General features: G+C 40.8%; 1 protein-coding gene across 1 annotated transcript; it reads left to right on the top strand.

The window, feature by feature from the left end:
* Positions 1-12,335: 12,335 nt before the first annotated feature.
* Positions 12,336-49,151, top strand: tnfrsf21 (tumor necrosis factor receptor superfamily, member 21). Its single transcript, XM_072440458.1, has 6 exons — positions 12,336-12,432; positions 24,325-25,093; positions 27,528-28,067; positions 37,634-37,899; positions 46,527-46,836; positions 48,747-49,151. The coding sequence occupies exons 1-6, from the start codon at positions 12,406-12,408 to the stop codon at positions 48,974-48,976; spliced, it is 2,142 nt and encodes a 713-aa protein (XP_072296559.1). The 5' UTR covers positions 12,336-12,405; the 3' UTR covers positions 48,977-49,151.
* The last annotated feature ends 9,608 nt before the right edge of the window (positions 49,152-58,759 follow it).

Genomic DNA, 58,759 nt, shown 5'->3' with positions numbered 1-58,759 from the left:
CCTGTATGACCGGAGCAGGAGCAGTGTTCGCATTGCCGGCAGTAAGTCAGACCTGTTCCCAGTGCATGTTGGACTCCGCCAGGGCTGCCCTTTGTCACCGGTTCTGTTCATAATTTTTATGGACAGAATTTCTAGGCGCAGTCAGGGGTTGGAGGGTGTCCGGTTTGGGGACCACAGGATTCCATCTCTGCTGTTTGCAGACGATGTTGTCCTGATGGCTCCATCAAACCCGGACCTGCAACATGCACTGGGACGGTTTGCAGCCGAGTGTGAAGCGGCTGGGATGAGAATCAGCACCTCCAAATCCGAGGCCATGGTTCTCGACCGGAAAAAGGTGGCTTGCCCTCTCCAGGTGGGTGGGGTGTCCTTGCCCCAAGTGGAGGAGTTCAAGTATCTCGGGGTCTTGTTCACGAGTGAGGGAAGGATGGAGCGTGAGATCGACAGGCGGATCGGTGCAGCGGCTGCAGTGATGCAGTCGCTGCATCGGACCGTTGTGGTGAAGAGGGAGCTGAGCCGAAAGGCAAAGCTCTCTATTTACCGGTCGGTCTACGTTCCTACCCTCACCTATGGTCATGAGCTTTGGGTAGTGACCGAAAGAACAAGATCGCGGATACAAGCGGTCGAAATGAGTTTCCTCCGCCGTGTGGCTGGGCTTAGAGATAGAGTGAGGAGCTCGGCCACACGGGGGGAGCTCGGAGTAGAGCCGCTGCTCCTCCATGTCGAGAGGAGCCAGATGAGGTGGCTCGGGCATCTGTTCCGGATGCCTCCTGGGCGCCTCCCTCGGGAGGTGTTTCAGGCATGTCCCACCGGGAAGAGGCCCCGGGGAAGACCCAGGACACGCTGGAGAGACTATGTCTCTCGGCTGGCCTGGGAACGCCTCGGGTTCCCCCCGGAGGAGTTAGAGGAAGTGTCTGAGGAGGAGGAAGTCTGGGAGTCCCTGCTCAGACTGCTGCCCCCGCGACCCAGCCCCGGATAAAGCGGCAGAAAATGGATGGATGGATGGATAATATGTCAGGATAGGATAGCTTATTTTATGACCATGGTCATGTTCAATAAATAGCAACAATATTTTGATGATTTTTATTTTGTAATTTTTTAAAGCTTAAAAAAGTTATGCTACTAAACTGATAATTTGTATGTATTTGTTTTCAACTATTCTATTCTATTATTCTATGCTCTCTAGTATATTATGCTATTATTTAACTTAATGACAGCAATATTTATTTTCAGTGGCACTAATAAATTAAATAAAAATGTTGTCTAGACACAAATTACTCAAGGATAAATAATATAATATATAATAAATTAGAGTGCATATAAAACATGACAAGAGTCTTCTTCAGAACAGTGTCAGGTTCATGCCTGAGTCTGGAGACTCTGGAGGAAGAGCTTACTATCTATGTTTTTTGTTTGTCAAGAATCATGTGCAACAGAAATAAAGTCCTGCGCTGTCATATGTAATGATCAGATTGATCCAGCAGAGGGCAGACTAATCAACGATAAACCCTGGTCAATGATCAGCAAGAGCACGTTCTTATTCCACCCAAACTGAATTGTAGGACTAGATTAATTTAACATTATGACTAAGTGGTTACTTTGTTTGAAATGTCAATGAGAAGTTGAACATTTTGACATTTTTGTTTTTGCTCCTTGCAGGTGCATATATATATATATATATATATATATATATATATATATATATATATATATATATATTCGTATTACTCAGGAAATTGCACATGGTGGACATTAAAATAGGTGTATAATTATTTTTTCAATATGATGTAAATAAGGTATGCTTCCTTCTCGCAACAAATAGGCAATTATTGTATTAATTATTGTATTATGTAGTCACATTTTCTGTCATAAACTCCAAATAAACTAATCCATCCATTAATCAAACTTTAAGAGAAGGAATTTGTCACAACAGTTTATCGTATAGGCCTTAAACACAATTTATCTAGAAGACAGAAATACTAAAAGGTCTGAGTCACTGTCGTTTGATTTTGCTTTATTAATGCTTCTCAGACATTACCTGTGATCCGGTCTGAGTGAACACTGCATTCTCATAGTCATTTATCTCTTGAATTCAAAGTGAGACCACCAACACAACGTGCTTATGCCTCGGCCTGTGATCGCCATCTTAAAGAGCTGCTGTGATGAGGGCGGTTCTGGTTTTGTGGTCGTGCAAATGGTTAGAGGCAGTTTGAGTGGCTTAATGGTTTGTATATGAACTTGTGTGGCATAGATTATAGAAACTTCAAACTCATCTCCCTGAAACATGGATGAAAAACATGTGAATGGGACCCCACACTCAGCTTTAGGCTGCGTGCTACATCAAAATTAGAACTGAACTGAGACAAAATCTGGAACTAAACCTCGACCAAAGCAGGAGTAGAACAGAGAGATCAAAACCAAACTTCAAATATTCTTCCAAGATGGTTAGGGTTAGAAATCGAGACGTTTGAACTTTCATCTGAAAGTCATTTTCAATCTAAGGAGCTGAACTGATGAAGTTGAGTTTCTCAGACCAGCTAATACCATAGAATAGAATTATAATAGTAATAAGTTAAAATCATGTCCCATGTCCCAGTCGTCCCCGACAAGCTACAAACACATAATATGTGTTATGTATTATAACACTGCATCCCCAGCTCCTCATGTGGTTTAAAACACCATAATTCAACTTTAAACGGTTAAATTAATTATATTTTGTATACAAGACTAATATAGAATGCAATGAAAAAGTATTGAGTTGCTTTTGACTTGTACATAACGACAACTTGAAAGAAGGTTGTTATATTCATTCATTCATGTTCTACTGCTTGTTCCCGTTAGGGGTCGCGGGTGACTGAAGCCTATCCCAGTTCACCGCAGGGTTAACACAGAGACATCTTGCTTAACACATGCATGTCTTTGGACGGTGGGATGAAGCCGGAGAACCCGGAGGTTGTTAGAATTCTTTGCAAATTTGTATTGGAAAAAAAAAGTATTTAAGTATTCACAATTTTGCTATGGCACGCAAAGTTGAGCTCAGGTACATACTTTTTCCACTGATCGTCATTGAGATGCTTCTACAAGTTGATTGGGGTCCACCTGTGGTAAATTAATCAATTGGACATAAGTTTGAATGTTTAGAAATTATTTTGTCTGATGAAACAAACTTTGGCTTGAATAGCAGGCGTCATGTCTGGAGGAAACCAGGCACCGCTCATCACCTGACCAGTACCATCTCTACAGTGAAGCGTGGTGGTGGCAGCATCAGGCTGTGGGGGTGTTTTTCAGTGGCAGGAGATGGGAGACTAGTCAGGATCAACAGAAATGTGAATGCAGCAGTTACAGAGACATCCTTATGAAAACCTGCTCCAGAGGCTCTGGACCTCAGACTGGGGTGAGGGATCATCTTCCAACAAGACAACGACCCTAAGCACACAGCCAGGAGAACAAAGGAGCAGCTACAGGACAACTCTGTGAATGTCCTTGAGGGGCCCAGAGCCCAGACTTGAACCCAATTGAACATGTCTGGAGAGATCTGAATGAGATCTGAGATGCTCACAGCCAACCTGATGGAGCTTGAGAGGTTCTGCAAAGAAGAAAGGGAGAAACTGCCATAAATAAGCATAGCAAGCTTGAAGCATTAGACTCAAAAAGGCTTTGAATACTTATCTACCAGTGCTTTTTTTTATTTATTTTTACAAAGAATTCATACAACCTTCTTTTATATTGTCATTATGGGGTGATGTTTTTAGAAGTTTGTGGAAAAATCTGGAAAAAGTTAATACTTTCCAAATGCACTGTATTTGGCTGAAGGCAAATGCATATGTGTAATTTCATATGAACCTGTTTTTGCACCCCTATGTTGGTAAGGGTATGCAATCAATCAATCAATCAATCAATCAATCAATCACTATGTTATAACTATATTATAATAACAAACCATTATTCACAATTTTGGTTAGCCAAAAACAAAAACAAAGTTACTTTCGGTATTTCAATCTTCTTTTCATAGCTTCTTACAAATTTCTCCCTTGGGATAGGTAAAGTTATTGTTGATTGATTCTGTCATTGTGTTCTTGACTGTGAATGTGTTGTATGTCTGTGGTTGATGGTCAAAGGAGAATAAAAGCCATGGCTCAGTAAAAGGTAACACACCACACAGACTGAGGACGGAGCAAATAATGCTTAGGTTACCTTGATGTGATAACATACCAAATATTTTGGTTTGTTTCATCAGTTTTATATTGAACAGGCCGAAGCCAAAACTATTCCAAAACCGACAAGACTAAACAAGATCTAAACGTTATCATTCTAAATAGATTTTATTTTTTTAATTTTTCTAATATAAAGTGTATGCTCCCTCATCAAGAAGGCCCAGCAGAGGATGTACTTCCTGCAGCAGCTGAGGAAAGACAAGACTACAGCACATTATGTGCTCTGCTGAGAAGGTGATCGGCTGCAGACTTCCATCTCTGCAGGACCTGCACATCTCCAGGACAATGGGACGTGCGGGTTGGATCACAGCCTCCCTCTCTGGACACGCACTATTCGAGCCACTCCCCTCAGGCAGGAGGCCACTCCCCTCAGGCAGGAGGCTACGGTCCATCCGGACCAGAACCTCCCGCCACAAGAACTGTTTCTTTCCCTCTGCTGTTGGACTCATGAACACTTCTTAACACCGGTCACACTATTATTTAATCAATCACTCACTGCACTGTTCACTTTCTACACTACATGTGTACATTTACTGTACATTTTGTGTACATAGTATGCCGATTTTCATTTTTATCCTATATAGCACATTTAAATTGTTTATCTTTTTGATTTATAAGGGTTGTTTTGAATCACCAAAACAAGTTCCCATGTTTGTGAATTCTGTTAATTGACAATGGCAATAAACCTTTCCTGATTCTGATTCTAATATGTAAAAAACAAAAGAAGAGAGAGAACAGTGGACATCCAATCCAATCCAACTTTATTTGTATAACACATTTTACCAACACAAAGTCTCCAAAGTGCTGCACAGAGTACTAAACGAGCACAAGCAAAATATGTTAAAAATATGTTTAAAAAAATATGGTAAAACATTTGTTAAAATATGTTAAATAAATAAATAAATACGTACCAGTCAAATAAAAACAAATTACACACAATATAAAATATACAAAATAATGAAAGACGGTCAGAGGACCACACAATTTGCCCCAGCTTTTGAGTCTCATTTTTGCAACAAAAAGTTGGAACTGGCCCTCAGACCTCAGCGAGTGTGGGGAACAATGAGGTCTGAAATGCACGCTGGTGCCAGTCCCTGATGCGCTTTAAAAACAAACAATAACAGTTTAAAGTCCAACAAGTAAAAAACAAATGTTTAGCCGATAGTCTGTCAAATTTTCTATTTTCAAATCAAGACAGAATCAAATTTTTCCATTTTTCTAATGTCCAATATACGTTTAGTCTACTCCTTGATTGTTGGTGCAATTTGTGTCATTTTTTGTTAGGATGTTTTTTGCCACTGCCTGGAGTATGTTCCAGTGGTAACTGTTTATTGTGTCTATGGCAGGAGTCCTGAGGCTCAAGTACATAGTTCTGAAATCCAGTGGGATGGTGATGTCAAAAACAGTCTGTAGCGCTTTATTGATCTCAATCCATAGTCCCAAAAAACATGGTCATTCTTGCCTGTTGAAGCAATAGCTTTAATTTGTCCTCTTAAAACTGCTTTAGCAGCATCCCAGAGGGTGGGCGAGGAAGTTTCACCATTGTCTTTTTCCTCCAAATAAGGAATTTTAATTTTTTTTCCTTAAATAGTGTGTTATTAAGGAGGCTCACAATGAATTTCCAAAGAGTGTTTTCTTTTTTCTTTTCTCCAAGTTTACAGTAATGTAGATAAGAGCATAGTCCTTTCAGTGCCCATATCTGCCTCAGAGATTCTGGATCGTTCTTTATTGAAGAGATTGTGTAGTTTTCATGTGGATTACAAAAATGGGTGTACTGACATGAAATATAATTCAACTCCCTCTAGATATCAATCAGTCCTATATTCTTCATTCATTTTATTGTTCCTCCAGTGCCTCTTGGATTTGATACATCTAAAGTAGGTTTAATTCATTTATAGTATATAATATAATAAATATATAATATAAATATATATATATATATATATATATATATATATATATATATATATATATATATATATAAATATATATAATATAACATATTTTTTTATATATATATATATATATATATATATATAGTAGAAAAAGCTTCAGTTGTAGTCATCTGGACTCAGTTTGAAAAATAGACGTTTCGACTCTCATCCAAGAGTCATTGTCAATAAAAGAATTTAGATCGAGAACTCCGATATTAATACTGTTCTGTGGTAAGACCCGCCCATTGGGAGGAGCCTTCCTGAAGTAGAAAGAGTTGTTTGTTTCAACAGAAACTCCCCCCTTGTATCTACTGAGCTAGCCTATTCAGAATCTTAATGGGCTATTAGAATCCTCTTTGTCTTTGTGAGACCCTGGCTCAACCACCCTGAGTACCTGATTAGCATCTAAATGTCCTTGTCCTGGTCCTCTACCTTTCCAGGGGTTCAGTATCCCATTATAAATAACAGGAAGATTGAATCTTAGCCCTCCATTTCTGTTTAAAGAAGGTCTTTCTTTTTTAACAAAAATAGCTTCCTTGACTCCTCTTTCAAACCATCTTTTCTCCCTGCTTAAAACCTTCACCTCACCGTCTTCAAACGAGTGATTAGAGGCTTCAAGATGGAGATGCACGGCACTCTGAGGTCCTGAACTTGTATTTCTTCTGTGCTGATAAAGCCTCTTGTGTAGAGGCTGTTTCGTCTCACCTATGTACCGTTCTTTACAGCTTTCTTCACTGCATTGGATCGAATAAACTACATTGCTCTGTTTTTGAGTCGGCAACTTGACCAGTTTTTGTCTTAAAGTGTTTCCTGGTTTAAAATAAACAGGGACTTCGTGTTGTCTAAAAATTCTCTGCAGTTTTTCTGACAGGCCAGACACATAAGGGATAGAAACACCCTTCCTTCTCTGTTCAGTTTCCCTTTTGTCCTGCTTCTTGGTATATATATATATATATATATATATATATATATATATATATATATATATATATATATATATAAAATAGGACCGACCCCGGTTTGTGAGAGCACGGGACTGTGTGTCTGACATTCGGACCTGCAGTGTGGGGGCGCCCCAGGGCACTGTCCTCGCGCCCTTTCTCTTCACCCTTTACACTGCAGACTTCAGACATGACACGGACAGCTGTGTCCTGCAGAAGTTTTCTGATGACTCTGCCATCATCGGACTCATCACGGACAACGATGATGCGGAGTACAGAGGACTGGCGCAGGACTTTGTGGACTGGTGTCAGCGGAACCACCTCCTCATCAACGCGGGGAAGACCAAGGAGATGGTGGTGGATTTCCGCAGACGCCACCCCACTGCCCCCTCATCAGTGAACATCCAGGGAAGGGACATTGAGAGAGTGACTCATACAAGTACCTGGGTGTTCATCTGAACCACAAACTGGACTGGACTCATAAAACAGACACACTGTACAGGAAGAGCCAGAGTCTGCTCTACCTCCTGAGGAGACTCAGGTCTTTTGGAGTGACAGGGCCACTCCTGAAGACCTCTACGACTCTGTGGTGGCATCAGCTCCTGTACGGTGTGGCCTGCTGGAGCAGCAGCATCACAGAGAGGGAGAGGAAGAGGCTGGACAAAGTCATCAAGAAGTCCAGCTCCGTCCTGGGCTGTGCTCTGGACTCGGTGCAGGAGGTGGGGGACAGGAGGGTCCTGGCTAGATTCACATCTATGCTGGACCATGAGTCTCACCCCCTGCAGGACACTCTGTCCGCTCTGGAGAGCAGCTTCAGTGAGAGACTGATCCACCCTCGCTGTGTGAAGGAAAGGTTTCGCAGGTCTTTCCTTCCTGCTGCTGTCAGACTCTACAACAAACACTGCTAGCCCTGAACATGTGCAATACTGATTTAACCATGTGCAATTCCGTCATATGTGCAATTACTGTCGTGATTCATGTGCAATTACTGTGAAATTCATCTGCAATCCATGTGCTGTCGTGACACATATTCATGTGCAATTACTGTCGTGATCACATGCAATGTATTTATGTATTTATTTATTTATTTATTTATTTATTTATTTATTTATTTTTATCTTTATTATTTTCGCCTCCATCCCTTGTTGGGAAATGGGAGGTTTTGTCTATAAGAGATCTTATACTGAGTGTTTTTCAAACTTCCTATGAGTGATCTGTTCTTTTCTTCTGTATCTACCTCTGTATCTTCCTGCGTTGCATCAATGAAATTCCCCCATGTGGGACAATAAAGGAATATCTTATGTTCACATCTATTATTTGTAAGTACCAGTATATCTTTTTTGCACCAGTATTGCACCAGTATGTATCATTACTTCTTTTTATTCAATTTCAAAGTCATGTAAAGACATTGGTGAGTTTTTTTTATTGTGGTATTGGACTGAGTCAGAGCATCACTAAATCAGTAGTTCATGGTCCTTAACCTAAATTTTAGTACATCATCCCTTGCATCCCACTGACCCACTTCCTGTTCCCTTGTAGCATAAACAAACACATCCATGACTCTCTCTCTCCCCGCTCTGCTCGTGGATTGGCTGATGCCCTCACGTGCAGGGCGTTGGAAGTGCTCACGCTTCTATTTGCAGAGTGGTCTGGGGCTAAATGTGTGCCCTTGCATGGATTAGTTGTTTACTGCAGCCTTTGGTGAGTGTGAGGTGACAGATGGGCGAAGGATACCCGGGACCACTCCCTGCGACACTGTTTGCTCCACTGACACACCAAAACACACACATGAGGCTGATCCTGCAGATACTTATGACCGAGAGCCTGCCCATGCACTACTCCTTACAGGTTTCCCACTAAAGGATGGGTCAAATGCAGAGGACACATTTATACGATTTTTATATATGTTTTTCTCAACATGAACAGCAATATATCTGCACAGTAGAGCTATTTACAGAAGAAGACACATCTCTCTCTTAAAGACACATCTCTCTCTATGGTAGTGTATATACTTAAAGTGCATATGGCAGGTACTCTAAATATTTCTGTATATACTACTTGGAATATTATAGTTTTAAAAATAAATTAAAAGTCATTAATAAGCGACAATTTACATTCAACAGACACATTTTTATAACAGTTTAAACCAGGTTACCAGGTATTATTATTTGTTTTACCATAACTGCAATGTAACCATGTAATTGGCTCGAGCCTTCCATGGAATGGAATGCGACAAGACATTTTTCTTGCCATGGTTTCTTATTATTATTATAGTTTTTCATGGTAAAATTTTGCCACAACTCAGGCATTTTTGACCCCCTAACAGTTATGAATGTCACACATGGAACATAGACGCGATCGGCTCGGCCCGAACTCCAATAAAATGGAGGTTGTGAGAACGCCCGTCCCAACAGTGCCGACTAGTTCAAAAAAGAAAAAAACATGAAACTCTTAATCTTTGGCCTAGGCACATGAGACTTGGGACAGTGATAGAGCTACCTTTGACCTCTGACCTTTGACGAGTAAAACACACCTGGCAGCATCGCTCTATGATAAACAGGAAGTCAGCCATGTTGAATCAAAGTGTCACCGCCACGTTTGACTTTTTTTTTTTCAAAATCGTACTTGTCTTGGATTTTTTGTCCGATCGAGCTCAAAACAACACCTTTTGCATCAAAGACATTGAAATTTAATAAATATTCAAAAGAATGTTGATATTCTTTACGGTCTCTGCGTAACACGCCCTCAAAAAAGGCTTAATTTTCAGTGTTTTCAAGGACAAGTCACGCCTATTGGAAATGATCTACGAAGCTCATATTTCACTCACTAATGCGTTTTTATGATTTGATTGGAAATAAATACAATGTAACAAATGTACTCTATAGCGCCCCCTACCCATTGTGTGAAAAACTCAACATTGCCTGATTTGTTTGAAACTCATGGATTATATTCTACTCGAGACGCCATGAAAAAAGTGCATTGCAGATATTGTGTATTTTCACAATTGGCCAGCAGAGGCGCAATTAGTGCCTTCACTTCCTCTTCCGTTTTTATTTTGATGGGACATTTCCTCTCGTGCCGCATTAGAATTATTATTCTTTAGACTTTATTCTTTAGGCTTTATTCTTTAGACATTTCTGCCACAACTCGAGAGGGAGAGGGAGAGAGAGGGGGAGAGAGAGGGGGAGAGAGAGGGGGAGGGAGAGAAAGGGAGGGAGAGAAAGGGAGGGAGAGAAAGGGATGGAGAGAGAGAGGGAGATTGTAGGATTGTTGACGCGTTTCCACTTTGTAGCCCGGGTCATTTTGTAGTCTCGCTCCATTTTTGTAGTTCCTCCTCTTTATTTTCCTGCCTCTGGACAGGCGGGAAGGCGGTCGCGCGGGATGGCGGTCGCGCGGGAAGGCGAGAGCCATCATCGCCGCTGCCGCGGCTTTAATTGTATATAGATGTTGGCCTTTTTTACAATATTTTTATAATATTTCACAATTTATAACAATTGTGGAATTAAGATAAGATAAGATAATCCTTTATTGTCCCACATGGGGAAATTTCATTGTTGGAACGCAGGAAAATACAGAGGAAGATACAGAAGAAAAGAACAGATCACTTATAGGAAGTTTGAAAAACACTCTCAATAGAAGATCTCTTATAAACAAAAACTCCCATTTCCAAACAAGGGATGGAGGGGAAAAATAATAAAGATAAAAATAAATAAATACATACAATAATACATTAATTACAAGTACAAATCAAAATACGCAATGTTTTTAGTAAAATCTTAAATATGGAACACAATTTACAATGATAGAGTGAAATGTGTATTCTAACCTGTCTAAAGCACTTCAAACAACAGAATACTTTAGAATATTATTGATAATAAACAAAACCTTCACGTAACACATGTACATACGTTTCTGCATATGTTTCTCAGTGTTTGTGTAAATTATATTTTTGGAGTAAAAGGGCTATTCCCACATGGCAGTCCACTGTGTGTGAGAAACAAGGTGCAGCAGCTCTACTGTTGAATTATTCAGAGGCAGAGAAGTGTGGCTCAGCACTTTAGGCTGGCATCAGCAGCTGTCCAGGATGTAACTGCAGTAGTCACACACAGGCAGGGCTAGGTAGTACCATGCGGTTTATGACGTACGTAGACATTTACTTGAGTAAAAAAAAAAAAAGACTTTCAATTTGGTTATTTGTGTTTTTGCACCTGCTCTTTTGAGGTTTGTCCTTGCAATTCAATCAACTCAATCAGATATTATGTTCAGAGAGTTAGTCAAACTGTTACTCTACTTCTAGTACTTCTAGCAAATTTTCCCCAAATACTTTTTTTTTGGCAAGGCAAGTTTATTTGTAGAGCACAATTCATACACAAGGCAATTCACAGTGCTTCAAAATCACAAAGACATGACAGAAATCACAACAGTTTAAGACATACATTTCGTGGACTATACTACTTTTTTATTACTACTAATTTTATTACATCGAGTAAAAATGAAGAAGTAATTCATAGACTTTTAATGGCTCTGGTACAATTCAAGTGATAATCCAATCTAAGATAAGCCTTTATTTGTCCACACAATGGGGACAGGTACAGGAGTACAGGAGTAAAAGAACAGATAATTTACAGAAAATCTATACTATTATGTGGATTACAGGACTGAATAGTCACATTTTGTCGTTGTTGAAATATGAATATGCAGATCTAACAGTTTCTAGACCAAAATATTCTTTGCAACACCTTGCCAAGTTTATGTTTCATCTGAGTCAGTGCAGCATCATCATTTGGCTCAGATGTAACTTCAATCCCACTTAGGCCAAAACACAACTACTTCCCAAAGGCTATTTTATTACAATAACAGCCCTTGTTTGCCGGGGCAGCTGTTGTTTTGTCCCATGCAAGTTTTCACCCCGGTCCTCGGCTTCAGCGCACGTGCACGGCTCACAGCGCCCTCCGATTGGCTGCGCTCCCTGCCGTGGCCCCGCCCCCCGCGTGGCCCTACGTCAGCGCGCCCGTGAGGATGCTGCTCTGCGGAGAGGACCCGCCGCCGCCGCCGCCGCACTGCTCACTCTACAGCCGGACACTGGGCGACTCGTGCCCGCCGCTCCCGCACCGCTATGGGCATGAGCACCGCGCCGCAGCAGGTGAAGCCAGCGCCTCTCCGCCTCGACCGCCCGCCGCCCACACGCGCCGGACGCGGGCAGCCGTAAAACCGATTGTCCTCTCTCCAGTGAGCTCCGACCGCGCGGGAGGAGGACCAGCATGAGCCGGGTCTGAGCCGCAGAACCTCCGTACCGGGCTGGAGGCGACAGAGAGAAGCATGGCAGCCGCGTGCGTGTCCGCAGTGGTGAGTGCAGTGTGCGTGTGTGTGCGTGATCGGTCCCGCCACAGCAGCGCGCATCAGGGCCAGTCCGGTGCCGGCCCGGTCCGGATAAAGGCGCAGTGCGTGTTTTTCATTCATTGCATTTCGAGAGGGGCATTACTGGCTTCACTGGTCTTCAAATAACCCAGACAAACCATCTCCAAGGATAGTCTGTGTTCTAACCTTTCGTTTCTCTTGAAGGGCCTTCAGTTTGGAGCCCACACAGGGTTTGTTATATGCCCGAGTTTAGCTGCATTTTAGCCCGCTGTAAACTTAGGGTGCATTCACACTTGCTCCAACATTAATATTGGGACTAGACCAGGGCTAAATCAGGATTAAAACAGTACCAAACCAGTTTACATCAGGATACACAACACATTTGAACTCACTCTCAGACTCTTAAACCATCTTCAGTCATAAATACATCTGAATCCCAGTTTTTGATGACTCAAAAGACCAAGTTCTGTTTTTTCAACAAAAAACAGATCAACAAATTGTTCAATTATATCAACAAACTAATGCTGTTGTGCCTTATTTAGTGTTTGCTATAAATTTATGCAATTTACAACATGATTGTTCCCAAAGCCTAAAGAGCAGCGGACCCTCATATTGATCCAAAGACCACACGGGGCCCCCAATAGTCATTTCAAAGAATATGTAATATTTTTCCCCTCAGTCTATGGCCTTAATACAGATGTAAAGTAGTAAATTAAACAGCTAAATGATGTAAGTTGATTAAGAACTTTTCTCTCATGCTTGTGTGGACAACCTTTGGGACCCTCCTTCAGTGTCTCTGAGGCCCTGGACACCAATTTGGGAAACATTGGGATACGCTATATGATTGTTTCTCCCTCTCAGTTTGAACCTTTTCACTGGATTCACCTGTTCCCACACCATCCCCCTTTATTAAGTTGTTTTTAAGCCTTCATTACCTCTACATTTTCTTACATTGTGTTTGTGATTGAGGATGAACATGGCCCCAGGGCCATTGGCATAGTGTTGTCATCACACTAAAATACTAAGGAATAAGCTGGATACTCAATACCGATTTCCAGACCACAGTGATAATTAATTTAGTTTAGTTTAGTTTATTAAGATCCCCATTCGCTCTTGCCAGCCAGTTGCTATTCTTCCTGGGGTCTCCTCAAATTCATTACATACATTTCTATGTAGTATCAATTAGTATCTGATTATCGATACTTTTGACGACAACCCTACATTGGACTGATGAAGTCGTTTGAACAGGGCCCAGTCCAAGACGGGGGCCTCACAAAGTCTGTAATGTGCATTATTCATCTAGCGATAGTGTGGACCCACAACATGGTTTGTAAGGACCCCACATCCACACCCAAACGCAACAAATTAACAATGTACCATAAGTGTTCTTTAGTTCTGATTTAGGCTTATTTATTCACCGTTTACAATCCTTTAACTCATTGCTCTAGGCAAGGCAAGTTTATTTGTAGAGCACATTTCATACACAAGGCAATTCAAAGTGCTTCACACAGCAGGAAAAATGCATTCAAATCACAAAGAAATTACAGAAACAGAACTACAATAAAATTAACTAAATTAAAAATTATAGATCCAACTGATTGTCTAAACAAACAAAATTACAAACAAAAGAGAAGAGTGCAAAGAAAAAATTCTTTCAGTCATATGTGCAGCTAAACAAAACTGTTTTTAGCTTAGATTTGAACATTGTCAGAGTAGAACCTGTCTCACATTTTCAGGAAGACTGTTCCAGATTTTAGCTGCATAAAACTGAAACGCAGATTCCCCATGTTTTGTCCTGACTCTGGCACCAGCAGGAGGCCGGTCCATGTTTAGTCCTGACTCTGGGCACCAGCAGGAGGCCGGTCCATGTTTAGTCCTGACTCTGGCACCAGCAGGAGGCCGGTCCATGTTTAGTCCTGACTCTGGCACCAGCAGGAGGCCGGTCCATGTTTAGTCCTGACTGGCACCAGCAGGAGGCCGGTCCATGTTTAGTCCTGACTCTGGCACCAGCAGGAGGCCGGTCCATGTTTAGTCCTGACTCTGGCACCAGCAGGAGGCCGGTCCATGTTTAGTCCTGACTGGCACCAGCAGGAGGCCGGTCCATGTTTAGTCCTGACTCTGGCACCAGCAGGAGGCCGGTCCATGTTTAGTCCTGACTCTGGCACCAGCAGGAGGCCGGTCCATGTTTAGTCCTGACTCTGGCACCAGCAGGAGGCCGGTCCATGTTTAGTCCTGACTCTGGCACCAGCAGGAGGCCGGTCCATGTTTAGTCCTGACTCTGGCACCAGCAGGAGGTTGGTCCATGTTTAGTCCTGACTCTGGCACCAGCAGGAGGCTGGTCCATGTTTAGTCCTGACTCTGGCACCAGCAGGAGGCCGGTCCATGTTTAGTCCTGACTCTGGCACCAGCAGGAGGCCGGTCCATGTTTAGTCCTGACTCTGGCACCAGCAGGAGGCCGGTCCATGTTTAGTCCTGACTCTGGCACCAGCAGGAGGCCGGTCCATGTTTAGTCCTGACTCTGGCACCAGCAGGAGTCCGGTCCATGTTTAGTCCTGACTCTGGGCACCAGCAGGAGTCCGGTCCATGTTTAGTCCTGACTCTGGGCACCAGCAGGAGGCCGGTCCATGTTTAGTCCTGACTCTGGCACCAGCAGGAGGCCGGTCCATGTTTAGTCCTGACTCTGGCACCAGCAGGAGGCCGGTCCATGTTTAGTCCTGACTCTGGCGCCAGCAGGAGGCCGGTCCATGTTTAGTCCTGACTCTGGCACCAGCAGGAGGCCGGTCCATGTTTAGTCCTGACTCTGGCACCAGCAGGAGGCCGGTCCATGTTTAGTCCTGACTCTGGCACCAGCAGGAGGCCGGTCCATGTTTAGTCCTGACTCTGGCACCAGCAGGAGGCCGGTCCATGTTTAGTCCTGACTCTGGCACCAGCAGGAGGCCGGTCCATGTTTAGTCCTGACTCTGGCACCAGCAGGAGGCCGGTCCATGTTTAGTCCTGACTCTGGCACCAGCAGGAGGCCGGCCCCTGAGGTCCTCAGAGTCCGAGATGGTTCATATGGCACTAACATGTCTGAGATGTACTTTGGTGCTAGGCCATGGAGAGACTTGTACACAAGCAGAGCTGCTTTAAAGTCTCTTCTCTGAGCCACAGGAGCCAGTGCAGAGACCTGAGAACAGGACTAATGTGATGGTACTTCCTGGTTCTAGTCAGGACCCGAGCAGCAGCGTTCTGGATGTACTGCAGCTGTACAAATATGTACAATAACTGAAGAACCATTCTATCTTTTGCGGAGTTTGTTTTAAAACGACTAAAGGTTATTGTGCCCTTCACAAAGATGAGTGTGTGCTTTGTGGAGTATGAGTCGGTCCTTTCTCTGGGACAATTCCTCTGTGCTGCTGTCGCCACTTACAGCTCCGTCATCAGCTTTATCAGTTAAGAACCCAATTCTGCTGTGATGTAAACACTACGTTTTGAAACAGTCGTGAGGTGTGTGTTTTCATTTTCCGTTGAACGTATAATTATGAGCTTTGGCTTGTCACGAGTCTTCTTTAGCTTCAGTTGTAACTTTAGTGACATATTTAAAAGCTTATAAATGAGGTTTCATTTAAATGAAAAAGTGCAGTTGTGTCACAGAGTTTTCCCAAATGTATTTAAAGTATTAGGGCTGTAATTGGCAAAAGAAATTCTTGGCAGACGTAAGACTGTGCATCGATTAGTTGACTAAAAGGAAGTGTGGTGTGGCACTGGCAAGAGCCCTCAAACCTATTAAGTATCTCTATAATTTGACTATGTAACCGTACCCAAAGTGCACGGAAAAGACCATGAGCTTACAGAACATCACACAGTTACAAACGTATGCAGAAAACCACTAGTAAACAGTGTATTTATCTGTAAAAAAGCCAGATTAAACTCACAATTCACTCCCAAATCTGCAGCAATCTTGACTCCATGCCTTCTCCCTTTTCTGTTTTTTTACCCCGCCAAAATGTGAAATCGGCCGACCCAGGCGCCATTGACCCACACAATAACGTTATTAATCGATGTGTGCGTGGGCTGCGACAGGTGCTTGTTCCTGACCGTGAGGAGGGCCCAAAAGGGCGCTCTAATCCTCCGAATCAGAGCAGAGTTTGTGGCGGGCCCCTGCTTTAATTGGGGAGTAATTAAAGGCGTGTTTGTTAGTGCCACACACAGACAGAGGCCCCGCCCACGGCCCAAAGCGCAGGGCTCGGAGCGGAACACACCTCGTTATGTAAGAGGCGGGGGGCTCGGACAGCGGGGCTCTTGTTCTGGGGCAGAGGGGGACAGGTTACGCTCAAAGACTTAGAAACGCCAGAGGAGAAATCGTATGAGTCAGCTCCGGCTTCAGGCGTAAGATTCCCATGGAAACTCTGTTCAAGAATATACAGCGTGTTATGTTTAACTCACTACACGACTGCGTTTAAAATACTGACATGACAAAGACGTCATGTTGAATCCCACTAACTTGGCACTGAATTGGGTAAAGATTTGACTTTGTATTCATTCATATATTGAATTATTATAGAGAAAGTCGTAGTAAATATGCAAAATGACTTGTTTTTGTTAATCGCGCAGGCAAAATTGTATTATTTTACTTGTGAACAAAGTAATCTGGAGGTGAGTTGTAAAAAATGTCTTTGTGTAAGGTTTGTGTACGTTTGACCACATGCTTGTCTCCGTGGAGATAATTTTGCAAGCTCACCACACAGTGTATTTTCTTATTTTTTGCCGTAAAATCTAAACTCCCGGCTGCCCTAATCTCTGAATAAGCTTCTTTCATACTGTGGAACCTCCCTGGCAACGCAATCACAACCAATGCAGATCACAACAGTGCATCTTAAAGGACTTTGTTATTGAGCTGACACTTGCTGGTGTGGACAGGGCGAGGGAGCGCTCTGAGGCCACGTCTGAAGGCATTCCACTCATCTGTCCACATGCTGGAGGTTTCCTCGCACACTCAGACACAGTGTCCAGTAACTACACCTTCATTAGCTTTAATAAAACATGAACAAAGTGGACAACGTTTATTAAGCATGAGTCAGCCTTAGTAACTTCTTAGTACACAAACCTGACGTCTAACCCGCTTACTAAGTAGTTACTAAGCCTGAGTCATTCCTTTTTCTTTTTGTATAATTCAAAATAAAAGCTAAATAAAAGTGAATAGAACTAGACACAAAAACAGAAAGAGAAGTCCCTTAAAAGTCAGTCCAAAATAAAAGCTAAATAAAAGTGAATAGAACTAGACACAAAAACTGAAAGAGATGTCCCTTAAAAGTCAGTCTGGCCTTTGTCCCATTTTGTATCTGTCCCACTTGTGCCATTTTCAAATTCAACACAAAAGTTAGTCTTTCCATGATATAAATGTCCAGTGTTATTTGAGTCCAGTCCCTGACAGTTGGCTCTGTCCTCATCATCCACCTCATTGTTATTGCTTTTTTTAACTGCAGTCAAAAGTACATTCCACAAGTATCCATCTGTTGTTTCTATTGTTAAAGTTTTACACCCAAAATACATTGTTTTAAAGTCAAATGGAAAGTCGGTGTTGAAGAGACTCCGCAGAAAGTGCTTATGTTAAAGCAGCTAACTCTTGTTTGAGTTCAGTCTAACATCTTAACTTTCATCAGGTTTAGACGTATACATCGTCTTTGACTGTTATATGTTATGCAGAAATCTAAAACCTATGGTAGAGTGTTATATCTGTACCGTTATATCGTCTATGATTAAAAACGATCAAAAATAACAGCAAAAAAGAGACTGCTATGTCAGTGTAATCTTACAAACAAAAGGGTATAAAGTGGAATTTCTGCCATTTTAATTTTATGGAACGTTTAAATTTTGTGTGCAATACTTGAAACTCGACCAAGACATCGAAAGGCACATTTAGCACATTCCTGATGCTTTGTCAAAATACCGTTGTAATACAATATCGTTACCGAGATACTGGTACATACAGCTTAACACAGTATTATTAACAATGTCTCACTGCAGGAGATTTGACTGACCAGCCAAGACCACACGCTTAAACAAACATTACGAGGGAAAAAAAGAGAAAGAAAATAACACGGAGCACTGAGAATCGGAGCCAATTTTCTGCAGAGTGAAAAAGCGATATATTTTGTTCTGAATGTTCCGAAAATATTTGAGAGGTCTTCCACATCTGAGAGACACGTGACACAAATTAGCAGCGGTGGTTGGACCGGCCCATAATTGGAGAGTCCCCGCCCACCCCAAATGGTCCGATTCCAGACCCTTCTGCATTTGACCATAATGTAGGAAGGACTGGCTGGTCAGGCGAGCAGGAGATTGAAGATAGCGAGCCAGCACCTTGTGGTCATTTGTGGCATTACACTTGATTTTTTAGATTTGGTTCAATTTGATTTAATAGAAATGTAATATGACAAAAAACAGGGGGAAATGTTTTATCTAGCGACTGCCCCATATCCCTAAACCCAAATGGTGGTTAAAGTTAGCCTCTTGCTACAGAATATGGCCCTGTATCAGTTTCGGTTTGGCTTTTTGGGTGAGCTAGAGTTACTGTCTGCTTGTAGAGTGCTGTCTCACTGCTGGAGGCCCTGTTTTATTATTGACAAGGGTGGGGTTTCTCTGCGGTGGTCTATATAATGCAAACAACAGACATGCTTCGCTTTGATACTGCAGTGACATTAGATGAAAACTCCAGGCCCCGGAGCAGTGCATGACAATTGAATTTCTGAGGTCAAATCTCCATAAAGGTCCTTATAAAAGCCCTGTGTCATGGTCTGAGCAGGTATGTCTATGTAATGAGTTAATGGAAAACATCTGGAGCCGCATTGGATTATGGGTGGTAGAAAGTACACAGGCGAATAAACCATTACATCCCGTGTGCTGAACTTTATTTATGTCGAAAGGGCTGCAAAGGAAGCAGTCTGAACATATGTATTTATTTCTTTTGTTTGCCATGTTCTCTTATTCAAATATAATGGATGTGTTTAGGTCGGAACAGAAAACATAAGTGCTTTGTTGCTCATTAGCACTTTATATCAAGTTTCCAATCCAGAAGTTTCATGGACTAATGATACTCCCTGCATTTTAGTACTTTAATCAAAGCAATTTGGTAATTTCCCTTGATAGTGTTGACCTTAAATGTTTAATGAGGTTATTTTCTCTAACCTTCGCAGCATGTGTGTACTTTACAAGACTAAAGAAACTATGTACAACTGAACATAAAAACTAATCCACCTGTTCTTCTTTTTCTTCATTTTGTTTACTATATTACACATATTTGGCCAAAATCTTTCATTTTTTTACTTTTATACATATTCCTGAAAGGAGTGGAAACAGAGAGGAACAAATCACTGTCACACTTTTGCACCAATGCACAATTAATTAAGTGCACTAGAGATCTTGGGTCAAACAAGAGTGTTGGCTTTTGTTGGCCATTTGAAACAGTATTTCAGTTACATTTCCCAATTCTGTCTCTTGCTGTAATCCACCAAACTATGTTACGTATGTTTACACTTTCATTGCAAAAGATATTGCTGCAGTTTGAGCAAATGTAATGTTTTATCTCAGACATGATTTTGTCCAAGTATAGTCCTGCTTTAAGGAGTAATAATCTTGATTACACCTATAGTCATTTACTAAGTGCACTAAGTGCTGTGGTTTTGGTTGGATCTGTTTTAGTCACTGTGTTGCCTGATTTCGTCTATTAACAATCGCACTCAAAAGTATTATATTTTGAGAGTGACTGTAGATGTCTGACTAGTGCTAAATGGTGTCTGCTCGTGTCCTTGCCAAGCGGCTCTGGTTCGTTTCTGAAAGCCCGTGTAATTCCCTGGGGGCAGCAGGCAGAGCATGACGAGGCAGTGCGGCACGACTTGGCTCAGAGCGCTGAGTTGGCACCGGGAACTGCATCGATTTTAGCTCCTCTGATCAGAGTACTTCCATAAATGCAGTAGTGATTCTGAAACTTAATGCAAGAAAGTGGCCGCTATAATGAGAATGATGGATTGTTTATGTTCTTGTGTACTCAGAAGTGAGCCCAGGTTAGTATTTATTTGTATCTTTTTATTCAACTACTCAAATAATTGATAAACACCCTAAATTAGTGGGCATAAGAATAATTGTCAAACGTATTGAAAATCAGAAACTAATCAATACTAAAACTTGTATCAAAAATGTACAAAATGTGACCATTTCTGAACTGTTTTAGACGATCTTGAGCTTGATCAGCTCTAATATAGGACCACATGGTTACATAAAGAGAGATTTGTGTTATTATTGAGTATCAAGCCTATTCCTACTACTTTTCTTACTTGAAATCAAGTTTGTAATTTTAGTATTGTGACAACACTAATAGATTGTGTAGGAAAAACTGTGTAAACTGAAGGTTATTTTTTCGAGGATGAGCATTTAAAATGACCATGACTTTTTGTTGTAAATGTTCCTTATTTTATGGCCTTTTTCAGGGTTTTGAAATTTTGAATGGTGAAAACCCTGATTAAAAACTGTTTAACACAATTACACAAAATGTAATGTGGCTGTTATAACAAACACATCCTCATTTGTTTTCATTCATGCAAATGTAGAGCGTCTGCTGCAGTGGTAATTAGTTCTGTTAGAGTTGGCTTTCAGGGAAGTTGATTGTTTTCTCAGGTCAGTAGACTGAGGTGGACATAACACATTTTCAGCTCATATCATAAACTCTATTTATTTATAGGTCTTGATTGTTAATGCTTTTGGATGGGATGACAACTAAGTTCATAACAAGAAATATTTTGAATTAGACCCACTGACGCTGGATAGTGTATGCCATCTATTGACTTCCTCCAATAATGATGAAGACTTTCTTAAGTAAAGTACTAACTATCTGGACTCACAAGCCATTAAACACACACATCAAAACTAGGACTGAACTGGGATAAAACCAGGACTAAATACTGACCAGACCAGGACCAAACCCGGACCAAACCCGGACCAAACTAGGACCAAATCAGGACCAAACCAAGTACAAACCAGGACCAAACTAGGACCAAACTAGGACCAAACTAGGACCAAACCAGGACCAAACCAGGACCAAACCAAGACCAAATCAGGACCAAACCAAGTCCAAACCAAGTCCAAACCAAGTCCAAACCAAGTCCAAACCAGGACCAAACCAGGACCAAACCAGGACCAAACCAAGACCAAATCAGGACCAAATCAGGACCAAATCAGGACCAAACCAAGTCCAAACCAAGTCCAAACCAGGACAAAACCAGGACCAAACTAGGACCAAACCAGGACCAAACCAAGACCAAACCAGGACCAAACCAGGACCAAACCAAGACCAAACCAAGACCAAACCAAGACCAAACCAGGATGTGGAAGTGTGAACCCACCAAAAACCAAGACTTAAACAGTCCAAGAACCATAATTTTTGTATCAGTCAAACTCTGTCAGATGCTGGTCCAATTGTCTTGGTTCAATTGTCCTACAGTGGACACAAAGCCCTCATTCTCTGTGTCATTCTGCGCACATGAATGAAACTATTATTGGAGTGACGTACAACAGATCTGAAGCAAATGCTCAAATGTTTATGGATGAAGTTCTGGGAATGCAAACAAAGACTCAATCATAAATTTGGTGGAGCAGAGGCAAAATAAACGATGTTCCTTTATTGGTAGATGACATCACTTCCATTTTACAATCTAGTTGTTTAAACATAGTTTGAGTTGTGCTTGTCCCAGTTTCTTACTAATTGTGAGCACTATTTCCGCTATGCAATAAACCGACTGATAAAAAAAAACACTCACACACACTCATTTGTTTTTGTAGATTAGTTTCGCCATTCTTATTTTTCAGTTTTACGAGTTCTTACATCGTGAGCTCAATAATCACAATTATCAATGAATGAATAATCCCCATATATCTTGCTCGCGAGACACATCTTCCAGCAATTAGTCAGTAACGTGACTCGACTCTCCTCTTCCGCAGCACAACCATCAGCCACTTCAGCCTCTTCATCGTCTCCTCCTCCTCATCCATTCACACCATCTCTTCTTCCTTCTGTTACTGCCAGTGTAATCTCATTATTTGGATCTTACTTACCTTGATTTTCTTTGTCTCTTTATTCTCTTTATCAACAGTTATGTATTACGAAACATTGCTAGCAATTTAAAACAAGTAACGCCTTTTTTAACATTATATTTTTGTGAGATCAACATTCCATAAAAAACATTAAAGTGTATATGACAGGCAGGTTCTCATGTTTTTCAAATTTTATTTTGTTTGGAGCTAAAGTTCCTGTGGTAAATTTTTATCATATCAGCCAAGTTGCTGTTTGTGAAGACAATTTGAAAAATAAATGTGCATGAATACAGGAATTAACTGTATTCTCAAATAGCATCCCTCTGTGATGTCATCAATAAGCGACAATCCATGGAAAAAGCAGTGAAAGTTTAAACACAACCGACAGTTTAAGAAGAATCATCTTAAAAAATCAAAATAAAGGTGTTATCAGTTATTATTATTTGTGTAATTTATATGGATCATCGGCTCTTGTTTACAATATGGTTGCTAGGTAACAGTTGTGGAATTACCTTTATGTCACATTTGCTGCTCATGTCAACCAGGAAGTAAAATTACACACACAACACAACTGGGGAAAAATAGACGAAAAGTTTTGTAAAATCTTAAAATTGTTGAAAACGATTCAGTTGATTCTCCTTTTCATCAGGAGGTCCCGCCCGGTGGGCAGGGCCTACCCAGAGTAGAATAAATATCTGAGTTCCCGGCCTTGATTCGCAGATTGAGAATGACTCTTGGATGAGAGTCAAAACGTATCATTAAAAAGACTACAGATGACAACAACTGAATCTTTTTCTACAATGGAACACTCCTGGACAAATGAGTGATTACCAACATAAAATCTTAAAATCAAACATATCTGTTAAGTCTGACCAAAGTTAAGTCCCTAGGGAAACGTGTCCTCAGCATTTGACCCGTAGAGCAGTTTACCTATTTGCTTTGAATACATGACTCATTTGACTGTTTCGAGATTTCCCCAGACTATGTGCAGTTTCCCAGAAGAGGTGACAGGGAAGGCCCCACTCTCCTCTGGGGGTCGTCCTGCTGCATTAGTCACTAGCTGAGTCTTTATGTGAGGCGCTGTATAGACGTGTTAACAGCGGGATGAGGTATCCGTGTGCTCATTCCACTTTAGTCACACTCAAGATATTTTTAGTCATGTTTTCTGACTGAAGCTTAAAATGTAACTGGTAAAGCACAGCAGGCTGGCATTTGCTCAGTTCTTATATACATAGACATTGCCAATTTAGCAAATAATATTTCCTCAATTAGCAATATCTCTTTGATCCTTGCTTCATAATGCAAGACAATTACGCCATTTTGGCCGTATAAAATGGTACAAAATTGGCGATGGTTTGACTGGCTGAATGTCACTGTTACTCTACACATGGCTGATTTTTAAGGAATAGGCTCGATACTCAATACCACTTTTGATACCGCAATGGTAACAAACAACAACAAAACCCTCAGACAATCAACTATTTAATCTAATCTTAAATACTAATCGTCATTTTCAACACAAAATGATTGTACTTTCGAAGTTACCATGCGGTTTCTTACAAGTTCTGATAAAACTCAAGATCATTGTGAAACTGCTCAGGAGAGATACATATTTGTCCTGTTGATGTGATTGTTTTGGTATCAATACTTGCTCAAACAAGTATCTAGATTTAGATACTAGTTTTAGAATCAATTTGTATCAGATTTTCAATACTTTTGACAACACAAAAAACAGGGATTTGAGGGAAAGTAAACTAGAAAAATCCCTAATTTCATGTTTTTTAAGTGTTCTAACCTGTGCGCTTGTCGTTGCAGCTCTTTTGCTCAGCGGTGGTTTCAGCACGGGTTCTGAGTCCCCCTGAAGACCCCTCTGTCCTGTCCCCTCGTAAGTACCAGCACACAGACTCCTCCTCGGGCGCCCAGCTGGCCTGCGACAAGTGCCCCGCCGGGACCTACGTGTCGGCCCACTGCTCCCCCAGCGCCGAGCGGGAGTGCACCGCCTGCCCCGAGGAGACCTACACCCGGGGCGAGAACGGGGTCCAGCAGTGCCACCGCTGCAGAGAGCCCTGTCCGCTCGACCGGGCGGAGAAGACGCCATGCACAGACACCCAGGACCGCGTCTGCTCCTGCCCCGCTGGGACATTCCTATCAGAGGGGCAGAGGTGTAGGCCCCATTCCCTTTGCTCACCCGGGACCAGAGTGAAGAGGCGGGGCAGTGAGACAGAGGACGTGCTCTGTAAACCCTGCGGCAAAGGCACTTTCTCTGATGTGGAGTCCGGCGAGGTCAAGTGCAGGACTCACCAGGACTGTCAGTCTCGGGGGCTTTTGCTGCTCACACCAGGGACCAGAGAGACAGATAATGTTTGTGGACCACCTTTTGCACATTCTTCCACTGGCAGGTCCCCCACAGTCCCACTCGCACCTGCACCTCCGTCCAAAACCACAGCCTCTGCCCCAAGACCAGACCAGGCACCAGAGCAGCTGCTGCAGGACTCCCCCCAGCTCCTTCCTCTGTCAGAGCTGTCGGAGAGCCCCAGGACCACCTCCACTCCTCACAACTCATTAGCAAAGCATGGAAACACAGGTGGGTGATCCTTATGTGAAGACGACCATGAACTAAACGCTGAAAGCTTCTTATGTCGGTATGAAAATGCTAGTTTTGAAGCTAGCTCTCATCTTTTGTTGATTAATAGTTTATTTCGGTCACATGTTTATTCTGACATTATTCCAAGACATTTACACTTACAGACATATAGAAAGACTGACAAGGTGTAGGCTGAAGCTGATGCTTATTTGGCTTACCCTTTATACCTCATCGTAATAATACAAGTGTGAAAGCTTTCGTAATTCACAAAAAGCAAAAGGAAACGGTACAATAACAGATGCAAAGTACATTATTGTTAGAGGCTAAGACGCATGTATCTGCTCAGAGTTACACATTTAGACCTATTTTACAGTGGAAGAGAGTAATATATGATTTAAGTTCATAATGTGCAACTGTTCCAGAGTTCTACCCTTTTAGCAGATATAGAAAAATGACTTAGTATTTGTTCTAAATTCAATTTTTTCTCCCCTCTAAGTTCGCATTGGCCCACTTGGATTTTGAACATGTGATATCCCCTGTCCACACCAAATCCTCTTGTTCTAGAATTAAAGTTCTAGCGACTCTGCACATATCTCTGTTTAGGGTTTGTTTAAGGAAAGCCTGTCTGTCCCCATGGAAACTGAAAGCCGGTGGAGGAGAGATATTGCTATTTCTGCGTCTATATATTGAGCCATTGATCTCCCTGCTCTGGCATATTATAGAGTCATTTTGTCCAATACAGAACAATACGTACACGCCACATTCCTATAGCCTCTCTGTTAAGCGTTAAAATTTATGTTTACTCGTCTGGTTAATCTATTGTTTAAAATGGGGGAGTAGATGTATGGTGGTGTTATAACTGATACTTTACTGCAGTATTTAACCACTTACCAGCTCAAAAACAGAGCTATAAAGACTTGTGCCATTATGTAGCTTGAAAGCGTTTTGTTCAATGTAAAGCGACTGCATTTCATCACCAGTCCTAGCAACAGGAACACCAGACCAGGAATCTTTTTTTCTGTAGACAAATTTACATTCCTTAACTTTTGTAATGTAGATATTATATGGACCCTGAGCAATAGGAAGGCGATGTTATGTCTCATTTAAAGTAGAAAGACAGAAAGTAGAGTCCAAACAGTGTTATTTTGATAACAGAGAAAAGAAACTGTCAGATAGCTGTGTTGTTTTCTCTCTTCAACAGTGTTAAAGCTCTTGTTGTCATTGTTATCGTGAATCCACCACCTTTCAGATTGGCACCAATAGACATTTTTAAGTTTTTACTGTAGTAACCTCAATCATTTGTTTAATCTTTTTACTATCTTAAGCATGGGCAATGTGTTTTTTTCTCACTGAAGTGTGGTAAGTGTTACACGGCTTTTTACAACCAATTTGGGATTAGTTTTCAATCTGTGTAGCTGAGGATAAAAGGGATTACTCTGTCCAGACACCAGCTAAAACAACAGTCTAGTTATATTATACCATAGCATCAAAGAGTACAGTAATCCCAATAGTGTTAGCTCTGGTTATGTAGACAGACAATCATCAATACAAGCTTATCACACACTCTTAATGATTGTTCCAATAGTAGTTGTCCCAATTCCAAAAATATCTGCTTGTGGTTCATAACTGCCCTCATTTATTGACCACAAAATTCCCACTGCAAGGCCATCACATGCTTTGTGAATCTGTGGCATTGTATGGACAATTAATGTATTGTACACACTGCAGGCAATATTAAAGTTACAAAAACAACATCAGGCTTTTACAATTGCCACACTTTTTTGTCCCCACAGGAAAAGCTAGATGTTGTTTTCATAAACATTCATTCACTGGTGTCAATAACTTTATCTATGTGACGTCATACCTTGAAACGATTTGAGAAGTATTTTTTCTCTACTGCTGTCTGATGACTCCTAGAAATAATGTACATATAGGTATATTTGTTTTTTTGTTGTTTTGTTTGCTTATTTTACTATAGATTACATTTAAATTCAGACATAGACTGATTGGGTTTTTTAATGGCAGATAGAGTAATTGATGTGGACAAACCCTGAAGATCATTTTTGGACAAAATATAAACCAAGTTGGATAATTTTACCACAATGATATGATCTGAAATTGCTTAACTTATCCCCAACCCTATTTTACTGGAAACCCCCAAAGAGAGCTCTGTAGTGGCATTTTGTGCTGTGCCTTCTTCACACTAAAATGTTTGGATAAAGCCAAATATCTTTCCTTTAGTCTGTTGGTCAGTCAAACTGACATATCATCCTATGTTGAAGATTTAAGGCTAAAAAGTGCAAATATCAGCAAACTCGTATGCCGGTCCATCTCTAATTGAAATCAGGTATTCTTGCTCAAGTATGTGCTTAATACTAGAAATATTATGTATTCTGACATTCATTATAGTTTGTAATATATTTATTGTTTACAGGCGTCCATCATCATTCAGCCAACATCCAACTGAGGAGGACCACCAACGCACAACTCCAGAACGCACAACTTTTGGACCACACTTCTACATCCAGTGTCCCAAACCAGGACCCCACTCGAACTCCTCTATCCCCCCATCTACAGCACCAACTGGGCCAACAGAACTCTGACCCGGTCCCCGGTCCAAACAGAAAGAGCGGGGACATTTTGGAGAGCATAGACACTGTAAAAATGGGAACAGGTATCAACAAGGTGCCTGGGGTGGTTTCCAGTTCCCACCGTCCCACTCGCAGAGGGTCCCCGAGGCCCAGCACCACGGAGCACTTTGACATTAACGAACACTTGCCCTGGATGATTGTTCTGCTGCTTTTGTTGGTCCTGGTGGTGATTGTGGGGTGCAGTGTGAAGAGGAGCTCGCGGGTGCTGAAGAAGGGCCCCATGCAGGACCCCAGCAGCATCATGGAGAAGGCCATCCACAAGAAAGCCCACGGACCCCCCACACAGACCAGGGAGAAGTGGATCTACTACTCCAATGGACAAGGTAGATACTAGTTATTATTAGAATATTCGGTCGGGACTGGGACAATATTGAAACATCATGACCAAGATAATTGACATTCATTAATGTCAAAATGATTATTAAATTTGCTAACAGTTTAATTAGACTTCTATAAAAATCTATAATTTCTCATGGTGAATAAGTTCCATGTTAAACGACTAAATGAATATGGTCTTCCCTTTTTACTGTGCTGAGTGATATTATTGTTTATTGTCCCATCCTTTGTATGGAAAGTGGATGTTAATGAGACTCATGTAAACATGGCGGATTGTTGCCTTGGGCTAATTCACCGTTGACGCTCACAGACGCAGTATATATCATCACTGGAGGCAAAGCGGGCAAAGTGTCTTGTCAAAGGTCACCATCACTGGAAAGAGAATTTCCAGCCGACATGCTTAGCAAAACAAACCAAGCGCACAGCTCCAGAACGCACAGCTTTTGGACCTCACTTCTTATTTATTTAATTAATTCATTTCCTACCGCTTGTTCCCTGTAGGGGGACATTTTTAAGTACTTTTCGCGAGCGCCGTCCCACCGCCATCCTTCAACCTCAGCCCAGCGAGAACACTGCACACTAGTCGACCTATTTTAAAGCATATCTTGTCATGCAGTAGAGTAGAGCCAGTAGAGGATTGATCTGCACATGCATTGCAAGTAAAATGGATTAAAAGTCATGTGTGCCAAAACCAAAAACAGCAAGAAGGTACTGGGCTTGAGTCCCGGGGAGTGTGGGGCCTCTCTGTGTGGAGTTTGCACGTTCCTCCTGTGTCTGTGTAGGTTTCCTCTGCCACTAAACACATGTACAATAGACTCCTCCCCTCTTGGGCCACCATTCCCCTGAAAAATAGATGCTAGCAAGCTAACAAACTACATCCATATTAATTTAAAAAATGTTTTAACTGCCATAATGATGGGCCTAGCGTGACCCTCAGCGTGACTGACCTTTTGTTAACCTGCTTTAGTGGTGTTGACCCATGTGACCTCTGTGCCTGTTCCAGTCTATAATGTGACGTGAAGTTACATAAGCAGAACTGCATTCCTCCCCACACCTCCTGGACAGTGTGACCAGGGTTTGGTGTGAACCTTTTTCTCACTGGATCGTATTAGTACTTTCAGTAGTCATTTCAATTGATAATTAAGAAATGATTGGGATCTTAAATGTTTTTTGTTATTTACATTCCCCTTGTTACTGGCCAAAGTGACTGGCTAAAGAAAAAGTTGCACTAACCCCATTAATTATAATTAACTCTAAAATAATACTGATGTCAATGATTTTGAACAATTTTGGCATCATATCTGTTTGCAACTTTTCTGTAATTGCGATTAGATTGCGATACATCTTGCTGCTCTAGTGTCAAAACCTTAACATGTAATAAATCTAAATGCAAAGTATAGAGGAACAGTTAATTTGGGCCTCAGTTAAAGTGGGATGGATGGCCTAAAACATTCATAGATGTGACTGGGTTATATGTACCTGGCCATTCTGCATCTATCAACAGATCCACCTCAGAGGTTTGGATTTCTGTCTGTTGGACTCTCTCAGGGGATCATCCCTCGGCCTCTTCTGCGAGTGGTGAGCCTACCGTAAACTGGAACGATCTGGTTTGAGGCGGCTGTCGTGGGGCTGTGTTGGCAGGACACTCTATTGGGTCACTCGGGTCTCAATAGGACATGAATGGAGCTGCTTGGTGTGAGTGGACTGCAGGGCTGGCCACTGTCCCCGCGGGCTTCCCTGTGTTGCCTGGCAGCGCAACTCCACTGTACTAGAGATTCACGAGGAGGCAGTGGTCGTTATGTCAACTCAATACAATCCTCCGAGGCAGTGATTCCCAACTATAATCTAATTCTCAACTCCTCAATGTCTCACAGTTGGTCCCCCGGGTTTCCAATTTAAATTAATTCCCATTTAAAACTGAAATATGCACAAATTGTTTAAGATTCTGCTTGTTTTCCCACCTAACGATTCCTAATCTATTTAAAAATATATGTATTTTTTAAAAGCACTATAATTGCAGCAATACTAATATATGTTGGCAATTGAAATTACTCTATTTGTTTACATTTGCGGTTTAAAATAATTGATTTCCTTCCATTGTAGTGACAATCGCTGCTTTTAAATCTTGTTTTGGATTGAACAATTAGAAGATGTATTTATACCGACCTTTCTCAACTTAGAGTTTCCTCTGTTCCTGTGTTCTCTCGCGGACGTGCCGATTTCCATGTGGCTGCAATTATGTGAAAATGTATAGTATGTACAGCATGCACAACCAACCAAGACGAGCATTTTACACCGCTATTTACTCGCTGGTACATAAAAACCAAACGGCTTCTTAATCCGTCCAAGGTGCATGGCTGGCTCCACTTGAAGGCCGTAATGCCCCTTTACTAGAGCAGTTAAAACCCGGGTCGTTAAAGAGACCGAGAGGGGATCACACACATGCAGTACCTGGCATACAATCAGGAAGTAGTGAATAGGAAGGGATGAATGGAGCTTTCCATGTTCGTGGGCTAACTGTTTACTGCACACAATCTGAAGAATTAATATGTTTATCTGGAAGATGCAATTACAGGGAATCACAAAAATGGAGTGTAAAGTTATTGGGAGGCTGTCTATTGCAATTAATGTGTGATATAGTTTATCCAATATCAAATAGATAGCTTGCAGTGTTCAAGACCTGTTTTAGTTCTCAGGCTGGGGTACATTTTGTTGACTTCATTGGGAAAGTGTCCTCTTAATTTGAGAGGTCAGGGAGTGAGAGTGAGCTTCGTTTATGTCTTAAGCCTGATCTTGTAATGTGCATGATTTAGCTAACTATTGTGCATTGATGGTGTTGTATTCATGAATTTGTTTCTCTCATTGTCATCTATAGGCTTATAATGGACCATGATGACATCGGACATCAGTTTAGAGTATACCAGGTTGGAGTTTTAGTAATGGTTTGCATGGGCAGAATCCCAGGCTTATGAACTCTTGGGTCAGTCCGAAACACACACCAAAAAATCCAATAATTATGCATGGATGCAAGTGCAATGGCTTCTGTCCCTGGACCAGTCACAAGGCAGTATATTTAAAAAAAAAAAAAAAAAATTTAACAGAGGGGAAAAAGGCCAATACTCTGTTATTTCAACTGGCTCAACTATATAAATGCATAACAAAATGAATAATAAGGCTGAGCAAAATAATATGTCTGTTTGCCATAACCCGACCGACCCTGTATAAAACTAGCCGACTGAAACCGAATATCAGCATAAATTCCTTTATTTTACTAACATTTCGCAGACTCACCGACTGTTCTATCGCGCTAGTGAATTTATTTTTCATTCCAAGGGACAAATAACGCATTGCGCAACGCATATACACTTACATTTTCGGTCCTCCTTATTCTTCTGTATGAAACAGACCATGCAGGAGAGAACCCACAATGCCTTTTACCTCTTAGTGTGCATCTGTCAGCGCCACTGAGCTGGCCACCGCTCATGCCGTTCTGCGTCATGGTGTGGCTTCATGTTAAATTTGACCTGCGCTTTGCATTTTGGGACATAAACATGCCCAGCAGCGTCATCACAACAAACATGGCGGCGCCCGTGTCCCCCGCATGTTCCCCCCGCTTGCCTTCGCTACCAAAATAAAGGATAGCGGCGTACAAAAGGTCGATTGAAATATCTTAAAATCTGGAAATTTAGTCTCGAGTACGGGATCGAGACGTTTTCCGTCATTGACTGTTGAAGCCTGACCCCTAATGGTCACTCCGAGTCAAAAAATGGCGACGATTTAGATCTTTTTTTTTGCATTCAAAGTAAAAAAATAAGAATTTACCTACCGACCAACACACTTGAAAAATGTTGGGTCGGGTTACAGCAAACATACAATTTATTTGAGGTAGCCTAAAAAAAAAAAGTTCCTTGAATTCTGTTACATGTTTTTACTCTATCATATAATGCAACTCAATACAGTACACTGATTAACCCACAACATATGTTCAATAATACATTTTAATGCAAGTGTACAGTATTCTGTAACTAAATACATTTTCAGAGTATTCTTCCCAACTTTGCCTATCAATCTGGCATTATCCAGTTTTGTAGGAAAAGTTGAATGTGGCAACTTGAAACAGAAGTTGAAGACACTTGCTCTTAAAGCTTTTGACCTGCTTGTAAACTGCAGTCAAAGGTCTGACTGGTTCTCAGAAGACATAAGACAAAAATCTGATCAAAAGCATATTTGAGTAGCATTTGAGTGCCATTACAAAGCCTGTAATTCTTGTTCCAGATAGGTATTTGGGCTATGCAGCAACAGAGGACATAGTTGTTGTTGATTAATTGGAAGCCACAAGAATCTGTTTAATAAGTGCTGTTAGTTGGAAAGAGGTGCAGTAAACAGAGCTGTATAAAGATGTGGTCAGACGCAGCATCAAATGACCCTCTTTATAGGCTGTTCAATTGACCCTCCAGGGCCTACGTTTGCAATCAGGTTTTTAACTAAAGCATTGCTGCAATGTGTTTGAAATAGACATACTTTGTGAGTTTCATGAGCTTTTAACCATGTTCTCTGATCATAAACTTATTCAGAGTTGTATTTCAGTTTATTGTATGTTTGAGTGATCCTGTATGGTCCTGCATGTGAGGCTTGAATGCTCAGAGAAGTCCTCTGCTATGTACTTATTTGCGATTTATTTAAAAAAAAAAAAAAAAGAATCAGACTCCAGGTCTCACACATCACATAATTCATTTTCAACAGTAAAATTACTTGCAACACACAGACGAAAATCTGTTGCTTGCTACACTGCAATGCCACTACGAAGAGGCTTATCAGTTTAGAACAGGAGGTCAATGGGCCTGTTTCTATTATTAAGCTGTTTTATATTAATATTGCAGTTATTTGATAATGATCTCAGATAAGATAACCGTTATTTGTCCCTCAATGGGGAAATTCCAGTGATGCAACACCACTAGGCACAGAAGTATAATAATAAAAACAGATAACTTAGAAATAACTCTAATCATCTTAATAATAATAACAACAACAACAACAACAACAACAACAACAACAACAACACTATTAGTATATATATAAATATTATATATATATATATTATATACATACATACAGCACTAATAGTGTTGTTGTTGTTATCAGGTAGAACAAGGTGAACTTACTCTATAATAGCATATTGCAACGCTATGGGAACGTAACATAAAGAGAAGCAAACTTCAGATTATCTCAATGACTTGTTCTCAAACCTGAGTTGTAGGAGTCTGTGGTTACTATATTATTTACCTCATTGTTTGACTCAGATGTGAGTTGTTGAAGGAAACATGAAGGAAAAGCTCAGTGTACCTGCCCGCCTCGTAAAACATCCACACCATTAATAATGCCAACTTCCACATGGGGCCCAGCGGCTTGTCCTGTGTTACAATAAACTGCTGCTGTACGCGGGTGGGCCAGGGAGCTGGGGGGCAGAGGAGCTGAGGGGAGGGCTAAAGTAGTGGGGGGCAGGGGTAGTTACTTTGGTCTGAGGAGGATGTGGTAGTTTCCCTTGCAGAACACAGCATTTCATTGTTTTAACCAACATAACACCACACTTTTATGAATATATACAGTATTAGTTAAAGGTCCACTACTCGGTTGTTAACAAACTGTGACCAAATAGGGTTAGGGGTATGACCAAATAATTCAGATTTGATTAATTGCAAATGTATACTGTATAGTGCTTTACAGTCCATTACAATTACACACACACACACACACACACACCGGAAAAGTTAAAACGTGCACCTTTAACCCCTTCCACAAAAACAGCTGTTAAAACATGTTGAACTATAGATTCAAATATTGATTTGACAGATAGCGATTGTTATGTTTATTTACTCACGTTCCAAAAACATTTTGCATGATGCAGAAGTTGCTATTACAGTATTTACATTGTCAGTAGAATGTAGAATGATATGATGTGACCTCATAATAGACCATTTAAGCCATCCCAGGTTGTGCTGAAATTGTATTTTAAACCAGCATTACCCATATAAGTCTTTGGCCTTACCTTAATTAATGTTATTCTTTACTCTACGTTGACCAACATAAGCCATTCTCTGCTTTGCCATAGAGAACTTGCTATACCGTATTTTCCAGACTATAGTTTTGGCCGGGGTGCGACTTATATTTATACTTATACTCCGGAGCAACTTATATGTGATATTATTTGTTATTTTCACACTTGCAACCGCATTTCATACTCATATATATATTTTTTTTTTCTTCTCTGTTATGCATTTTTTGGCTGGTGCGACTTATACTCCGGAAAATATGGTACTCAAACATTTTCCGTAAAAGTGAAATGGAAAGGGTCAAGTATAGCAGCTAGGGACATATTTGCAATCAACACGAAAACTAGATTAAGAAGCTGCTTGATGACAGTGACAAACAGGTGATGGGTTTTCTTCTTCCTGACCTCCTTTTTTCTGTTAAATGCTGCAGAAGTCTGGGTAGTGTGAACATCTCTACTTAAACGGTTGCATGTGACAGAACCACCTGGGAATATAATTCGCTGCACAGTCTGGCACAATTGTCGCTCTATGGCTCCCATGTGTATGCAGCGCTCTGTGGGCTGACGCACACATGTATGTAGGTCAGAGCTGCAGTGAGCCGTGTGCAGTGCCAGGGTTTCTCCTCTGTCTCCCTGCGTTAAAGCTCTTGGAGAGTGGCAGAAGGTCGGCACGCGAGCTCCTCCAGGCTCTAGACACACTTAAACTGCACTGGGTTAAAAATAGGCCGACCTACTGCCTTCAAAATGATGATTCATTTGAGATGTTTTATATTTTTGGTTGATCTTTTTTTGGTCTATCTTTATCCAGCTCAGGGGACTCTATTGTACATGTTTATATTGGTAGGACTTCCTTGGGGTAAAATACAGTGAAAGGCCCACGTTTTAGCCATCAAAAAGTTAATTTATACGTGTTTTTTTGTTTTTTTTTAGGAAGTCAGTCTTAGTCTAGACTAAGACTTACTTTATGATATAAATTATTAGAAAATAATTCAGAAATGTGCTTAAACAGGTCTTAGTTGAGGCACTCACTTGGTTGCAAAAAGCCTTCCTTTCATGAGAACTAGATACATTAAAAAGTGTATATTTGATGTCTTTAACCCTTGTGAAATAAAGGTTTTACAAATATTTTTCTAACCAAGTATTCCTGAAATTTATCTTTTTGACATTTATTAACTGTATCCTTTCTCAAGAGCACCGTTCCTGTCTCTTCTCTTTTTCATGTTTTAGATGAGGTCTAACAAGACAAATGTAAAAGGATTGGGAAATTAACCACAAAATTGCTAAACTATATCTTCATGCTCTTGTTTGAAAGATTACAAGTCTGTGTAATTTGTATTTTTATCAGTTTATGTTTTAGATCTAAACGATACAACCGATATTCAAACAACTCTCCTATTATTATAAATAATTCAATATATATTTCCCACCTCTACTTGTGATCTCTTTCCATCCAGCCCATAGTATTATATTTCTTTACAAATCGGATGCTGTTCACGCTCTACACATCTTCAGATTCTTGGATTTTCCTCTAGTCTGTAATCTTCTTTCCGATGTTGTAATTTGGTTTTACATTGTAGTTTTATCATATTATCCTTTATGCTTGAGTCCTCCCATGTGTGCTGTGTTCACATGTTTGCGTGTCGTGCGGTCTTTGCATACGTCCACGTGACCAGCGAGAGCCACAACTGGACTCTGTATCTAATCTACATCAGCTCAGATTTATTCTCTTAACATGTGGCTGCGTTGACCTATCGTCAGACCTCTGCAGATACCAACAGCAGACACGAGATTTCAGGATTGTTTCATGAAATGTTGAGGGAAAATAGTGTAAATGTTCTGTTGAGAGTGTGCAAAGAAAGAGAGTAAAGAGTGTGAAAGATTGTGATCAAGATGTAGGTTTTATAATTCCCTGTTTGTGGTGTAAATCTGGTGAAACGCTGTGTGTTGTGGATTAAAGTTCAATAAAAATAGGTTTTCCAAAGATTGGTCTTTTGTATTGGGCTGTAATATTTGTGGTTCTATACACTTCTTTACTGTAACAAAAGTACATCCAAAAGAAAACAGTAATGAACAATTGACTGATAATTTGTTGAATCTGGTGTTTACTATGCCTCCCTTTCGATGGTTGGTTTGTTAGTTAGTTAATTAGTCAGTTAGTTAGTTAGTTAGTTAGTTTTTGCTTTTCTAAATCCGTACTTAAAAGTTCACTATGTAACTTTTCTGGTGGAGATGTTTTTTTATTTGCCTGGAATGTTCTATGGAATTAAATGTATCAATCTTTATTTATTTATACATCGAGATAATGTATAGTTACAAAACAGCCCAGGGCAAAGTTGCTTGTACCAGATTTTAGCTTTCGAAGTGTTGAAGTTTCATCGAAATATCATGCATAAATTCAATTAGTGGTGCTTTTATTGTCTAAAAATAACTTCAAACTGTGTTGGAGGTTAAGTAAAAACATCTCAGTAGCGTGCAGTTTAAAAAGCCAGTCTCGATCCCCACTTGAAGGACAAACGCCCAACCTACTGAGCTAAACTACCTGCTTTAGCTGCTGGATGGATTGTAGTTTCACTTTAGCGAGCAATTCATCACACAAACTAGCGCTCCATGTCATTAAAATAGCATCTGTAGTGTTTAAGTCACTTGTTGAAACTTGCCTGCTGCTGCTTCACTTCTCCTCTGCACATGCTCAGTTAGGGCACAACCTGCAAACATCCAAGATTCCCACAGATTTATTAAGCGTGGTGTGAGGCTGTGTGGTCCTCAGAGCATGTGCAGACCTCTAAAACAAGCTGCTGGTCGCTCTTAAAGCTCATGTTAGAGAGCGGAGAATGAACGGGCCTCTGAACACGGTCACAGACTGAGCAGCTGCGGGAGAAGAAGAACCAAGCTTCCCGCAGTGCTACTCAGCGGCCTGTAGAGGCCACTAAAAGACACCGTGACTTCAGAAGCTTCAGAAAAGAGGGGGAAACAGGCTTATTTTGATATATTTTGGAACAATTTAAATATAGTTCTGACACACTGTAATTTTAGACGTTATTGCTTGCCTTGATTGCCCTGACTGCACACCACTGATACATCTCCCTGTGAAGTGAAACTTTAGGATTCTTTGGTAGTTGATTGTTGATTGTCAAACCTTTTTAAATGCTACTTTGGTATCTTTCAGGGACTTTGACACTGACAGCTTTTGTTTTCCTGTAAATGTGATGAGCACACTGTCATCAGCCTCCAGCCTTTTACTGTATGTGTAAATAAAACTACAGCCTCTGACTAAAGTTGAGTCAGCTTTTGTTGTCACTATCGAGTCACATTATTGTCTGAGCAGTGAAGCGGTGGAGCAGGGCAACAGGAGATAAATAAGGCCATTGTCGGATATACAGACAGAACACTGCAAAATGTTACGATTTGTCTCGAACTAGGTTACATTTTAAGTGGCTGTCAGTATGTTTTTACCTTTAAAAAACTGTCTTCGTCTAACGTCTTGCCTTCTCTGCTGTCTCTCAGGCGTGGACATACTGAAGCTGGTGGCGGCTCACGTTGGCTCTCAGTGGATCGACGTGTACCAGTTGTTGGCTAATGCTACGGAGCGCGAGGTGGCCGCCTTCTCCAACGGCTATGGCTCTGACCCGGAGCGAGCCTACGCCGCCCTGCAGCACTGGACCATCCGGGACAGCGACGCCAACCTAGCCAAGCTCATCAACGCCCTGCACAGGCATAGGCGCATCGACGTGGTGGAGAAGGTGCGCTGTGTCATGGAGGACAACCCACAGGTAACACGCTCAGGTCCATCGGATAAAAGGGGGATGTCAAGTATATTTGTATTCAATTTTATTTTATTAACACTTATTTGATATGTCTTGTTCTATATTTTTTATATTTTTACTATTATCATTCTTATATGTTGCATCTACTGTGCGAGTCATAATTAGACCACATTGAGTAGAGTAAATGCAGAGCAACGACAGGTCTTTGAAACTGTGTACAACACGGCTGAATGAAAGCTTCTATAAACTGTAGTGAGTCGCGTTGTGACGTTGGCGGTTTACCTGAGCTTGTGCAGGTGAAGGATTGATAGATTTTCATTTGATGCAAAAAGCATACTAATGTTTTCACGTGAAATCCCTGTTAAATAAACCATGTGTGCTTAAGATTAGGTCATAAATACTGCAGTGTCACACAGGTTTGCTCTGTCTTCATGAGATAAATCCTCTTTTTTGGAGTTTCAGCAAACTTTTTTACACTCTGAAGTAGAAAACAAGGCAAATGTCAACCATTTTTATAAGCGTTTCAGAAGAAAACATTTGTCATCTCAATTGTCAATAGTTTGCCTGGTTCTTTTGACTCAGTAAAAGCATGTGGTTTGGAGCAATTTTTTTTTTTTTTGGTAGTAAATGTCAATGATTAAACATCTGTCATGTTAAATGATGGGTTTTATTTGTTTTTAATGAGACAAAATTACTAATTCAGAAAGTTTGATTACACAAAGCTGGTGACACACAGGATTTCTCTATTATTTGATTGTGATGTTAATAACCATGTAGTTAAATCTTGATATTTCTTCTCAAAATAATAGCTCAAAGATTCTTTATTCTGATATCTCTGCTTGCAAAACAATGCGACATTTATGAATTTTTTTGCATTCACAGTCTTGAAGTTTATGTAAAAAACTCCAAAAAGAAACGGTTTTAGAATAAAACTTAAAACAAACATTTTGAATCTGAACAAACTCCATATGTAATATTAAACTAGTGGCTTTACAACTATGTGAAAAACACCATCCAGTTTACTTACGTTCAAACAAGGGTAGAAGGTACTTTCTGTGCACTTTTGCGATTAATTTTACAGGCATTTCACATTTGTCTGATAAGAAAACCTAAACTAATACGTTCAAAGACACATTTCTGTTGGATTGGCATAATATTATCATCTGACAATCATTATCAGGATACTCCAAAGAAGTATCAAGGTATTCATTTTTGTCCATATCTCTCACCTGTACTTCCAAACAGAATCCTCCTCCAACAGTATAAGTGCTCGGTCTCTTTGGCTCTTCAGACACGTGTTGGTGGTGCTTTCACAGGGCAGTATTCAGTAAACACATCACATGCAGGACTAATGGGACCCTCCTGAGCCCTGTATAGTGCACTGGGACTGTACATTCAGGGAGTACGGGCACATTAAATGTGGACACAATAGCTCTTTTATCACTCTCCACCGCTCCAATCCCAGTGATGTAACACGATTCAAATCGCTCTGCGACCTCCACCTCAAAGCCAAGGTCGTCACTGCATAGACTACGTTTTGTTCTGCATCAAAATACTTTTGTCATTCAAGCCAAGTCGCTGTCCAAGTGCTGGGCTTCTTAATTAAGGCTTTCATCGCAGCTTAATATCAGCTAATCTTCTGCTGCTGTTGTTGTTTTGTTGCCATTCCAACTATTACAACAGATAAGATACAATCTGTGTGCCCTTGTTTATGAAATGCCAATTAGTTTTCAGTTTTAATGTTCTCTTAGTCAAAGCATTTGCACATGAACTGATGAAGGTTAAGGTTATTCTGTTGATTCACGTCCTAATACAACGTACTACATAATCGTTTACTGAAGCAAAGTTCAATTCAATCAATCAATCAATCAAGTTATGTTTCTTGAAAGAGCAGATTTAAAACAACTAAAGCTTATTAAAGTGCTGAACAACAAAAGGTAAAACATCAAAATAAAACATACTACACTAAATATAATTGAATCTATAGGGCGGGCGATATTGACAATATGAAAAATGATGAATATAAATATATCTTTAAACGTTTTAGTTGAGGTTTAATTATCAGACAATTGTGAAATATCTGTCAAATGAATCACTAAAGTGCAGAAATATCACCTTACACCAAAAAATGTATCAGATCTTTATTTTACTACAAAAGTTATACTCAGTTTTTTTGTGACCGAACAATCGTGAAATCCTTCATTTTTTTTTCTTTTACAAGTCATGTTTTATTAAATCAAACATTCTGAATGAAGAAGTATAAAAAAGACAGATAGAAAAGTACTTCACATGTAGTTTTACTAAATTACTAATTGTCGCATTGTCGTTTCACAATTCTTATTCTTGACCCTCCACCAGAAAAGTTACATCGTGCATCTTTAAAGTTACAGACCGTGCACATTATAGCCATTTATTCTTAGACATGTTGTTATGAGTTGTCACATTTACTACAGAGACTTCTTTGTGTCTCTAAAGCGTCGCCGACATTTTGTTCATAAGCTTTCGATAATGACAATAATTCACAGTTTAAACTATGTCAGCCCCAGAGAGGATTGTTAACCATCATGTGATTAAGGAGGAGCCCTGTTTCACTACAAGCCGTCTGTGCGGCTAATGAAAGCGTCACATCTGAACAGAGGGACTAAAACAACACATCTATACGACATAATAAGACAAATGACTTTAGTGCTTATAACTATATTTAACGGTGGAAGGAGCAAAATGAAGGGTTTGTCACCTGCTCGTTGTTTTGCCTGGAATGTTCGGCTCAAAAATACCTGAAAAATGTATATTCTTGCTGTGAGCGTGGTTGCTTCTCCACAGATCTGACCTGTAACTTGACATGGTGGCGCCGTCGGCTTGTCTCCATGGAGATTTAAAGTGTATTAGCATAGAGTGAAACATCCAGTCAGCGTAATATGAACAGCAAATATAACATAACATAATTTATTTTAGGAAACGTTCTGAATCATTTTGTTTGGAGCAGATGCTTCAATGATGCACAGCTTTATTTTGTAACGATTTTATGAACTAATTCCTCTGTAAATGTTTATTCACACATCAACAGAACTGCTCTGGTGATCCTTTAATATTAGAGCTAATCAGTTTGCGATTACTGTACTATAGGGCTGAGCGATATATCGATTTCAGTATCGGTTTGGGCTGATATCAACATTTAAAAACTAAAAAAAAAGAAATCGTCCGAAAAATCTGCGTGTGCCCATGTGTCATTCCCCGTTTGTCTTCAGTGAATTACATTTGTATTTTCTGACAAACTAGTAAAAATAAACATGTAAAAACTGAATTAGAATAGGCTAAATTAGCCTAAAAATATGGCCACAAATCATGACAGAAATATTTTGATTTGCATCCCAGACAAATAGATTTTGTTTTTATTTTTATTAAAAGGAAAGGGTAACTTCTATTTCCGCTTTTTGTGTAAGATCTGTAATGCTCTGATATCGATTGTGTTTAGAATGTTATGCTTTTGGCGTCCGATCCATTAAGTCTGCTGAAAGAATAGCAATCAGGGTAGTTTAGTGCATACACTGCGTTTCTGAATAATAAGGCTTAAATGCAGAACGCAGGGCCAAATGAAGCAGAGAGGACAGAAGAATCCGCTCTGGCTCTCCTCATCCTTTCTTTCATCACTTCTGACACATCGTCTTAATAAATCCATAAACTGGTTTGGCTCCAGTGGGTTACAACCTGGCTTTACATAAAAAAAACTTCAGCAATAAACAAGGACGCGGACATCATAATATTAAAACAACTTTATTCTTCTGACCCAAGAACTCTAAAGCTGCAACATCTCAGCAAACCTTTTTCTAAACGTACAATTTATTTGGAAAACTAAAAGTTGCCATAACAAATAAAAAGCTGCATGAACCACTTTAGTCATCAGTTCGTAGCTACAATTTGTCATAGAAATAGTTATTCGACTCGCTAAAGCTCAAAATACATCAAAACAAACATTTTAAATTCCCTACACAGATAAATGTTGGGTCCCAAAATATATTGTTGCTATAGTAATTATTGTGACTACTTACAAGACAGACGCACACTTTGGCGTTTGGATCCGTTTGTCACTTTGGAAGGACTAGAGTTGTCAAGATTATATATGTGATTATTCAGGATGCAATATGATCGTAAGAACCCAAAAAATTATAATAAGACCATTTTAGAAGCAATGTGTAGTCTTTTTAATTCAATATATAGTCCAAAAATGTAAAAAATACTTTTAATCTGGCTGTTTTGTCACATTATATCTTTATTTTGTCATTTATAAAGTTGAATTTCATCATCCCAAACTTCAGGAACTGTAACGGATGGTGTTTTTTACTGACAGTAATCGTAACTACAACTGTTTACCATGACGACCCTAATGCACACTGTCCCATTATGTAATCAAAGACACGCAAATCTCATAGATATTATCACAATATTCATTTCAAGGTACGATATACGATATTTACTGCGATATAGAGGAGATGCAAACAGAACTGTAGAAATCCTAATTTTTCCTTTAAAAATGTGTTTAAACCATTTCTGTCCTTTTTTCCAGTAGTATTAAGATACAAAAGTGCTTAAAAACTGTTATTTCTCCATGTTGCCTTGCACTGAAATGTAGCAAAGGATCATGGTCTATGCAGTCCCCTATGTGTCTTTTGCTGTTGCTGCAAACATACTAAAGAAAAGCTTATTATTCGCTTTTATTGTGACAATGCGATATCACGATATTTTGTTTTTTGTAATCGCAGAACAGCTATCTTTATTGGAACGATGTAATAATTTATCAACGCTGACAATTACCGTGACATTTAGTGCAACCCAACAACATCTAACGACCATCAGCCACAAAGCTCCACCACTGTCCGCAATTACCATCAGTAATTTCAGCCTAACTGGGTGTACATGACTCCGGTCCCATTAGTCCGCACTGTAATAAAAGGGATCTAACCACATCCAGGATTTTTAGGGAAAAGGGCGCAGATTTCCCAGCAGCAGCTCCAATCTGTTCACGAGGAGATGAGGGGAGATTATTATTATGGACTTTAACAGCCGTCCTAAAGCCGACTAAATGTCACAGCGGGATAAGGTGATTTCAAGCGGGTTCTTTTTTTAGGCCCACGTACTGTAATCGCGTTGTGTTTGGCGCGTAATTGCAGCTGTAGCATTTGTGATCGTGTTAATCAAAGCGGTGCGCCCGGTCCCTCGCAGTCCTCGTCCCGCAGAGGTCTTCGGGGGCAGACAACGTGGCGTGACCTCATTCTTTTGGGGCCGGGCCCAGTATGTGAATGGTTCGGATCGACTCGGAGGTAGATTTTGTGAACGCGATGCAGATCAAGTCAATAGCACCTCAACGTTTCAATATCTGCGTGATCCATCTTAGGACAGCACATGAAATGAAGCTACTGTGCTAACTCCGGCATATTTAGTATGTCGAAGCTGCTCGCACAGGCCAAATTAAACTCTAGAAACCACAAGCTCACAGACGTTCATGCAAGAAGTAGTACTAGTACTAGTACCAAGCAACTTTCCCCTCAATGTTCATTTCATACCTTTGGTGGGGTGAATCAGCATGTTCTGCGAAGCCCCCTGAGACTTATCCCTAGTAAAACTTGTAAAACTAGTAAACCGAGCGTAAAAAATGAGATAGAATGGAGATTTCAGCTATATGTCTCCATGCCTTCTATTTCTGTTGTTTTCCATATAAATTCTTTATAATACCAACAAAACAAACAATGAAAGTCCTATAGTCCTTGTGGCATTGTTAATAGCATTCTTGAGCCTGTATGAGTTTAGTTGTGGTGCGTGTCCCATATCTTCTCATACCCTGCTGATAATCCAGGTCTAGAACAATCCTCGCTCTTGATCAGGAGATGGTCTCTGAACTTCCACAGGTGTTGTATTGGCATTTGGGTCAAATGTAGAGAAAATAAATCCTATGGGGATAATAAAGTTTATATAATACAATTGAATAGGCCTCCTGACTGCTTCTAAACTGTTGCTCGTGCTGCAGTGGAGGCGTGGGTCACATAGTGATGTGAAAGAGTGCACAGTCACTTGAGAATCTGACTGCTCAAGTCTCATACGTCAGAGGATTCAATTCAATTCAGTCCAATTTGTTTTTGTAAGGAACTCGCAACAGCAGTTGTCTGGAAGGGGATGAGGTGAGAACTCTGGTCCCGCTCTGGTCCATCCTTCATGCTTTACTATACATTTGGATCATGAGGATTTATTACATATCGGGTTGTCACAATGTAAAATAGTCACATTCTTAAAGGTGTGACTTGGGTCCAACACTTGCTTGTCTCAATGGAAATATTATTGCTCAAGGAAAGTCCAAAATGTATTTTCTCTTGTTTTCTGGTTTAATCCTGGTTTAGTCCTAGTTTAATTCTGGGATTGTCCTGGCTTAGACCCGGTTCGTACTACTACAAATCGAAGCGCTTCCCTCTGTCCGTTCAAGGGAGTCTGATCTCTCCCTCACTGTGGAACTCCTCCAGGACACGGGATGCTGGGACATTTGTCTAAGGACACAGGATGCTGGGACATTTGTCTAAGGACACGGGATGCTGGGACATTTGTCTAAGGACACGGGATGCTGGGACATTTGTCTAAGGACACGGGATGCTGGGACATTTGTCTAAGGACACGGGATGCTGGGACATTTGTCTAAGGACACGGGATGCTGGGACATTTGTCTAAGGACACGGGATGCTGGGACATTTGTCTAAGGACACGGGATGCTGGGACATTTGTCTAAGGACACGGGATGCTGGGACATTTGTCTAAGGACACGGGATGCTGGGACATTGCCCAGTCGCCCCTTGAGACAACTACTGTTGTGATTTTGGGCATTACAAAAATAAATTGAATTGAATTAATCAAGTCTTGTTTAATTCTGGTTCAGTTGTGGATTGGCAATTTCGTTGGACCACGTTGGTTGACCTTGTGAGACCCTCAAAGATCGTCATCCAGACTCAAAGATATGCTTTTGGTATTACTAAACCACACACATCTAATACTAATAGCTGTGTGTTGGGGACAGTGTGTGCTGCTCCAAATTGTGTCAAAAGTAGTGGTGTGTTGTGCCCCAAACAAATCCAATTCTAACCCCTCTGAAAAGCTGCCCTGGCCTAGTAACCTTGAGATGGAGGCCAGGTAAGACTTGTGTGGTAGAAATTGCTGCTGAAATAGCTTAGTATTCTATATTCATACACCAGAACATTTCCAAAAATCAAATTTACCCTTGTGCCTGTAATTATAACATCACCGTCTTGAACATATTAATGAGGAAAAGCTTTGCCGCCGTGACCTGGTTGTTCTGCCGAGGAAAACACAAGCTCATGATCTCATCCTCAAACCAGTTAATACTGGTTCAGCCGCAGCTTCAGTATCAGAGAGAGAAGAGGAGGGAGCGCCGCAGGATGTGACAAACATGGAATCAGCAAGAACATACCTTAAGAAGCAGACTGTGGCTCCACCATGAATCCAGACTCATTTATTGTCATTGCGATTTACAAGCAGCAATTAAAGATGAAATGTGGAGGTTCAGTGAGAAAAGAGAAGAGGGATAACAGTCACTTTATTTGTAAATGTAAAATGATTGTCTTTTCAGGACTTCCTCTTGTGCTGGTTTTGAGATGCAAACGACGATCAGGGACTAATCAGTCGACTAATTATTATCATATCGGGATTGGAAGGATTTATATTGCTGCTAACGTGGCTCACTCCAGATTGATCTGTGTCTCTGGATTGAGTTCTTCTCTTGCAAAAAACAAAAAAACTTTCTGATTGGTCGAAGCGCTACAAGAGCGGAAGATGCAGAAAAATATAAATTGTGTTAAATCCAGTGTTCCTCTTTCTCGTCTACAAATGTACAAAGTGCCATTGTTTTTCAACAAACAAAATATTACGTATTTCTCCGACGCCATGTTTATTTTGGTTCTGTACTGGTACCACAATGCTGCTCTGTGATTGGTTCACCGCTGCTCTGTGATTGGTTCCTGGGGGCCCTAAATGCCATGTGATTGGCCAATTTTCCACTAGTGCGGACTGCAAATGAATCAGCGGCAGCCTTACAAGATGGATTCTCAAGAGTTTGAGAACCCGCAAAAATTGTGAGAATTCTTGCTGGCAAGGTTAATGAACTGTAGCAGAAAGGAGAAGACTTGGAGTGAGTTAGTTTGAGATTTAAGAGTGGAAACGTGAGTTTAACCTACCATTATTAACAGATAAATACACTGTTTACTCATAGTTTTCTCTAGTCCTTGTTTAATCGTGTGAACTCTCGTGATCGTTGTTTCAGTGCAGTTTAGGTCAGATACAAAGTCTGTTCATAGAAATACTATTTGCCAGTACTACAACACCTTTTAGTTCATTAATTGATGAACCAGGCATGTCTTTTAGACGACCAAAACCTCAATACATTTACAATATCCATTTTTCCCAACTCTACCAAACATTAATCATAGAGTGTACCTGGTGTATCTGATTTCTGCCTGCAAGTAGACTAGTGCACAGTTAAAATACTGAGTCACAGCCCTAAGTTACTTCTACGTTTGCACACGTTTGCACACTTGACTCCAGTATAAGTCGTGTTGTGTGTTTTCTGTGTCCGTCCACAGTTTGACCTGAACCAGCTGATGCCCTCCTCTGTGAACGGCAGCCAAAGCCTCAGCCCCATCCACAGACCTCCGGAGTCTCCCGGCATGAACAGCGTGGGGGGCAGCAGCAACAGCGTGGGCGGGTCCAGCATGTGCGGGGGCAGCGTGGGCGGAGGCAGTGTGGGCGGGACCAGTGGAGTGGGCATGGAACCTTCGCCGATAGACCGGGCCAAGGGCTTCTTCCCTGACGAATCAGAACCGCTGCTGCGCTGTGACTCCACCTCCAGCAAAGACTCCGGCCTCAGCAGGAACGGATCCTTCATTACCAAAGGTGAGAGGGACCGCAATCCTGGATGTGGAGGACATAATCCTTTAGATGGATGGAGGATGGATAGATCGATCGATTGATACTGTATTTATCTGGCAGACAAGTCAAACTCAGCTGTAGAAATATTGTCTCTTCTCAGTTGCAAATCAGATTCATCATTGATTCTGAAGAAATCCAAGATGTTTTTCGGTTCCTTATACGATTTTTTTCCCTTTCTTTGTTCCTCATAAGCAGCCATATTTATTCTCTGACAGAACAATATTGAGAGATGTCACTGAGGTTTGGGCGGCAACAGCCTCAAAATAATCTTTACACATCCCTATTATGACTTCTCTTTTGTGTTTAACTCCAGACAAGCAAACAATGTGTGTTCTCTGAGAAATGAAACAAAAGCGCAAATTAATACATCTTTAATTCAAAGTTAATTTCCAGAGCCTTTTAAAATAGGGTCATGACTCATAATGGCGCTATTTAGTAAAGAATAATTGTGTTATTTAACGCTGACTAATCCAGACAGTGACACTTCCAGAGGGTTTCACAAACTCTGACAGAATACAGGTCCCACTCTGCCCTCTTGTGGACAGTCTGGATGTTACACACTAACCAGTCTTATATTTTAGCTGTACATGTTTATAAAAAAGTACTCCCCTTTGGTATTAGAGAAAATGAAAGAAATAAATGTCATCTTTTTAAGCGTAAGGTTTGTAAAGATGATTTGATCTTTGTCATAAACTAAGCAGAAGTAGTTCATTCTGTAGACTTGACCCATTGTATACAATTGTGTCCTTACTAGACAAGACCCGTCACCCCTCTAATGTTAATATATGAATGAAGATTTGCTGCCACACTTCCATCAGTCTGCCCCACATAGTTCATAAAAGACTATGCGTTGTGTAGACCATTCTCACAGCATTCTTGTGTCAAATAAATAAATAAAAAGTGTGCGGACTAGGGTTGTCAAAGTATTGATATCAGCTGCTAATCCTTACCAAAATTAGTATTGAAACTAGATACTCATTTAAACAAGTATCGATACAAAAAAAAATTCACATAGATAAGAAAAAATGGGCCATTTCCTGCAAAGTTTTAGACTCTTGAGCGTTATCAAAACTACTTTAAGACAACATGGTAATATAATGAATGAATATGCCGTATTTTCCGGTCTATAAGTCTCACCCTTTTTCATAGTTTTGGCCCGGGTGCGACTTATACTTATATTTATACTTATGTACTTATACTCCAGAGCGACTTATATGTGATATTATTTGTTATTTTCACACTTGCAACACACACATTTCATACTCCAGTGCAACTTTTTTCATTCTCTATTATGCATTCTTTGGCTTGTGCGACTTATACTCCAGTGCGACTGATAGTCCGTATGTGGCACATAGGCTTTATTAGACAGAAGAGGACAGGGTGGAATGGGGGATGAGAGAGGGAAGGACACACAGTAAATCGTTGGAGTCAGGTTTGGACCTCACGACGCTGCGGCACGAGGAGCCTGGCACGTGTGCTGCGCCTTAACCGTTCGACCACCGGGCAGCACATTATTATTGTTTTAATTAGCATTGTGGTATCAAAATCTGTATCGAGTTTTTTTCTTAGAATCAAAATCAACTTTGAAATGTTTGTATTATGACAATACTAGCGAGGGCTATAGGAAGAAAATGAAATCCATCTGTAAACGTCTACTCTAGTGACTTTGGATGTGTGGATTTTGAATATTTAGTTTGAATACACTATGTAATCAGCTCATGGTGTTTATGTTTTATGCATCATTTTGAGGACTTTTCCCCAAAGATCTAATAATTAGTTTAAATTTTTAACTGCTACGGCAAAAGTCCTACTTTCTCATCATTCTGAAATAAAACACATTTTTCTATAACATGTCGGTGCGTTTGTGTTTGCAGAGAAAAAGGACACGGTGCTGCGTCAGGTGCGCCTCGACCCCTGTGACCTGCAGCCCGTTTTCGACGACATGCTGCACATCCTGAACCCGGAGGAGCTGCACACGCTGGAGCAGATCCCCAGCGCGGAGGACAAGCTCGACCGCCTCTTCGAGATCGCAGGGGTCAAGAGCCAGGAGGCCAGTCAGACCCTGCTGGACTCGGTCTACAGCCACCTGCCCGACCTGCTCTAGACCGGATCGAGACCTCTATCCGGTCTGATCTAGATCTGTCCTAGACCAGCTGTAGACCCTCTAAAGATCTCTCCTCCAGGCTGATCTGAAGTTGCTCCAAATCTGTTCCAGACCTGATTAAGAACTGGCCAGTCCCAAACCAGATTTACACCTGAATTTAGAAATATAGGAGCGATACAGCAATCAGATCATTTACACAGACTCGTTTGTCATACATTTAAAATATTAAGGATTAAATGAAATTGTGAAAAGTCCAAAATATAAAATATGGACAGAGCAAAAGTGCAAAACCAAGCAGCACAAGTAAATCTATTGTTCCAGTGAGTTATTTTAAAGTGTCAGCTGAGGCTTTCGCAATTCTGATTCAAAATTCCTAACAATTCTTTATGCAGTGTTGAGTAAATGATCAAAGCTTCGACGTGAGTCCAGGTAAACGCCGCGACGTGTGACGGACGGAGCAGACAGTGACTAACTCCCCATCAATGCTTCTCTTTCCGCTGCATTTAAGGCGGTGTTGTTTGTCACCTTTAATGAGGCCACGATTGCCATTTTGATCCCTTTTTAAGTTTGACGTTTTACGCGTATTAAAACAAACAAAAGCACTTTTCAAATCATCCTTGCGTCTTCAAACGTGATTACTGTTGGGTTTAGAACAATAGCCAGTGCAGTGAAGGTTTAACAAGTTCAACCACTCCATTTCACCATAAGCTATACTTTAAACGGCACTGGTGGATGAGAGTTACGTAGTGGGAGATAGCAAGTAGAAACAAACTTACTAAGGCTTCAGTCTAGTGTGAATTTAATATTATGTTACGTGCCTAAACTAAACGTCACATTCTGATGCTCTCCTTCAAATCAAGACATGCAGTTGATACAATGGCTTTGTCTGATCAAATCTGCTCTTCATAGTTACATTCTGTCACCATGGGGTTGTATGGGATGACGACGATGGCTGGTAGATCTGAAAAAGTACAACACATTGTAGGCAAACATAAAGCTACAAATGTGTATGTTTCAGAATTCAGATTGAATGTTTTTTTTGTGTCCCAAAAGGTAGGACATGCTTTGTGTGTCAAATGCAGGTCAACTATTGCAGCGCAGAAAATGACTAAGCGCATTGTAAAAGCTGTTGACAGATGTTTTTTGTGGGTCAACTCTCTTATTGCGTTTCAAAGTAGTACACTTAAAATTATGGAAGAGTCGCTCTCCTAGTTTAGTTTGGCTTTTTGAAATAAGATATTAGCTTTAGTAGCACATTAAGAAATAACATAGTAGTACTGTTGTATCACAAAAATATAGGTAAGTAGGAAGATGTTTACTCAACTTTGTTACTTAAGAAAAAGCACAGATACATGAACGATGAAATTACTCAAGTAAAATCCACTGAAGTAAAAGTATTGTAGTACCTGTAAAAGTATTTCACAGAGACTTTGAACACTGTGAAATTGATTAAGAATTGTGTTGATTTTTGGTCTGCAAATGTCAAGTCAATGTCAATTATTTCTCATACATTTTACTTTGTCATAAACTGGGGCTTGAACCCCAAACCTTTGCTCAGAATGTCACCATGAACATGCTCAAAATATCTCCTCAAACCATACGAAAAGTCATTTTTACTTTTCAGGCCTGTTAAAAAATGTACTAAAAAGTACAGATAGCTAAGGTGTACAGTACTTATACTGTTGTACTTCTGTTACTTTCCACCCCTAGTGTCACATGAACTGGCCAATCAGGGTTGAGTTACACATTTTCGGTGTCGTTGGTGTAGCTTACTTCGACCGAACAATTTGGAAACAGAAATTGGGTCAGGACCAATCAAAACTGCATATTTTAAAGGTGTATTATGTAACTTTTCTGGTGAAGGGTCCAAGAATGCACGTTTGAGCCATAAAAACAGACACAACTAAATCGATTCAAGGAGTTTAATGCCGCAGTGTGGAACATTTCAAGCGGCACGACAACAGCTCCGTGGAGACGAGCGGATGGCAGACCCCCACCAGAAAATGTACTTTAAAATCACAATCCCTCAAGAAATCTTACTATGTTTGGTGCCTGATACAAGCCAGTGTGTTTGAACTGACCTCTGCCTTCGTGTCCGTTTGACCAAAGCACTTCAAACAGGTTCTCGACGCACACGTGCTTTCCTCTCGTAGCAAGTGTTCTCCTGCCGCTTCAGAGCTCGTTGTCCTATTTTGTTTCTCTCCTAATAATTTGCATATGCACTGATTATTTTTTAATGTTTTTCAGTTCATTCAGTGATTTTTGTTATGATGCCATTTGGATCGTTTCGACTGTAGCATTGTTCTTCTGTTCACGGGCATTTCAAGTATTCGACTGTGCGACTCAGGTGGCATGTATGCATACTCCTGTGCGTAATCCGTGTGTTACTTCATGGGCAATAGAGGAATAATGAACTCTAATGTCCTTCTTTTTTGTTTTTAAATGAGCACCACCAAAAACTTTTCCACTGTGGCTGGAGACGACTTGGTGCTGTACATGGACTATCACCGTTGGCCTAATAATAATAATGATAATATTATTAATAGTATTTAACCTTTTTTCCGACTGAAGAAAGGACTGAGGATGTTGATGAAAATGCAGTGGAAACCTGGTGTTTTGTCAACGTGGTTCTGATTTTTGAGATGAGAAATGGCCTAAGTGTTGGACTGATGTAATCGGTATGTTTACTATGATGTAATCTCTAAAATCAACGAATAAAGCTCAATATATTTGTCATAATCCTTTGACTTGTGTGTGTTGTTTAAATAAATACATGCGTTCGCGGTGACGTGATACAGCCGGGACTTCCCCATAGCGGCCATTTTAAAAGGGGCACGTGATATAATAAAAACCAACACGACCGCATCCTTTTCTACGGCATAATGAGCTACGAATACAAATACTGTGATTCGTTAGACTATAACAACAAACTAAGGTACACAACAAAGCTATCATTTCTTGGTCAGTCAACAGAGCGATGTCCAAACAGATTAAGCAGGTTTTTGGCATTTTGGCCTCTTATTTCCTGGATTTCGTATGTAGTAGACGTGCTGTTGTGCCCCTTTCAAAATGGCGGACTCGCTTGCCACTGCACAAGTTCCCGGATGTGCAAACGCATGTATAGCAGGCAAATATCAACCAAAAACACCGAAACAGTAAGAAAGATGCTGAAGGATAGTAACCATCATGTGAACAATGAGGAATAAATTGACTTTTTACCAACGACCACATTTTAAGCACAGTTTGTGTACACTGCAGGTTGCTAAGACAAAAGACTTGTGAAATATTAATGGTCCCACTTGACCCTCCCTCTTTCTTCACACCTGCTGGAGCCTTTAGAGAAGAGCACATTTGAATACAGCTGGTCTGTGCTTATGTTTCACTGTTTACATCCCGTTAGCTTCTCGGTGTCGTCAGTTAACTTAGCTTTAGCATGATCCTCGAGGAAACACGGCAGGTAAGAAAAGCCCTCTTTATTCAACATTTTCTGCCAATGTCTTCCAGTGAGTATGTGACAATGTTTACAAAGCTTTATTTATTCACTTTTTTTCTATCTTAAAATGTCCTTAAGTTAAATATTTCAAGAAGGAGCAATTGTTTTTGTGTATTTTTTTTTTTTTTAAGGAACAAATGATGTGTCTTTAGATTTGCAATCGATTATGAGAGAGACAGAGGTGGCTGATGGTTTTGCTGCTGCGGGGGAGATTGTGTGAAAAGGTTTAATGGATTTGGAGGGGGAAAAAGAAACATTTAAAACGTGCAATTGACTTTTGAGAGCATTTAAAACAGTTTTCCCTTCTCATTTACACACTCAAAGTGATTCATGTTTGAGTCATCTTTATTCTCCAAGATTCAAGATGACAAATACTCGTCCGCTGCCGTGTTTTTCATTCTCATTTTTACCTGTTTTTTCTCAATTGGTGATGCACGATTAGGCAGCAAAAGAAATCACTGCTCGCTGCTGTGATCTGAAGCTGACGTTTATTGAAAAGGGCAGAAAACAGCTCTGCAGTTTCTTTCATTAAAAAAAAATGTATGTGTGTGTGTGTGTTGTGTGTGTGTGTGTGTGTGTGTGTGTGTGTGTGATTTTAAATAATAATTACAGCTATGTACATGGAAGTGGGCGGGGATAGGGGATAGATGAAAACTGAGCACTGGAGCCTCAGTTGCAGGACAATAGAGCATTGACCTAAACATTCAGGAATCAATCCTGTAAATTCAGGATGATGAACAAGTATGTATAATATGTCCCCTTTAAGTTGTTTTAGACCAATGTTGCGATCGCAAATATCAAAAACATACAAAAATAATCCATAGAGATTATGACTAATATTAAAGCTAAATATGTCTTTGTTAAATTGTAGCGAAAGATTCAGTTATTTTACATTTGGACTCTCATCCAAGAGTCATTCTGGATCTACAGAACTCTGATATTTGTCCTACTCGGAGTCCAGATGATACAACTGAATATGTTTCTAATGGAACACTCCTGAATGAATGAGGGATTTCACCCACTTCTTTAAATAATAACTTGGTGACTTTCAAAACATTGTTTACTTACTTGGTATGCAATTTATAATAACCAAACATTGTGAAGAGGTATTCACTTTCATGGTTAAACTTCTCCTAAATGTGCCTGGATATTACCCAGCTGACTGAGGCATCAGGCATTATCCACATCGTGACATTTAGATGAACCAGGAAGAGCAAATGGGTTCTTTGTGGAATTTCATGTTCAGAACAAACTTCTGCTGCCTCGTGATGTCACACACACACACACACACACCTAGACACACACACACACACATACCTACACACACACACACACTTACACACACACACACACTTACACACACACACACACCTACACACACACACACACACCTACACACACACACACACACACCTACACACACACACACACACACACACACACACCTACACACACACACACACACACCTACACACACACACACACCTACACACACACACACACACACACACACACACACCTACACACACACACACACACACACACACACTTACACACACACACACACCTACACACACACACACACACCTACACACACACACACACACACACACACACCTACACACACACACACACACACACACACCTACACACACACACACACACACACACCTACACACACACACACACCTACACACACATGCACACACACACCTAAACACACACACACACCTACACACACACACACACACACACCTAAACACACACACACACCTAAACACACACACACACACACCTACACACACACACACCTACACACACACACACACACACACACACACCTACACACACACACACACCTACACACACATGCACACACACACCTAAACACACACACACACACACCTAAACACACACACACACCTAAACACACACACACACACACACACACACACACACCTACACACACACACACCTAAACACACACACACACACACACCTGAAATATTATGACCTGACAGTCGTGTGAGACTGTCACATGAGACTCTTGCACTGCACCTGCTTCTCAGGAGTAATGTTACATTCAAACTATAACATTCAAATCCTCACAAAACTACATTTGAAATACCTGGTCCTACAACATAATCTAAATTAATAATGAAGGCCAAGATTTATGTTGTTGCGTGACAAGCTTCACACTCTTTGTTCATCATTTATTCATTCCTCACACACTCTTCTTCTTCTGTTCATTTTAATGGCAGGTGGCAGCCAACTGAAAAGGTGCATTTACTGCCACCTAATGTAGTTGTACGTCTAACTTCTTCTTGGAGAGTGAGACCGAGCGAGAGAGAGAGAAAAGAAAAGAAAAGCACCTCTCACTCACCTGAACATTCACACAGAAGACTCCACATTAAACAACTTCAGTTTTTCCTCTTGAACCACTGCATGACTCAATGTCGGACTTACAAATGATAGACAAGAGATCATTAACTCATTTCCTCGTTCATGCAGGTATTGTTCTTTTAAGAACAGGTACTGTTCTTAAAACCATTTTATGTCAGACATAAAAAAGTGTTTCTTGGTTTTAGATCATTAAGTCACTCGAAAGGTGACACACAAAGTCACAAAAATATGCTGTAGTTTCGGTGTTATGAATTCAAAATGTGCCCCGGCTCACGCTCTTCCCCCTTCTTCAGCTCATGAAACACGTGGAGCCGGATCAGCTTGACATTTTTTCAACAATGTCACATGTAAACGAAAAGGGAACGTTGCAGAACTTTTTTCCCCTCGTGGCCAGAAAACCGCACGTACATTTTACACAATTCATAAAGTTAAGTGCAGTGAGTAAAAAGTAGGTGGATCAAATGAGAAAATACTAAAAACTAAAGTCAAAAGCGAGGATGAACAATTATAATGTATTTTTGAGACATTCAACATGCACTGTACAACATCTAATTTACCATATTTTCAGGACTATAAGTTGCACCTTTTTTCATCGTTTTGGCCGGGGTGCGACTTATACTTATATTTATACTTATATACTTATATACTTATACTTATACGTATACTTATACTCCGGAGCGATTTATATGTGATATTATTTGTTATTTTCACACTTTCTACCTTATTTTCATACTCGTTAAACTTATATATGTTTTTTTCTTCGCTATTATGCATGTTTTGGCTGGTACGACTTATACTCCGGTGCGGTAACATTCTTTTTTAGGATTTTTTTACCTCTAGGCTTTATTCGACAGGACCGTGTTTAGCAGGGGCGACATTCAGCAGATTGTGACAGCCCCAGACACACTGATAAAATGGTGTCAGAGTGTTTGAATGAGACAAAATGAGGCGTTTACCTGCTTTGGTCGTCTGCACTTCAGAATGCCGTTACTATTCAGCTGAGGATAAAAGCGTCCTGCGGGTGATGTACTGGAGACGCCGTCGGCCATATTGGAAGCGACGCCCACGTTTGCGCCATTGTATTGCGGCTGTGAGTAATGTCTGCATTGGCTACACCAGCGTCTGAAGGCTACACATTCCTTCTCGCTGTGTAAGTAGGTACATTTTATTTGTATAGCACCTTTCACAGACAGAAGTCACAAAGTGCTTCACAAAACACAGAATAAAACAATAAAAACACAAAAAACTTACAGTGAGCGATACATATGCAACAATATACAGTCAAATCAGTCTCTAAAGCAAATGCAATTAAAAGGCTTGACTAAATAAAAAGGTTTTGAGCTGACCCTTAAAAGCAGTAACTGAGTCCAGTGACCGTAGGGAGAGCGGAAGATCCTTCCAGAGTCTGGGGGCAACATTCTGGAAGGATCTGTCTCCTCTGGTCCCAAAACGAGTGCGAGGAACCAGCAACAGTTTCTGATCCAAAGACCTCAGTGAGCGAGAGTGTACGGTTTGATCAGATCGCTGATGTACAGAGGGACCTGACCATTTAAAGCTCTAAAAGTTAAAACAAGAATTTTAAACTGTATCCGGTACGAGACCGGCTCCAGTGACGGGCTTTGAGGGTGAAATGTGGGCCCTTCTATTTGTGCAAGTTGTGCAGAGTTCTGGACCAGCTGCAGACAAGAGAGTTCCTTCTTGTTAAGACAGGAAAACAAACTGTTACAATAGTCTAAACGTGAAGACACAAATGCATGAATTATAAGTTCCAGGTCATTTTGAGACACCATTTTCCTGAGCTTAGAGATTTTCCTCAACTGAAAGAAACAGTTCCTCGTCAACAGCTGGAGTGGTGCTCGAAAGACATGTCTCTGTCAAAGACATGTCTCTGTCAAAGACATGTCTCTGTCAAAGACATGTCTCTGTCAAAGAAATGTCTTTGTCAAAGACATGTATCTGTCAAAGAGAACACCCAAGTTTCTAAGACTTGGTTTTGCAGTCTGGCCTAAAACACCCAAGTACTGGTTTATCCCTGGAATGGCATCATCAGGAGCAATAATCAGAGTTTCTGTTTTGTCTGTTTTTAGCTGCAGAGTTTTTACTCAGCCATTGTTTAATTTGCACTGAACAACTGACCAAGGAGTTCAGCTTCTGGATCTCAGAAGGTTTAAAAGAGCAATATATCTGAATATGGTCAGCGAACAGGTGGTCGGACCCATCACTAAACTCTTTAATGATCATTCCCAGGGGAATTATATAAAGCAGAAATAAGACGGGACCCAAAACGGAGCCCTGAGGAACTCCACACAACAGATCAGCTGAATCAGACATTATTTGGTTTGTAGCGACACTAAAGCTCCGACCGGATAAATATGAGGAAAACCAATGAAGAACTGACCCCGATAGTCCAATCGGGTCCCTCAGTCTGTTCAACAGGATATGATGGTCGACAGTGTCAAAGGTCAACTGTGCAGACAGATCCAACAGAACTAAAACCGTGCATTTCCCAGAATCAGCAGACATCACAATGTCACTGAACACTTTCAACAATGCGGTTTCCGCAGAATGATGTTTGTGGAAACCAGATTGAAAAGAGTCGTGAATGTTTGACTGATCAAGGAAATCGGACAATTGTTCAGAGACCACCTTCTCTAGGATCTTGGACATGAACGGGAGCTTTGATATGGGTCTGAAACTTTTGGGGTCTGTCGGGTCCAAGTTAGTTTTTTTCAGTAATGGCTCAACTATGGCATGTTTAAATGGACCAGGAAACACACCGGGAGAAAGAGAGAGATTCACCATTTTGGTCCCCCAGGGGCCAATAACATCAAACACTTTGAGGAAGAGCCTGCAGGGAAGGGCATCTGATGTACAAGAGGAGGGTTTCATCTTGGTCACCAGAGCTGAGATGTCTTCTAGAGTGACAGGCTTAAAAGAAGACTAATTTTGGAAAACAGGCTCCACAGAAACAGGTTTATCAGACAATGGGAGTGGGATGTGGTCTTTGATCATCTTGATCTTATCGATAAAGAACCTGAAGAAGTGTGTGAGTTCATTGCTTTGCAGGAAACAGGAGTCACTGCAGCTGAAGGACAAACAATAGAATGGATAGTGTCAAACAACACTACAGGGTTTTTCTTGTTGGATGTTATTAGCTGGCGGAAGAAATCAAATCTGGAACTTTCCATCATTTCATTGTAAGATGATACAAGTTCTCTGAGGTGTGACCTTTGACCTCAAGACTGCAGGTTTTCCACACATAGTCTCTTTAGGTTTAGGATATCTTCATTAATCCAAGGACAAGCTTTTTTCTGTGATGACAGTGGATTTTACAGGTGCCACCTGATCTAAAATGGATAAACAGTGGCTGCTAAAGGAATAAATGAAACACATCAAGACAATTCAGAAACAAATGAGGATCAAACACAGCAGAACAATGACGGCTGGTGAGTGGGACCTGAAACATGCTGCTCAAAGTTAAATGTTTCGGTCAAGGTTAAAAGATCCTTTGCAGGGCATGATGAGCCATCGACCCAAATGTTGAAATCTCCAAGAATTAAAACATTTTCCAGCTTTATAATAGAAGATAAAAAGTCACTAAAGTCCTTTAAAAAGACAGCAGCAGGACCAGGGGGCCGGCAGATTAAAACACAGTAAAAAGGACTTGAAGGCGCAAGCACCGAGCACGTCTCCCAAAGTCCAGGCTCATGTGCTCCGAACACAAGGCTCGTCTGCACTTCACCTGCGCGCCAGACCTTGTGCCTCGTCTCCTCTGCTTCCTCCTCTTCCCCGGGCCTCGGGACAGCAGCAAAACGTCAGGTGAGTTGGGTGGACAAACAAGAGGTGGCGGAAAGGCTTGTTTGTACCTGTCCCATGTGTCGAAAAGC

This window comes from Eucyclogobius newberryi, unplaced genomic scaffold (assembly GCF_026437365.1).
Source record: "Eucyclogobius newberryi isolate DKJ021-1_F unplaced genomic scaffold, fEucNew1.0.hap1 SCAF_1, whole genome shotgun sequence".
Lineage (NCBI taxonomy): Eukaryota > Metazoa > Chordata > Actinopteri > Gobiiformes > Gobiidae > Eucyclogobius > Eucyclogobius newberryi.
The sequence above is the reverse complement of the archived record's forward strand: the minus strand, read 5'-3'. Positions and strand labels throughout refer to the sequence as shown.

What these genes read in the sequence shown, in the direction of transcription:
- tnfrsf21 (XM_072440458.1), top strand. Translation starts at nt 12,406, where the DNA reads ATGGCAGCCGCGTGCGTGTCCGCAGTG. An exon ending in CCGCGTGCGTGTCCGCAGTG is followed by an intron (nt 12,433 to 24,324) that starts GTGAGTGCAGTG and finishes TTGTCGTTGCAG; the next exon opens with CTCTTTTGCTCAGCGGTGGT. An exon ending in AGCAAAGCATGGAAACACAG is followed by an intron (nt 25,094 to 27,527) that starts GTGGGTGATCCT and finishes TATTGTTTACAG; the next exon opens with GCGTCCATCATCATTCAGCC.